Here is a 72,089-nt window from a genome sequence, read left to right as displayed (position 1 = left end):
TTGTGCAGGCAATGATTTTAAAACAGCTAATGCAAATTTGTTAGACTAGAGAGATGAATATAGAAAATAGATTTAAAAACAAATTTAACAAGGCGTTGGAATATATAAAGAAGTATCAAAAAACACTCTAGAACTAAATAATAAAACATATAAAATTGAGAACTCATCGGATGGTGTTTACAGCAGCCTGGAATTAATTTTAAACAAAATTAGTAAACCAAAAGACGGATCAATAGAAAATTTACAAATTAAATATTTGTATTTAATGATACAAATTAAAGAAAAAAATAATGCAAAAATAAAAATGGTAGAAAGCGTAAGAACTGAATAGGACATGTTTAGATGTTTTCATATACATGGAACATGAGGGTGCAAACAAAACCAAAAACTGAATACCTAATAATTGGAAATTTTCTAATGATGATGAAATGTATCAATGTTAAAGCCACATAGAATAAAGAGAAGAGAACTACAAGTAAGTGTATCATAGTCAAATTGCTGAGCAACAAAAATAAAATTTGGGAAGAAATGAAAACTGGGAAAAGTAAACTTGTGGATGAATTTTATAGATTGTTAACTATTTAAACAAAAGCAATAACTATGTTTATTTGCATTTATAACAGCTGTAGAATAAAGCACATGACAACATCGACACAAAGACACAAAGGAGCTGAAATGACTTAAACTGTTATAAGACACTCGTATGATTCCAGATATGGAAAAAATAATTTAGGAAATTAATCTAGTAAGTTCAAGAATAGATTTTAATATCTACATTTTTAATTAGACAGTAATACCAAAATATGAAAATAACATAATGGAAGAGATATAATTAAATGAAAAAAATAGTTGGTTATACCAAAATAACACAGGAAAGGAGGGATAAAGACACAAAAACAGATAAGACAAATATAAACAAATAGATGAAAACCTTAAAGGCAGCAATATATTAACAGGAAATGAATGAAGCACTTCACTTTGGAAGATAAAACATTGTTTTCCTGATCAACCCCTGTACAAGTCTATAGAATTGCCAGCTGAAACTAGAATGGTGGTAAACTTCAAAGCAGAGGTTTGATGAACTCTCACGTTTTGACATTATCCAAGGAAGCCAGCCAAGGAGAATGGGAATGAGTAATCTGGAAGATTGGAAGGAAAGCAGGATAGTGTCGTGTCATGAAATGAAAATGTGCGGGAAGGAGAGTTCAGAAAAGCTGACTTCTGCTGAGAAAGATAAGCTGAGGACAGGACAGGGTGCAGTGGGTTTGAAATCAGGGTCTGGGGACATCTGGGTGGCTCGTTGATTAAGCATCTGCCTTCCTCTCAGGACATGATCCCAGAGTCCTGGGATCGAGCCCTGCGTCAGACTCCCTGTTCAGTGGGGAGTTTGCTTCTCCCTCTGTGCCTTCCCCCCACTCGTGCTCTCCTCTCTCTCAAATGAATAAATTAAAATCTTTAAACAATAAAAGAAATCACGATCTGTTCTTTTGTATCCTTATAAAAGGCATTCTTTGTGAATTTTGGGAGAAAATATATTAGTGGAATGGAGTAAAATGGGAGGTGAGGACATGAAAACCAAGTGCACTGGTGGCTCTTTTCAGAAGTCTGGCTAGACAGAGATGCAGAGAAGTGATATAGTACTAAAAGGTCAGGAGAGGCAATGGAAGAATTTTGATTTTTCATGAGACATACTAGAGCTTGTGATTTTAGGTGATTTTTATTGAAGCATAATGTACATACAGAAAACTGCATAAGCAGTAAATGCATTGGTAGGTTCTCTAACAGGCTAAAACTCTTGTGCGACCAAGCCCTCCTTATCCATATATCTTTGCAAAAACACAAAAACGTCTCTCCAGTTTCTTCCTAGTCATCCCCCCTTTTGAAGGAAAGCGACTTTCCAGATTTCTATCGCCGTCACTTAGCTTTGCATATTATTGAACTTTATATAAATGAAATCCTAACGCATGTGTTTGTTTTTTCTGGCTTCTTTCACCCCTTCTTATATTTGTGAAACTTATCCATGTCACCCAATGTAACAGTTTATTCACTTTCATTGTTACATAATACTGCATTTCTTTCAATGTATCATATTGTATTTGTGCATTCCATTTTGATATGCATTAGATTATTTCTGGTTTTGGTCAATTATGAGTAAGATGTTTTAATATTCTGTAATGTCTTTTTTTGTAGAAAGCTGTTCTCATTTTTCTTGATTAAATATCAAGGTGTGGGGGCGCCTGGGTGGCACAGCGGTTAAGCGTCTGCCTTCGGCTCAGGGCGTGATCCTGGCGTTACGGGATCGAGCCCCACATCAGGCTCCTCCGCTATGATCCTGCTTCTTCCTCTCCCACTCCCCCTGCTTGTGTTCCCTCTCTCGCTGGCTGTCTCTATCTCTGTCGAATAAATAAATTAAAAGAAAAAATCTTTAAAAAAAAAAAATAAATAAATAAATATCAAGGTGTGGAGTCTTTCATACAAAAGTTTGCATGTTCAGCTTTAATAGCCAAATTTTATTTCCAAAACAGTTGTACCTCTTTGCATTTCTACTCACAGGGTGTGAGGATTTCAACTGATTTCCATTTTTGCTAAAACTTGTGAATATCTGTCTTTTTTTCATCTGAGGTATTCCAATAGATACGTAGGACTTTCTTTATGGTTTTAAATTGTATTTCCTGATGAATTATGAAATTGAAGTTCCTTTCATTTGGATGCTTCTGTCGAGAAGGGCCTTCTCAAAACATGCTGAATAGGCTGGTCTTTCTACCTACCTGCTCAGGTCTTCACGGCATTGTTGCAAACCAGGTGACCGTGTTGAGTGTGTGACTAGGTCTAAACTTCCTTGGTCCACCTCTTCTATTCATCTATCCTTTTGTTAGTATGTTACTCTTTCAATGACTGTCACTGTGTCAATCTTCATTTGTTCTTTCTTTTTTAAGATTTTATTTATTTATTTGAGAGAGAGAGCACAAGCAGGAGGAGGGATAGAGGGACAAGCAGACTTCCCGCTGAGCAGGGAGCCTGAACCAGACGTGGGCCTCTATCCCAAAGCCCTGAGATCACAACCTGAGCTGAAGTCACACGCTTAAGCGACTGAGCCACCCAGGCGCCCCAGTCTTCATTTCTGTTGTGAAAGACCTCTAACTTTACTCTTGTAATCTTGGACATTTGCCTTGCCATAAAAAAAATGTTAGAATTTGCCTGTCAATTCTGTATTTGATGCCCCCCAAATCAGCTGGAATCTCTACTTGGGATTGCTTTGTAACTACACATCATTTGGGGAACAATTACTTCTTTACAACATTAAACCTTCAACGCATAAAACGCTGTATCATTTCATATATTTAAGTCTTCAATTATTCTCAGGAATGTTTTATGAATTTCAGAGTAAAAGTTATGCACATCAATCATAGATTTATTATGACATTGTAGATTTTTGTGATACTATCAGTGGTATTTCATTTTTAAATTTATTTCATTTACATGTATTTATTTAAATGTGTGTTTCTTGTTATTTTTAAATGTATTTGCTTATTGCTACTGTATAGTTGATTTTTACATTATACTTGGATCCAGTGACATTGTTAGATTTACATATGAATTATCATCTGCAGACTGTCCTCATTTCTCTGTACACAAATATTTTATAAGCAAATAATGACAGTTCTTTTTTTACCTTCCTATATCTTAGCATATTTTTTATTTTCTCTCTCTTTTTTCCTGTTTCCCTTTTATTCAATTTTTTAAATTTATTTTTTTAATTAGTTTGAGGGGTTGAATTTAATGATTCATCAGTTGTATATAACACCCAGCACTCATTCCATCAAATGCCTTCCTTAATGCCCATCACCCAGTTACCCCATTCCCTCCCCACCACCTCTCCAGCAGCCCTCAGTTTGTTCCCTGTAGTTAAGAGTCTCTTATGGTTTGCCCCGCTCTGTTTTAGTAAAATAATAAAATAAAATAAATAAAATTTTAAAAGATTGTTGTTTTCTTTAATATTGGATTTAATTTTCTTCCAGCTAGCAGAAATTGAGACATTTTGAGTCTGAGTTTCAGATTTTGTGAGTACTGGTCTATTTATAGTTGGCCCTTTCTACCAAAGAAAAGCCAGACAGAGTCTGGACAGAAAGCCGAGGGTGTTTACAAAGCCCCTCCTCTTTCAAGGGCTCTGAATTACAGTTTCTGCCACTCTAGTTCTATGCAGAAGCAAAAGCTTTTAACCTCTTAGCAGTCAACCTCTGACCCTTGAGCATCTTCGGATTTGGCCATGGCATCGAGGGAAAAGCTTGGAGAACACAAGTTGTGGGTGTGTCAGGGGCTGGGGGCGTCCTCCTCCACTGAGAAGAAAAGCACTGCACAGAAGAAACAGGAGAAGATGCTTGTGCGAGCAGGCTTGTTTTGAGCTGGTGAAAAGCAAGGCTGTTCTACGCAGTACTATATTCTCAACAAAGGAAGGGGCATCATCAGCTGAGATCGGGAGGCCCATGTGGACAGCAGATGAAGTGAGAGTTCAAGAGAGCTTGCACAGAAAGAGAGAGGTTCAGAACCAGAGATCTTCAAAAGTGGGAAAATGCACTTAATAGAAAAAGCTGGTGAATTGCCAAGCAAATTATATAATTTTTCTGTAAGGCAATTCTCTCACCTGTTTTACTTATCCAGACCATCTTGCAGGATTGATGCAGGCTCTTAAGAATGAATAACTACAAATAGTCTTTAAAGACTACAGAGTGTTATAAAAATGCTAAGGCACAAATAAACATAGGGATCAGTGCAGGAGGAAGTGGGGGTGGGGAAAGTCAAGGGAAATAGAGGAGGGAAGAATGGTCAAATCTTTAAAATTGGCCTTGGGAGACCTAGGGAGACCTGGCCAAACATCTGTGTCTTGGAAGAAACCACAAGCCTGTGTTTAGTGGGGATGAAGAGGGATGGGGTCACTTACTGAGGGGGTCAAATCAGAGTGTCCTGCTAGTGTACCAGGAAAGGTTTTGAACCCTAAACACAGGTGCAGTTTTAGAAGACTGTCTGTTATCATCTATTTATCCGAGCATCGGAGCATTCTGCATCTCTGAAGCAAACACAAGATGGAAAAACAAGAGTTAAGATTCATTATTGTTATTATTGTTATTGTATATTTTAATAAATGCAGACTCTCAACCTACTGTCCCCAAAGGGGTTCCGCAATCACGAGGCATTCAGCCAAACCATCATGTATTATGCATAAGCCTGCTTTGTTTACTTTAAAAGATATTTAAGAGCTGTTCCAACTGCGTACTGCACCCAATCTCGATAGCATCTGCGAGCATTCATTTCTACTTGGGTAACCCTTTCCATCTTGAAAGCTTAAGACATATGGTTTTTACCCTCACTAGGCTTCTTTGATTCCTGTGCTCTCACTGTGATATGTCATGATCAAAAAGGTTAACAACCGGTAGTCACGTTGACTGTTGAATACCAACCTTGTATGGAGCTCCCTGTACATAGCTCTGCTATTGTACAAATCACCGTGGGCCTGTTGCTCCAAGAAGTTGCTGTGCTTCTTGAGGATAGAACTTGTAAATGGAGCCATGGAAGGATTCAGAATTTTCTGGAAGATACTAGTTATGTCCCAGGTATCCAGGCAGTTAGGATTAGTTAGTGCTTTCAGCAGTATGTGTTTGAGGAAAATTTGATTAACTGACTATCTCATCCACTGGCAATACGTGAACTAGCATTTGTTCAAATAGTATTATTAAGCACCTACAATCTGCAATGCTTTGTGTGTCTGTTAAACTTCTATGAAGTCAATGGAGAATGGAGTTTTACTCTTCCCCGTCAGTGATTTTTAATTAATAATAATAAAAAAAACCAGACCATATACACATAACGCAGTTTTAAGAATAAAAGCTCACATTGTATAGAATTTAATAGTTTACAAAGAACTTCAACCACAGAGAAGCCTCATAAAATTCTAATAGTAGGTTAAAACGATTTTATAATCTCTATTTTAAGGGCATTGAGAAACTGAGTTTCACAGAAGCACCTACTAATAAATGGCAGGGTGAGAGCTTGAGTTTCATGTGAACGATCCCACACCCCTGGATCTGGGCAGTGGGGAGGCCCAGTCAGCGCACAGCGGAAACAGCAGTGCAAAGACCTGCTTGTGGGATTGCACACGGTGTAACCGAGCAACTATAATTCAGTGCAGCTGGAAGAAATGCATCCTTGTAAAGTGAGTTTGGGCCTGAACAGAGAAAGGGGAAGCAGAGATGGTGGAGAGGATATTCTAATCCAGAATCATGGGAGCCTGAGCTCTCAGTCAGGACTCAGTGTGACCTAGTCTATGGACAGCCCAGGGCTCCACCCAACTGAAGCAGAGATCTGAGGCCGGGGTCCAGTCGAGACAAACAGGCAAGAAAATAGGGTTGAGTGGAGATGAGCGGATACTGGAACCACTGCTGGATTTAATTAGGAGATTGACATCGCCAGAAGCATTTTAATTTTGCTCACCGAATGGCTTATTTCATTTAAAAATTTAGTAAAAGAGTGGTTGAGTTTATGGTGTTTTACACAGATGATGATGTATTCTTTTTATAAAGTTTTAAAAAATCTCTTTAATCGTCACCTTAATAGAGCTGTAATTTTACTCAAAGCAAAGAAAATTGAACCCTTATCTCTCTATATATTTAGATTAGAAGGATGCAGCTGGGCTTTAAAATTGGCCCCATGCATTTTTCCCTTCCATAATTTGGCAAAACTGTAGCAACCTACTCTCTCACATTGGCCTCTTTCCTTGTTTTAACACAAAGGAAGTGTTCACATTTCTTCCAAAGGGCTTATTCACAATTATGCAGCCCTTTCTGGAAGCTTCCTACAGAAAGTCACACAAAGCGATGCAGGCACCCCGTTTGTCTGGGTTCCTGCCGAGAAGCAGCAATGTAATGAAAACAAGGAAGCCAGACCACATCGTGAGTAAGATTTTAATGTGTGAGCCGGCATACTAACATGTTAACCACGCTGCTCATATCATTCACATTAACGAAAATGCAGTTAGTCTGACATACCAAATGCGCTTAATTTTAAAAGCACTTCTCATTCACACACCAACCAGATTATCTGCTATTTTTTTTTTTTTTATTTTATCTCTCTTCTCTTGTTTTTCTTGAACCTAAGGAGACGGGTCAGAGAAAAATATGCTTCCTGTCTTTCTACTGTAAAAAAAAGGGAGAATTTTTGCAAATGGCAATGAAATATCATATTTCCACTCTGAGATTTAACGTTATTCAGAGGAATGTAAATGAGACTAGCAATGAAGCATGAAGTATTTCGTTTCCTGTTACAGCCGTGTTCACTCTCTTTTATTGTTTTGGTAACTTCCTGTGAGAAGTTGCAGTCAGAAGATGAGTTCATCCCCTTGAGATTTGCTGGCTGTTTGCTTTAATATATTTTAATAATTATGTAATTAGTTCATCATCTCTCCCACATTCAGTATTTCCCTCCTAGCTACTTGCTTTGTTTACTGTAGGGACTTTTTGAGGTTCTGTGTACAGAATTAGTAAGTGGTGTAATTTATCTCTTCTCTGTTCACGAAGAGTCCTTCAGACCTGAAACACCTTTATCCGCTATCAAATCTGGGCCACTCTGACCATGATGTGGTTCTTAGTAGTTACTGATTCCAGGAATCCATTTTAAAAACACAGTTCACTCTTTATGCTGTTACATTTTGATTTCTTAACCTACAGATTTTGTATTTAGAAACCATTTCTAAAGAAACTTCCAGTCAAGAGTGTTAAATTACTAATCAATATATCATGATATGTAAAATAGGGAACAGGACAGACTCAGAACAGAAAAAACAAGAGGGTGGTACCAACAGTTTTCTTGATGGAAAAATGACAAAAGTAAACAAAAAGTTCTAAAATTTTGAACAACAATGGATAGCAATCTGACCCCCAACTCCTGCTTTGTTGGTGGGTAGGTGTTGAGAAGCTAAGCAGGAATGGACATCTGTAGAAAGCCAGAGGCCCGCTAGTGAGTGAGCCACTCGGACTGGTTCAAACAGAAGGATGGGGAGGCTGGTAGATACTTCCTTTGAATGAGCATCTCAACAGATAGAAACAATTTCCCACTCCTAAGAAAGCAGGAGCCCCTTAGCCAATGTGCCCAGCATTGAGACTGTAAGCAATAAGATTAGGTTAAGGGTGAATAATAAAATCTACAAAAAAAAAAAAACCACCCCAAAACCATAGTTCAAAAAATGCATGTAGATAGGTAGATTGACGAGACTTCCTCCAAATCTGGGAAGTCAAACTAAGGAAGTACCAAGTGGTATAAATTCAATTGAAATAGGTTTCAGGTTAATTAAAAGAGCTCTGAAACAATCAAAACTATTCTAGAAAGGTAATATACTGCCTCAACAAGCAACACACTTTTATGAATTGAAATGTTCAAATATAATATATCATTTGCTGGGCTCGTTTCAAGACAGACTCAGACATCAGCTATATGATTACACGAAATTACCTAAAAGTTCCATTTAATACGTATTCCATGGTTCGAAGCTTCTTCGTTTTTAAATTTATTTGTTAGCTCTTAAAACGGAGACTATCCTTGCTATTTGTACAAGATGAAAGGATGGTCTCTAATTTCACTTCAATGTTGATAAAATAGGAGGAAGGGTGTCTACAATCAAGACAGAACCAAGACAGAAACAATAAATAAACAAGGCAATTAAATAAGAAAGGCACGTAAAAATCCTGGGGCAATGACTGAACCTCATTATTGTTTCCACATTAATTTAATTATGAACTCCCGCAGATAATTCTAAACTTCCTAAGGTAGGTAAAGAGGAAAAATACCAACTCACAGACATTTGTATTTTCATTTCTGTTCAGTCTTACATATTGTTTTATTTTCTTTCAGGCTTTCTTTTTGACCTGTGGCTTATTTAAAAATGTATATGTAATTTCCAAGTGTTTGGGGGTTTTCATGTTGTCTTTCTATTATTGATTTCTAGTTTGATTCCATTATGGTCAGAGAACATACTCTGCGTGACTTAATTTCTTTTAAATGTGTTAAGGTTTGTTTAATAAACCAGAATATGATCAATCTTGGTGAATATTCCACACGTGCTTTAAAAGAATGTGTTTTCTGCTGTTGTCGGGTGGGACGTTCAATAAAACTCAATTAGATTCTGTTGATTGATGGTTAGTTACAGACTATTGAAAAGTTCCTCCTTAGAACATTCATTATACTCTATATCTTGGGAAAACACTTTAGATAATAACCACTATTTAAATTTTGTTTAAAATGCTAGATATGTTACATTCTATATATAAATCTGATATGGTCTTAATTATAGTGTGGGTTCCCACACTGGTTTCCCTCAGAACACTGTTCCAAAGGATTTTAGTAATTGCTTAAAGAATTCCATTGCTGTGAACAAAACGGTAAAATAATTGTAGAATTGGGCAATGCTAATACATTTCTTTACTACAGTAGCTATTCAGAACGATTAATATGGTAACGTTAACATGAATATGAAGAGGTCCACCAATGGCTGTGTGTCTGCTTGTGTGGTGGTCGCCGTAAGTCAGGAATTTACCTCACTTTAGAAGAAGTGTTCCCTAATGATGTACTGTATGGTGACTAACATAACATAATAAAAAATTAAAAAAAAAAAAGAAGTGTTCCCTTATGTCCAGTCTAACAAGGACCCGGAAATGGTGTCAGTGGGCAGCGTCCTTGATGTTTTCTGAGGGGATGTGGGAGAGGATCTTGAAGGGCACACAGATGATGAGGATGTCATGCTGTGTGAAGCATGCGGCGTATTTCTTCCTGTCACTGTTCCTTGATAAGAGCGTGGCATGTGAAGTTTCTGTGATTGCTGCTTCATGCTGGATCCCTTCTTGGAGCAGTGCAGAGGCCCAGCTTCTGTGAGGAATGTCTTGCTGGTATCAGCCTCTGGCTTCTAGATGGCTTTCTCCTGTCCTCCTTCCAGAGGGTTTCCTTCCTTTGCCTATTTGCAGAAGGTCAAGAGCCAAACAGTACGTTACATGCTTCTTTCCTTCCCCTCTGCACCTACCCCCCCCCGCCCCACCCTTTTCTGCCTCAGGTCTGAGAAATGAGAGGTGAGGAAAGGAATACAGATATTCCTGGGGTTGAAGAGAGTGACTGTTGCCTCCCAGAGACCTAGACTGTGGAAAGGTTTCTGCATTTTGAATGCATCTGATGCATTTCACAGTGTAGTGGCCAGAAATTGCCACAGAAGTACCTCCTGAAAGTATCTCCAAGCCCAGTGGCGGATATGGGTAAGCACGTCTCATGTTCCTGAACACGCTGACAAGGGTCATTTGGCTGATGGTAGAAGTGCTTGGCTGGCTAGCCCTGCTTCAGGTTGCTGGTTTCCCACACTTGGTTCCTGCTGTAGCTGGCTCAGGTGTTCTCCCCCAGGTGTTGTTACTGGGCCAGGGCTGGAAATGCATCAGCTCCCCGGAAGAGGTTTTCCCCATTTAAATCACTGCAGCCCGAGAGCAAAGCCATATTGCACAGCATCTGAGGGCCTCTGCTCACATCACATTTACTAGCATTCCACTGGCCAAAGCAAGTGACGTAGCTGAGCACCACATCACGTGATGAAGGAGCATCTTCTGTTCTTGCTGATGGGTATGGGGAGAAGGCCGTGAGTATCTGCTGAACAGTAATGCAAGCTACTACATAAATCCAGAGCCTCCCTCTCTTTTTAATACACTTCAAATCTAGCTTTTCTTCTCAGCTCAAACTATTTGGGGAACCAAAGGGAAGAAGATATTATAATTAAATAGAAAAAAGAAAGGGAATCATGTAATGTTTCCTCAGGATGAATATTGAATTCAAGCAGAGACAACAAATTCAAGGTAAATGATGGATGAAATAACTATACTTGGGTAGAGAACTAGGGCAAGGACAATGCTCTTCCGAGGTCAGAAAACAGGAGAGAGTGCCTAACCTGTTTCTCCTTTGGTTTCCCTTATCTTTTACTCCATGGACTAGATTACACTAGTTGCACAACAGGAAAGCAGAAGGGATATAGCCACAGAGATGCCTCTGTGTGACACTCGTATGTGCCTAGCCAGCTCTTCTCTGGCATGCGATTGGACTGACTTAGCTGTTTTGGGGTTTTTTTTGGGGGGGAGGTACCTCTAGTTTATTTCTTAAGCTGGAATTTGTTCCTTGTGCATTCAATATTTGATTGGATTTACTGCCTGAGGAAAATAGGTTATAAAAATAACACCTAGATTGTAACATTTTTAAATTATGGAAAGTGGTTAATTTTTTCCCATAAAAAGTAATATATGAATTGATCCACATGGATGATTGAGCCCATGAATTTGCAAGTCTTTCCTGTATATAGTATCTAGAAATGGGTAGATGGGCATTTTTTAGCAAGATAAATCTAAAATAACAAGGAAACAAAGTGCCACTAGTGGGCACAAAATACTAAGTAATTTCTGAAAGGTAAAGTTCCCTATGACTTTCTGTCGTATAAATTGTTGATGAGCTTGTCTTTGCATGTAAGTTAGGTAATTAAGAACACATATTAAAAAATGAAAACTAGATCAATACAGATCACTAGAAAAATACTTAGCAAATACAGAAAAAGAAAGAAGAAATCATATTCTAAATATTTCCACTGTTGACAAAAGATATTATAAATATTTTGGTATAATTCCTTATTATTTGCAATTTTATATTTTCTGATATAAAGCAGAGAGTTTTTTTCCTTTTTTTTTTAAACATTTCTTCAGCTTACTGTTCTCATTACTATATTTGTGACTATTATTTGCTCAACACTATTTGGCATGTCCTTTCCTACACTCCATGCCTATTCCAAATTTTACCTGTTAAAATTTTATATTTAAGAGCTAACTTATGGTTATACTGAATCCAGAGTCTTTTTTACAAACCAACCTATAATAATAGATTTGTCAGCAATTAATCAATGTACCAGTTATCTTGTTATTCAGTTATATCCTCTCTTGTGAAGTTTTGGGTATGCAGTGTGTGTGTGTGTGTGTGTGTGTATGTGTGTATGTGTGTGCCTGTTCTCTTCAAACAGAAAACTCTTTGAAAGCAAGTTTTTTGTGTTTTTTTTTTAATTGTAGCATCTAGGAGGTACATAATGGACCATTACTTTTTGTTTGTTTGTTTAAGTTTCTGTTTATTTAGAGGGAGAGAGAGAGGGAGTGGGGAAAGGGGCAGAGGGAGAGGGAGAGAGAATCTCAAGCAGACTCCACACTGAGCTGGAGCCTGAGGCGAGGTGGGGCTTGATCTCATGACCCTGAGATCACTACCTGAGCCAAAAACAAAAGTTGGATGCTTAACTGACTGAGCCACCCAGGTGCCCCCATAATGGACCATTCTTGATGAAAGCATGAAAAGAAGGGAGGGAGGAAGAAATAAGGAAAAGAAAAATGGAGGGAGAGAGGTTATTTAATACAGTAAGTCAGTCAACATGGATGGTCTAAGGGTAGTGCTGTCAAAAAGTATTTGGGGAATATTTTCAAGGTAAGTCCTCCCACCCCACCCTGAATCATGGTGTAGGTAGAGTCATGCATTTGAAAACAGCTCCAGAGGTTACTTTCGGTAGTCACTTATATCTCTTTCAATCTTTCCTGCCCCTCTATTGAGGACCGTTTTTTTAAATGTGATAGTCATACAAAGGAACACTTGATGTATAGTGACTGAAAAATACCCTAAGGAGACAGGATGCATTATTCTTTCCCACTCCACTAGAAAAAACAAACAAACAAACAACTCTAAGTGTGCTAATTGCCAACAGGACTGTTACCAACCAACTTAGGTTTTGGGATCATTTAAAGTATCTTTTTCTGTCCAAAATAAAATCACATGAAAAATCAATGATAAAAGTGATCTAGATGATCTATAAATACTTGGAAACTGTACAACACAATTCTAAATAGCACATAAGGAATTTAAAAAATATTTAGAATGAAAATGAAAACATATTCTTTTTTTTTTTTATTTTAAAGATCCTATTTATTTATTTGACAGAGAGAGAGACAGCCAGCGAGAGAGGGAACATAAGCAGACGGAGTGAGAGAGGAAGAAGCAAGCTCCTGGTAGAGCAGGGAGCCTGATGCAGGGCTGGATCCCAGGTCCCTGGGATCATAACATGAGCCAAAGACAGACAACCAACTGAGTCACCTAGGTGCCCCAATATATTATAATTCTTTTAATGTCTGTAGTGAATCTTTTATTTCTAATATTTTCATTTTAGTTATCTCTTTTTTTATGATGTTATGACCAGTTTGGAGTTTATCAATGTTGCTGATCTTTCCAAAGAACCAACTTTTGGCTATGATAACTTTCTCTCTTGTTTTTCTGTTTCCTATGTCTTTGGGTTCTGTTCTCATCTTCATTATTTTCTTCTTTCTATTCAGATAAATTTCTTTTTTCTGGTTACATTAAGTTTTCTGTGTTCTTCTATTTCTAACTTCTAAAGGTAGAAATTTAGATCATAGAAATTAGGCTTTTATTTTTCTCAAATATATGTATTAATGGTCTACATTTCTCCATAAGGACTTTAATTACGTTCCATAGTTGTGATATATTGTATTTTCATTTTCATTATTATTCTAGAGTATTTCATAATTTCTTTTTAATCCATGTATTATTTAGAAGTATGTCACTTAATTTCCAAATATTTCCTATTTTTATTGATTTCTCACCAACTTACATCAGTGAGAGAACATACTGTGTATGACAGAAATCTATTTAATTTATTAAGACATACTTTATGGCCAAGAATATGATCTATCTTGGTAAATATGCCATATGCACTTGAAAAAAATGTATATTATTGAGTTGTTAGGGGCAGTGTTCTAAAAATAACAGTTAATTCAATATGTTGATAATATCGTTTAAATTATATATGCATTTACTGTTTATTTTGTCTAGTTTTCTACTAATTTCTGAGTTAGGGAAAAGATTAACTTTTCACTGGATAATATTTATAATCTATGACTATGTAATTATATTTACTTACATCTTGTTACATATTTCATAACACACATATATAGTTATTATATGTAATTTAGGTAATGTTCAAGACAGAATTATTAAAAATTTTTAAAAATTTTCTCAGTTATATAATCATTTTGGAAACTATAGCTGGTTAGTCATGTGATCAGAGATTCCAACAGATGGGTGGTAGCTTTCTCAATTCCAGGCTCTCTCTATTAAGAAAGTATCTACCTACGTAAGACGACAGATCAAAACCAAATCCAACCAATGATAACAAAGCTATTCTTTATTAATTTCCACTTCAAATGAATAAGTTTACATGTTTTTTCCCCTCTAAGTTTATTTTTTAATTTCTTTTAAAGATTTTATTTATCTATTTGAAAGAGAGAGTGCAGAGTGGGGGTAGAGGCAGAGGCAGAGGGAGAAGCAGACTCCCTGCTCAACGAGGGCCATGATCCTGGGATCATGAACTGAGCCAAAGGCAGACACTTAACTGACTGAGCCACCCAAGTGTCCCCCTTTCCCCTAAGTTTACATGCTTTTTAACAACAAATATCCCATACTGAAGGTCTTCATTGTAGCTCAAATATAACTACTATTACGTGCATTACTCAAGATCTTTTCTTTATTCCTTAACAACTCAAATCCAGAACACTCTGGATATATTTTAGGTGAACTGATGGTTGCTGAGCCATGTAAAGTGTTATACTTTATTATTAATATGTGCTAGAAAATAAAAATAATGTTTTCCTATGACAACATAACATTTCATCTCCTTAATGACATTTATTTATATTAATTAATTAAATAATTTATAAAAATGACAATTTAGGAGAGCATTCTAATGTTCTCTTTTTATTTCTTTTTTACTTCTGATGGTAGAGGTAAAATGTTGATTTGAAAATTCTGTGCACAATTCTGCTTTTGTTTTAGCTTTATTGTATCATTGTTATATAGTATATGTGTTTATTTGTGTCTCTCTGGCAATGATATAGCTCAGAAGTGCTTGGCCTCTGGGTAAGAAAAAACTATTGCATTAGCCTTGGCTATAAATTGGTACCACTGGGATGGACAACTTAAATTATTATATTATTTTTCACAAGATGCCATGTTCTGAAATACTTCCCATTCATCAACCTAATAGCTCCGTGGGAATCTTCTGCAGTCTTTATTGTCTGGGTCAGTTAGCTCTGGAGGGTAGAATGGTGATTATGAGGCCAGGGTTGTGGTTTTAGTCCTTGTATGGGCCAGTTAGCTTCTCAGTTAGAAAAACCCTGTGCACAGCTACCACCTGCACCTCTAACCTTGCATTCCTGTAGTCCCACATTAAGGGTTATAAATGTGATATGTCACGGGAATGTAGATGACACAATGTAATTCATCATTACTATTAGGGAAAAAAATCAAGGTAAATATTCCTTTGACCAGGTATTTTCTTCATTTGCAAGTGGGGAAGCATGTACATTGATTTGAAGCTATATATGCTTGCATTTAAATGAACTTCACTGGAATAAATACAAAGCCAATAGCTTTTTGAATCTGAAATATTGAAGGATAAAGCAGGTCAATACTTGAACTTTGGAATCCTCTTAAAACTCACAATATGGCATATCCAAAGCTCCCAGAGATGCATTTCTGAGATGCTTAAAAATTCCTTTTGTCTAATTTGAAATTATTTTTTTCCAGTCTTCCATGATTATCACATTTGTTTTTTCATCTAGCTGTATTTGTGATCTAGTCTTGTTCGGGTTGACAACCCAGTTTTTATCCATCTAGATGACTGAGTCCCAGTGTATCCTAAAGTCAATATTCTTCTCTCTACTAATCGTACTTTTGCTGCAACGATCCATGCTCTGGAGCATTCTCCTTGCCTGCACTCCCTTTTGACTCCATTTTTAAGGGAAAGAGATTGGGTTCTTAACTCAACATCTTTCTCCATCCATTCAGTCAAGAATATTTGCTGACTATAAGCTTTTATCAAAGTGATGTATGAGATAAAGAAAATATGATGAACTGCTTTAAGAAACTTACCATGCAGGTATAGGACAAAAGAAGTGAGCATACTTAATTTCAATTCAAGAAAGACCATGGGTCATGACCAATGGGTATGGAAAAGATATAAGCAGTGCTGTAGGAATCCTTCAACTATTGAACTGAGCTAAATGTTGAGTTCACTGCTTTGAAGTTGATTCTCCTTGATATACTTACTAGAAAGAAATGAAAGTTGGCGGACAATATAATTTACATTTAATTTTTCCATGCCACTTTGAGCTATGTGACCTAAAGCAAGTTGCTTAATTTCCCTGAACTTCAATTCCCTACCCATAAATGAAGTATGATAATATATTTTGAAGAGTTTTCATGAGAATTAACAATAATGTATATGAAAATAAGTACACTTTTCTCTTGCACAAGTGATGTTCAGAAAATGCTAAATAAATAAATACATAGGCAGATGGATAAATAAATAGATTATGACTTGCTTCTAATGCAAATTTTGTACTTACTTAAAAGAGTAACACAAAGGTAAGATTATTACACCTTTTACATATTCTCTTAAAGTATTTATTATCTGGTATTCCACCTCCTAATTAACTTAATTTAGGTCTTCCCCACCTCATGAACGGACTGGAGGAATAACAGCTGGGCATTCCTGCCTCTGCAACTCTCTTCAATTCTTTCAATTCACCTTGAGTATAATTCTCATACAAACCTTGTATCACCCATCTGTTTTAAAATCATCAAAGACTTATTACAGTATCAGAAGTTTAATTTTCTTATCATTACACCCTGCTAGTCCTCTTTTTACAAAGCAAAGCAAACTAAAAAGTGACCAAACACCCACTTATTTGCAATATTTTCTTAATAAATGTTCTCCATAGCACATGTACATGGAGTCAAACCACCAGTATTTGTAAATTTTGTCATCCGAATTTTTTTCAGCATTATTGATATAATTGACCTGTAACATTGTGTAGTTTGAGGTGCACATACTAATGATTTTATTTATTATTTTAAAGATTTATTTACTTATTTTAGAGAGAGAGTGGAGGGGAGAGGCAGAGAGAAAGAGAGAGAGAGAAACTCAAACACACTCAGTGCTGAGCCTGATGCAGGGCTTGATTTCCAGACCCTGAGATCATGACCTGAGCTGAAACCAAGAGTCAGACACTCAACTGATGGCCATCCAGGTGCCCCAGTAATGTATGTGTATATATTGCAAAATGATTACCACATTAAGGTTAGTTAACACACACATCATCTCATATAGTTGTAATTATTTTTGGTAAACTATTATAATCTACTCTTAGCAACTTTCAAGTATGCAATACATTACTGTTAACTATAGTCACCACACTGTACATTGCATTCCCAGACCTTATTTGTCTTATAACTAGAAATTTGTATCTTTTGACCACTTTCCCCCATTTCCCCCATGGGTGGAAACCACCAATCTACTCTCTATTTCTATGAATTTAGATTCCACATGTAAGTGAGTTCATTCAGTATGTATTTTTCTCTTAGTTCTTGTAGCATAATGCATGTTGTTATAAATGGTAGGATTTCCTTCACTTTATGGGTGAATAATATTACATTATGTGTATATATACACATATATACATACATATATAAATACAAATGTATATACATAATTATATTTTCTTTATCCATTTATCTGTTTGATGAACTTTTAGCATTTGAGTTGTTTCCATGTCCTGGCTATTGTAAATAATGTTGCAGTGAACTTGAGTGTGTGGCTATTTCTTTAAGATAGTGATTCCATTTCATTGGAAGATATATACACAGTGAAATTGCTGGATTATATGGTAGCCCTATTTTTAATTTTTTAAATTATTAAAAATTTATTAGGGGAACTCTGTGCTGTTTTCCATAATGGCTATACCAATTTACATTTCACCAACAGATTACAAGGGTTGGCTTTTCTCCACATTCTCGCCATCACTTACTATTTCTTGTCTTCTTCATTAGAGACATTCTGACAGGTCTAGGGTGATACTTCATTATGCTTTTGATTTGCATTTCCTCGATAATTAGTGATATCAAGAACCTTTCATGTATCTATTGGCCATTTGAATATCTTCTTTGAATAAATGTCTATTTAGGTCCTATGCTCATTTTTTAATTGGATTTGTTTTCTCTTGGGTTGTATGAATTTCTTACAAATTTGGATATTAACCCTTTATCAGATATGTGGTTTGTAAATATTACCCTCCATTCCATAGGTTACCTTTTTATTTCATTGATCATTTCTTTTGCTGTGCAGAAGATTTTTAGTTAGGATGTACTGTATGGTGATTAACACAATATAATAAAATAAAATTAAAAAAAAATAAATAAAAATAAAAATAAAAATAAATACAAAAAAAAAAAAGAAGATTTTTAGTTTGATGTAGTCCACTTGCTAATTTTTGCTTTTGTTGCTTGTTCTTGGGGTGTCCTTTTCATAAAATCATTGCCAAGAAATAATGCCAAGGAAATTCTCCCTATACTTTTTTCTAGGAGTACAATGGTTTCATTTCCTATATTTAGGTATTTAATCCTTTTGGAGTTAATTTTTTTTTGAGTGGTGTTAGATATGGGTTCAGGTTTATTCCTTTGCATGTGAATATCCAGTTTTCTCAGAACCATTTATTAAAGAGAAGATCTTTTCCCCATTGAGTGTTCTTGGCTCTCTTGTCAAATATTTGATTGTTTAGGAATGGTTTATTTTTGGTCTCTAGATTCTGTTCCATTAATCTATGTGTCTACTTTTTTTTTTAAAGATTTTATTTATTTGAGAGAGAGAAAGAGAGAGATAGAGAGGAAGAGCATGAGTGGAGGGCAGGGAGAGGGAGAGGAAGAAGCAGGCTCCCTGCTAAGCAGGGAGCCCGATGCAGGGCGGGATCCTAGGACCCTGGGATCATGACCTGAGCCAAAGACAGTTGCTTAACCAGTTGAGCTACCCAGGCACCCCATGTGTCTACTTTTATGCCAATATCATACTGTTTTCATGACTATAGCTTAACTATATAATTTAAAATCAGGAGGTGCAATGCCTTCATCTTTGTTCTTATCTCTCAGAATTGCTTTTACTATCTGGGTCCTTTCTGGTTCTATACAAATTTTGGAATTATTTTTTTCTATTTTTGTAAAAAGAAACCCACTGAAATCTCGATAGAAAGAATTGAATCTATAAGATTACATTGGGTGGGACGAACATTTTAACATTAATTCTTCCAAACAACGAACACAGAATATCTTTCCATTTATATCTGTTTTCTTCGACTTCTTTCATCAATGCCTTCTAGTTTTAATTGTACAGATATTTCCCCTCTTTTTGTTTAATTTATTTCCAAGTATTTTTTTCACACTATTGTAAATGAGATTGTTTTCTTTATTTCTTTTTAAGAAAATTCATGTTTAGTGTATGAAAACACAACTGATTTTCATATGTTGATATTATATTCTACAACTTTCTGAATGTGTTTATTGATTCTAACAGTTTTTTGTTTTGTTTAGTTTAGTTTTGTTTTGTTTTGTTTTGTTTTGATGGAGTCCCTGGATTTTCTATATAAGATCATGTCATCTGCAAACAAAGACACTTGTACTTATTTCTTTCTAATTTAGATGCCTTTTATTTGTTTTTCTTACCTGATTGCTTTGGCTAAGACTTCCAGTGCTACGTTGACTAGGGTGGTGAGAGTGAGCACCTTTGTATTATTTCTGATTTTATAGGAAAAGTTTTTAACTTTTTGCCATTGAGTATAATGTTATCTGTGGGTTTGTCATATATGGCCTTTATTAGATTGAAGGGACTGTAGCTGGGGACAATTTATGTCCCCCTTTTGATAGCATCACTCCCAAGAATGTGTTTCTATCATTTGCTGAAGTCTACCAATATTCCTTTCCACACATGAAAAATCTATTTTTTCTTTCTTTTTGTTAAAAACAATTAAGATGGAATCTATTTTCCTTTAGTCTTACTTTATTCCAACAACATATTTTGATTTCACATATATAACTGTATTTCTGCTGTGGGGGTTTAAAAAGTTGAAAGGATAGCTGTTTGTTTTGACACAGTTTTTCCTCAGGACATTTTCAACACTTAAATTCAGATCATGAAGATATTTTTAAATGCCATTTTAAGAAGACAGTAAGGTGGCAGATGCAACATTTGGTTTGTACACTTTTCAGTTTGTTTATGCAACACTGTAACTTGCATAGGAGAGCACCAGACGATTGCTGAGCAATGTGGAGGGACATTAGGAAGAGCAAACACATCATAGTTGATGGAGCTGTGTCTCTGTGTCCCTGTGTGCTTTTCTGAATGCCACTTAGATCTATTTGGTCCCTTAAAAAAAAAAAAAAAAGAAATGCATCTATTTTGTTCACTTTCTTCTTCATGCTGCATGTTGTTTTGACCTCTGCTGACACCTACATACATCTTGGTTCTCTGTCATAGTCACTGTACTTTGGTGCATAATTATTAAGGGCACATAAAGAACAAACCTTGGAAAGGTGATCAAAGTTGGACATATTTTCATGGAAAAGAAATATGTATTAATTTGAATGGACCTAACTATCTATCATCTATCTATCATCTATCTATCTATCTATCTATCTATCTATCTATCTATCTATCTATCTATCATCTATCAATCATCTATCCATTTAAAGAATAATATGCCACTAACAAGTCAGGCTTCTTTCCAAAATGCTTAACTTGTTCAACATTCAAAAATTAAGTAATATAATCCATGATATTAACAGTCTAGAGAAAAAAATCCCACATGATTATATTAGTAAATACAGAAAAAGCAAATTATCCCCATTCTTAAAGCTTCTGATTGCTCTTAGAATAAAGAATACATTCTGTTAAGTGTCCTGCAAGTCTGTGTTTGAATTATCTTCCTATAGTCTCTCTGGCACTACTCTCCCCTACCTGTCATACCAGTCATGCTGGCTTTCTTGGGGTACATGGAATATACTAAGCTCTTTTGTACCTCAGGTTATTCTCAAAATTCTTTTTTGCTTTGAAAGTTCTTCTCCACCTTTTTGCTTCTTCCTTTCTCTAGATTTATTTGTGTATAATTTAATCAGGGAGACTTTCCTGGAAAGGCCAATTTAAGTGAATTCTCACTCTGTTACAACTCTTCATTTGAATTCATATTTATGACTGTATTCACACAATAATTTGAAGTTTATATACACATTGTCTATGTTTACTTCTCTACCTCTGCCATCTAATTCATGATAGGTATTAGTAAATATTTATTGTCTGAATGACTGACAGAATGAGTTGCTTCATAATGACTTCAGCATTAGAATATTTTATTAACGGCTATGTCATCACGTATCTGGCAGAACAAACATTTGAGAGAAAGCACAGGCTAAAAGTACATAGAATTGAATTCAGCTTATTTTGCATTTAAACAGACCTGTTATTTTCATTTCAATGTTTATTAAATATTTTTATTAATTTTTGTTGTTTTTTTATAAAATGAACACTTACTGAGTTCCTGATATGTGCCAGGCACAAGGGACACAGTAGTAAATAATACGGATAAAATTTTCCAAATCTCTGAAACATAGAGGCTTATGGGTCTTTTTGTTGTTTGCTTGCTTTACAAAAGAGAATACAATGAATGAAACAAATAACAGCCTATATTCTTCCTTCCCAGGTAACTCTAGGTAATATAACAAAGTACTGTTTTGTTAGTTACAATAGTTAAACCATTTAGAAAGGAATGAAATGAAAAGTGAAAGCATCAATCCTCTCGGCAATTTCGTTTATCTCCCTAAAGGTGACCACTGTTTTCATTTCTTTTGACTCTATGGAAATAAATGAAAAAAATATATGTATACAAATGCTCTGAGGAAAGGAATGATAGCTGTTCACTCCGATTTCCATTGAAATCATGTCATGTAAAATTTTCTACATTAGCATATAAATATCTACCTCAATTTTTTGGCAATACAACATTATGCCTAAACCATAATTAACATAACTAGCCTCCTATTGAGCAGCTCTAATTGTCTCTATTTTTCATTATAAAATCATTTTGAAAAATATGTAATATGTTATAATAAATATTTTATCAGTGAGGAATGTCATAGAATGGTACTTAGTTCATTCCAGAAGAAAAATAATAGATATTATAATATTAAATATTATTCTGATCCTCTGGCCATCCCATAAGAGTCCAGTAGTTCATTAACTACAACTTCCCTATGTATTAAAGGACCAGAAGGTCAGTTACAAGATAAGAGATGAGTAGTTACTGAATGACACTTGGAAAGTCATCAGTTTTTAACTATTTTCTCCTTCTTTGGAGTGCAGATAAAAGCGTTTCCATAAGAATGCCCCTTCAAAAAAAAAAAAAAGTCAGCCTTCCAAAAATATACATATATGTAGCAAAAATTTCCTGTCCTATGTTTTTTTTAAAGTGGTCTAGGACTAATGCAATTTCTTTTGACTTCTACGGTGGGCCAAGACTCAGAATTTTCCATCAGCACATCTCTGATGATATCTACACTTTTTATGGAGGTCAGTAGATACAAAGCATAGTAATGCCTTTGCTAAAGGTAGCATTCTGTGCTTTCAAGGAGCTGTGAGAAACCAAGACAGTCCAGGAAATTCATCACACATAAGCACATTGACAATGAAATGAGAGCATTCATCTGAAACAACCCACCAGATGCTTTCATGATATCCTGTCAATATGGTTCACTTCATTCTGTCAAAGCCTTTCTGACAGTACGGTTGTTTTATCTTGTAACTGTCAAAGATACTGTTGTATTGGCAGGCCCAGCAGGGATCATTTTTGAGTTTCTTTCCTTTTTTTCTCAAAGTCATATGATCACACAGATGCACAGAAGGACTGCAATCAATAAATCAGCATAAGATACTAACGAGGAAAACACAAGTATGAGTTAACCTATTTTGGTGTTTAAAAAAATGTGATGGGAGACAATGTACACACAAGAAATAGTTGGTTTGTTTCTAACAAATTGTTGCTGACTCGATTTAATCTCTGCTTTTTCATGGGGTTAGTGGTATGAGTTACATATTTTCTTTCTCCTTTTAAATAGAAACTTTGTGACTAAATGTATTGTGTTTGTTCCTTAAGCCTGCAGTATTTCTGACTGAACATCTCTCTATAAACGTTGAAGGTAATGTTCTCCAAAGCTGAAAACTTTCAAGTTCAAACATCAATTTGTGGACATAGCTGAACCAACCACAGGACCTACGCTGTGAAAGGAAAGGATCCAACAGACTAAAATATCAGTAAGACAGCAGTGCAACAGGATGTGACTTGAAACGGTTTTGGCTCAGAATATGTCAGAAAGTTTCTTTCTCAAAAATAAGATTCGCTCTCTCAAGAGTTAGATTTTTAGAAACTTTTTAATTTGAAATAGTTTACATTTAAAAGAAGTTGCAAAAAATAGAAGCATTCACATGTACCTCTCACCCAACTTCCCCCAGGAATAACATTGTACAAAACAATACTACATTTTTGAAAACAGAAATTTGATATTGTTTCAATGCTGAAATAGAGCCACATACTTCTTCCAGTCTACCCCTTGGCAGCTATGGAATTGTCTCCATCAATATGACTTTGTCATTTTAAGAATATTATAAAAAATAAGTGATGAAGTATATAAACCATTTTAACAGATTTACAGAGCTAGAATTCACATGTCATAAAGTCCACCCATTTAGAGTACATAATTCAGTGCATTTTAGTATATTCACAGGGTTGTGTAGCCATAAGTTAAAAATATTTTCAACTCAGAAAGAAACTCCATATCCATTAGCAGTCACTCTCTGTTCCCCCACCCCCAAAGGCTCACAGCATTAGACAACCAAGAATCTACTTTCTACTTTCTGTCCCTACAGATATTTCTACTCTACATATTTCGTATTGATGGAATCATACAATATGTGTTCTTTTGTGACTGACCTCTTGTTTAACATGCTGGCATCAAAGCCCACCCATATTATAACATGCTGGCATCAAAGCCCACCCATATTTTAACATGCTGCACAATTTTAGTCCTCGTTTCCTTCTAAATCATATCCCATTTGTATATATGCAAATATTCATTTAGTCTTTGTTATGAATAGTACAGCTATGAACAATTGTTTTCACATTTGTGTGAGGATGAATGTTGCCTGTTGAGTCATATGGTAAGTCTATATTATCATATGGGCAGACCACATACTGCTTAGTGGGTTTTGAAGAGAGATGTTTTTGTTCTCTTATTAAAAATACCCAGGAATGTAAATGCTGGGTCATATAGTATACATTTAACTCTGTAAGAAATTAGACTGTTTCCAGAGTGGCTATACTGATTTCACATTCTCACAAGCAATGCATAGAGATCCTGTGGCCCAATGTCCTTGTCAGAACTTTGTATTGTCAGTGTATAATTATTTTTAAATTTTAGCCGTTCTTAGAAAAGTGGGTGCTATCTCATTGTGTCTTTAATTTGCACGTCCCTAATACATAATGTTTCAGCATCTTTCAGGTGCATATTTGCTGTTCCATATTCTCTTCCCTCTTGTGTCTTTCAAGTTTTTTGCTCACATTCTGTGCCGTGTTCCTACTGTAACATTTAGAAAATTCTTCATGTGTTACGGAAATCAGTCCTTCGTCAGATTGTGATTTGCTGATATTTTCCCCCCAACCTTTTCACCCTCCTAACAAGGTCTTCCACAGGGCAGAAGATTTTAATTTTTATGAAGCCCAATTTAATGATTATGTTTTCAATGGTCTGTGCTCTTGGCGTCATGTCTAGGAACTGTGCCTAATCTTTGGTCCCAGTGATTTGCAAAGTTATAGTATGCATTTTACATTTTGATCTATAAGTCACCTTTTAAAATAACATGTGCGGTTTAATGGGTTTTTCTGTTTTGCCTTTGGATGTTCATTTGTTCCATCGTGATTATTTTATAAAGACTGTACTTCCCCGCTGAATTGCTTCTGTCACTCTGTCTGTTCCTAACTCTTAACGACGTTGACTTTTACCTGAGTCTTGTGATCCTGGAAACATCAAAGGTTAAGAAATCCCCCAGCCTTTGTGTCCTAGGAAGTTCGATGTTTCCCCTGAGGTCAGCCTAGTTTTTAGGATGACACCCAAGGGGGGGTGGTATACTAGCCTAGGTTGAGCAGGCCAAAGCCCAAGAGAATCTTAACCAATGTTTGGTTCATAAGTGTTTTGTTTCCATTGATTAATGAGGACGAACAGTTCAGCTAATCTTTGCAAGTTCGAGAACGGGAATTTGGAGTATCTCTTTCTAACCTTGCCAGAGGTAAGCAGGGCTATCTCCCTGAGACTTACCTGACTCGTATGGCAGAAGATGTTACCTCTAGCAAAGCCACTGCCACACTGTATATCATTAGAGATGTGTCAATAGCAAATTCTGAGTTTTAACCCAAATTGTTAGTCAAAAGAAATCTTCATTTCTCCTATGCTAGTTTAACAAAAGATACTGAACATATTTTTTCACTATACCCTTGCATATTATTGGGCTATTGCTTCTTTTTTTTTTTCTTTTGAAGGGAGGTTCCAATGGAAAAGCTTCAAAGAAAGAGAAACTATCTCCACTCCAAAAAAAAAAAAAGAAAGAAAGAAAAAAATTGATAAAAATCGATTACTTTCCATGTATGATTCAGTGACTATTTATTCCTTATCTTACTTACCTTCTGGTCCTTTAATATATAAGGAAGTCATAGTTACTGAACTATTGGGCTATGCTTATGGGATGGCCATAGGATCAGAATAATATTTAATGTTATCTATTATTTAATTATATCTATTATTTTTCTTCTGGAGTGAACTAAATATTCTATGACATTCTTCACTACTAAAATATTTGTTACAACATATTACATTTTTTTCAAAATAATTTTATATTAGACAATATACACAACTGGAGCTACTCCATAGCTAGTTATATTATGATATATCCATAATATTGCATTGCCACAAAAATGAGGTAGATACACATGTGCTGATATGGGAAATTTACATGCCATGGTTTCAGTGAAAAACAGAGGTGAATAACTGTCATCTCTTTTTCCTATAAGTAAACAAGAATATATGTTTTGTTTTCATTTTTTTCAGAAAGAAATACAAGGAAGAAAGACATATAGGCAGTATGTAAAGCAAGTAAGTGAGATTATCTACTGAGAAATAATGTTGTGGAAATGAAGAAAAGCTCAGCACCAGGCCAGATAGAGAATAAGACATCGGATAGTGAATTGGGCAAAGATCGACCCACAAGGGGAAGAGGAACATTGTGAACACATGGAATGTGTACTCATAATCCAAGATTTATGAGGTTTTCAAGGAGAACAGTCTGAGAGTTTCTAGAATCTGAGGGAATACGGTGTTCATTGGACTTAAGTGCAGAGAGATCACTAGAGTTGGGTCGATCTTTGCCCAATTCACTATCCGCCTCCTAGGGAATAAAACTTTCATGAATTGGAGGTAGATTCAGAGAGGAGGAATGGAAAGATCTGATTGTAAGAGAATATAACCTAGACTGGTAGGACAGGAGTTGGAGGGAGATGTAAAGTCAAGAAGGGGCTCATTTGCTTTAATGAAATGTTCCAGAATACAGTTGCACATTTAAGGGAAAGAAATCAGGAGAGAGAAAAAGAGGTTCATTAGATCAGACAGAAACTGAGTGCCTAAGTGGAAGAGACACATAGTTCTGTGGTAGACAGAATAATGTAGGCAGAAAATGGCTCCCCACAATATCCACATTCTAATCAAGAACTATGGATCTGTTACTCACATGACTGTGCTGAGGTAATCAAGTAAAGGGTCTTCGGGATGGGGAGATTATCCTGGTTTATCCAGGTAGATCCAATGTAGATCCAGGATCACAAAGGTCTTTAAAACTGAAAAAAAGAGGCAGGAATGACAGAGTCAGAGGAGAAGATAAAAAGGCAGAAGGAGAAGTTGAAGTGATGCTAGCTTTGAAGACAAAAGAGGCCAAGAGCCAGGGCATGGCAGGTGCCTGCGGAAGGTGGGATAAGAAAGGAAATGGATTGTCCCCTAGAGCCTCCAGAAAGAACGCAGCCCCGCCAACACCTTGGCAGTAGCTTCCTGAGACCCATTTTGGATTTCTGCCCATCCCAAATCATAAGTGAATGAATTCATGCTGTTCTAAGCTGCTGAATCTGTGTGATTTGTTTCAGCAGCAATAGGAAGCTAACACAGCTTTTATCTAGTCAATCTCCCTTAAAGATTGCACATCTGAAATGTGTTTGTGGTGGCAGGAGATTATTTTTATCGACTTATTGACTTATTTATTCATAAAGCCATCTCATTAAAAGTGTGGACTTGATTCTTCCTGGCAAAATTGCTTTTCCTAACATTTAAAGACAACATTTAATTATCTGTGTAATTAAAGTGTTTTGTAGTCAGGCCAACAATAGTCAGTATAAACTGGTACCTTTTCATGTCTCTAATATTGCAATTAAATATCACAAACAAATGTTATATTTATTCCCTTTCCTTTCCTTACCTCCCCAAATTAGTCATCAAAACAAAATCTCAAGAAATTCCTGACAACACAGAATTAAGGCCTATCAGGCATCATGGGTGATCTCTGGGCTTTAGTGTTCGGTGAGTCACTGTGTTTTATCCTTTTGGCTTACAGATAACATTGAGGAGACTCTTCCTAACAGCAAATAGCATACATACAAAAAGGAGCAATCCTGGTTTTCTCTGGTCTATAGCCTTTCCTGACACAGGTACGGAGAAAGAATATTCCCTTATTTGAGTCTCCACATACTGTATACCTACCACTGTTATAGAAATTTTATAACATTTAAGTTATTAATTTACATTATTTTTATGAGAAAAGTGAATTAAGGGTAAGATTATTGCATCATTAGTTTTCGTGGATCTAGCTGTAGTCACAGGACATGATGCGTGATATACACTTCGCAGAACGTCAACCTGCGGATAAGATGATGATTTCTGTGACTTCACCATGATTTGTACAATCGGACTTGGGCTTGGGATGAATAGAATCCCTGAGGTTATGGCAATGGACACAAGGGAAAAGCTGTCACATTTCTAATCTGCGTAAACTCGGGTTAAGTTAGTAAGTTCCTCTTTGGCTCAGTTTTCACATCTGTAAGATGAAGAAAATAACAGTACCTACTTTGCCTTGTTATTTTCAATATTCCAGAAGACATTGCATATAGAACTCAGCACAGTGGCTAACACAGTTTATCTTCAAAAAAGTTCAGCAAAATTATAACCATTCTGCAGAATCATAACCCCATAGATAGTAAATGCTAATATTATTATATGTTTATTTTCTTAAATGAGATACTAAATAACAAAATAAGCTATGCTGCCTATCTCTTTTTATATTAGATACTTAGTTGAAAGCAACAAATAAACTGAATAATTTAGCTCGAAGAGGAATGTGTTAATAGGATATTAACTGATTCACAAAGCTTCTAGGAAATCTAACAAAATTTGGAGGCTGCGTAGAAAGGAACAATGCTCAAAATCAAGCCAGTGAAAATAGTGCCGTTGGGGACCTAAGTTGTCTCAAATGCACTCCACCAACAGTGGACGATGCAGTGGGTCTGTTCTACTGTTTCCTTTAGAACCTGGAGGTGCCTGCTGTCGCACTGCCTCCTACAGCAAGAACGGGTTCTGCTCAGTCCACCTCATTTATGATTCAAATTATGAGGTCAGCATGTCCAGTTGGAGAATCCCAGGCACGAACCCTGTCTTGTCTGCAAGAGAGCCTGAGAAAATGAAACTTTGGCATTTTTGGTTTCCATGGGGGAGATGAAGCTCTTCCTACAATGTCACTCCCTCATCATAGAAAGGTCATTTTAAAACTGAACAGCAAAAGAAAATGTAAAAAGTCCTCTACGTCTTAACATGTGTTAATATGTAGAGTTCATGGGATTTCAAAGAAAGAAAAATTAAGTTTAAAAACATACCATCTTGAGTTTAATCACATATCAGATTTTTGTGGTCAGTAGACTAGCCCTCACCCTTCCAAAACCCAAAATGGTTTTACCCCCTCCCCCACTCTGTTACAAGTGTTTACAATCTTGCTTTTTCCTGCTCTTGGGTTGGTGTCGTGATGTGGCCTTGTGAGTGACGCAAGAGACAGAAGTGCGATGACTGCTGGGCTCTCTGTGGTCGGTGAGCGGCATAGACGTGCACTTCAACTCAGACGCGCTCTCAAATTCTCACAGGGATTTCTTAAGGTAATTCTACGTTTGGATTATGGTTATTGTATTCTCTCCTGTGTTCTATATTCAAATTATCCCTAGATTTCACTCAGAACACAGCCAAATCCTACCCACGCCTACTAAAGAAAATGCACGGAGCTTCTGCAAACACACTAGGCACTTTGAACAAAGCCTCTACGGCTGCAACTTTTTAAAGCAATATTTTCAACTTTATCACCTGCCTTTTGTATTTCCCAGGAGAATCTTCTTGAACGTTGTTCCAAAGAAATAATGTTTCTGGGTTGAGCATGGTGAATGTGTAACTAGAATCGATATGAAATTTTGGACAAAAAGGATTTCTCTAGAGTGTTTCACAAGTAATATAATGAATTCTCACTATAGTCTCTATAAAAAGGCAAGTTTTTTTTATTGTGGTAAGATATTTTAATTCACTAGAGTTAGAATAATCAGAGAAAGCACCATATTTAAATATGTATGATTATGTGTGTATATAAATATTCATATTTGTACAGTTTATTGGTTATACCCTATGTCACTAAGCCCAGGGGTACAGTAATATAATTTAAAATACACACGCCACATTTCAATGTTTAAAACATTTAAAGTCATTATGAAATATATGGTAACTAGTAATGTTAATATAACTTTCTCTCGACATAATTGTGTGTGAATATACATAAGATATAAAAAAATTTGTTAAACGTATTAAATATATTCTTATATGAAAAGAAAAATTCTTCCTATCCCATAAATATCAAGAACATATTAGATGTCAATGAATGGCAAATTAAATTCATTTCTAGTGAGTTAAAATTTAAAGCAAAGATTTAAAAATTCTTGTACAATATCTTGCCCGGAAACAAAAGTAAGTCATGAATCTCCAGGGCAAGAAAGTGGTAGAGCCAGTATTTCTTGAAGAGTATGCGGCGATTTCTGATGGCTTAAAATACAAATTCAAGGAGCCGTTATAGGAGACAAGAAACAAATCTAAATCCCTCAGGTGAGAAATTACACTGAAGAAACCCTGTTTAGTGTAAAGGCCTCTGATGGGTAGCAATTCGGTGGATAAAACTGGAAACATCAAGAATTCATATCAGTGCTGAACATTTAGTTTATGTCAGTTTTGGGTTGGTAGCGCCTCTTAGCTCCTAAAAGTAGCCCAAAAAAAGGAGGGGGGGAGTAGAAAAAGAGTGTGAAAGAGAGTGTGTGCACATACAATACAGAGGCAGAGAGACAATAAGAGATAAAGTCAGAGAGACAGAGATGAGAAACCCATTCAGAAGAAAAACACTTAATATCGAGGCCTCAAATATTTCTTACTGATCTCAAACCAAATCTCTAAATAGACAGGAAGGAGGCCACAATTATTTTGATTCATCAGAAAAATTATCACAGACGTAGATGTCCAATGACTACCAATATTGGAACTAGCATATATAATATATAAATACGTATATATTTATATATTATTTATATAATATTTATAATATTTATATATTATTTTATATTAATATATAAAATTAATATAAAATTATACTTAAAGAAATAAAATTGACCGAAAATATATGGAAGTAAAAGATAATATAATTTTAACAATAAATTTAGATATGAAATAAAGAGAAACTCTAGAGTGAAAACTATAATAGAAACTAAATGACTATATACCAAAATAAACATAACTGAAGTGATAATTGGGGATAGACCTGAAAAAAATATCCAAATAGTTTGAAGAAATTACGCAGGAAATGCTCTGTAGAGGAGAGAGGGCACATTTTAAAGTAAATTAAAAAGACATATCATATAATGCGAGAAGGTCCAGCACATATAATATCAAAACACCAGAAAGAAACAGAGAGAAGGGGGAGGACAACAAATTGGAAGATGTGACTCACAATTTTCCTGTTTAAATATATAATTTATGTGTTTAGGAAGTCCAGTAAGTCCCAGCCAAAATGAATGAAAATAAAATTTTATATATTTATTTAAGTAAACATATAAATATATTTATATATATTTGAGGAACTGACCCACATGATTTTTCCAAAATGAATGAAGATAAAATTTACATAAATATAATATAAATATATATTATATAAATATATGTATATATAGTTTTTTTTAAGGAACTGACACACATGATTTTGCAGGCTGGCAAGTCTAAAATCTGCGGGGTAGGCCTACAGGCTGGAAATTCAGGCAGAAACTGGTGCTGCAGTCTTGAGGCAGAATTTCTTTTCCAATAAACCTCAGTTTTCACTCTCAGGGCCCCAAATGGATGAGGCCCACCTACCTTATCAAAGGTAATCTCCTTTATTTAAGGCCAATTTATATAAACCATGTCAACAAAATAGAAAAAAAAAACAATAGAGGAAATCGAGAACAACAATTTAAAAAATAGCAACTGAATTGACAAGTCTTTAGCAAGAGTGACCAAGAAAAAAAAAGAAGAGAGAGAGAAAGAAAGATTCAAATTATCAAAATCAGGAGTGAAAAAAGAGATTACAATTTACAGAAATAAAAATCATAAGGCAATGCTCTGAACAACTGTATGTCAACGAATTTATGTAACATAGATATGGACTCCGGGAAACAATCGGAGGGTTTCAGCGGGGAGGGGAGTGGAGGGATGGGGTAGCCTGGTGATGGGTATTAAGGAGGACCTGTGTTGTAATGAGCACTGGGTGTTACATGCAAATAAAGAATCATTGAACACTACATCAAAAACTAATGATGTGCTCTTTGGTGACTAACATAACATAATAATAATAAAAAAAAGAAATGGACACATTCCTAAAAAAAGATATAAACTACAAAACTGACTCAGAAGAAATAGAAAACCTGAATAGATCCTGAGTGGTATCATTTACCCTTCTAAGGAGAAAAGATCCAATTGGCTAAGGAAGTGAACTGTGGCTATATGGGTGGGAAATTCTGGAGTTTCCGGGGCCTTGAACATGGTCTATGGGGGGAGTAATAGCTCTAGTGGACATGTCCCATTGCTGCCCAGGACTCCTGGCCTCTGCACAGAGATGCGGACAGAGAAGGGTGACGGTGCCGCCCTGTGAAGCACAGGCTTCTCTTCTTTGTCTCTTAAGACAGTAGTGGCTTCCATCAATTACTTGTGTAATATTTCACAAGGCTTCTTATCTTCGGCTGTAGGATGGAGATAATACTTCATTGACTATGAGAATTGAAAGGAATCAGAGCTTAGAGAAAAAGTGCTCTACGTTACCTGATACACGGAACAGAGAGATTTACCTTTCTTCATTCTTTCACTTTTGCCTTCATTTCTCCTGGAATCTTAGATTACTCATTTATATAATAAAACTAATACTATTGCTTAATTCTCAGGACTGATCAAATGAAATATATTGTGTAATATATGAAAATGAAACAATATGAAATAAATAAGTGACATAAATGACAGTCAATACATAAGGCACAGAACTGAAGATAAAAACTTCTGTTTGGGAGAAACATAAGTAGAATTTGTGTCTATTTGGGATTTTCGGCTAAGCCCATCCTCATATTTATTTTTTCATGTAAAATTTTAACATTAGTTGTTCTAGAAATTCATTCTTGTTTTAGTTTTAGCAAAACCCGATAATATACAAACCCCACTTGGAAACCTTGCCAAAGGTTTATCATATAATTTCCAATAATGTGTGTCAGGGAGATTTCTGTTGGTGCCAGTTCTCAGATGTTCTGCTTTTTTCTTGGCCAGCATAAGCAGATGGCATCTTGCAAAGAAACTGGCCTGGAGATGTAACCGGAGAAGAAACTCCATGTGCCTGTAATTTGAAAACTATCTTGACTATGATGAAACAAGTCATGGTAGGATTTTGAAGTTTAGTAGGAGTCATCAGAAGAATGAAATATTCTCCTGAAATGAGTCCTGAATAGTCTCTCTTATTAAGTCATGCTACCTTCCCTCCATGCATGTGAAACAGTATGAAACCCTCTGATGTTTTCCATCCGCTTTATTCAACTACCGCTTCTGTTGCTGTGCTCACCAGACCTCTCAATAGCATCAGTGAAAGCACAAATTTATCATGAAGCCGTGTAACTTTCAGAATAATCTAGAAAGTTTAGTAAAATTAAACTCGCGAAAACCTTTCAGATAATGATGTTTAACTGACACTTGACATATAGTGAAATAAAGTTACTGAATTTTGCATTGTTAATTTAAGAAGGTATAATATTAACTTTTGGAATGGTCAGTACATGTGGTATGAAACTTATTTAGTTGTATCAATAAATTTAATGAGGAAAGTTGTCTCCCCACTACCTTAAGGTTGCTATCTCAAAAGAACATGTTCTAAAATAGTAAGGGCATAGGGCCATGGCTTACTTATTTTAAAAGAAATGTGCATAACATATAATCCATTATTTTATGTGAAGAGAAGTTCCACTGAGAGATAATTCAACAAATGATTACTTTTATTTCTGAGACTAATCACTTAAAATTGCAACTTAATGTTAAATTTAATAGACAAACCTGTAGTCCACTTTGGAAAAGTTACTTTTTTCACTATTATATTATTAAGAAATACATAAAAGGAAAACTATAATAGAATGAAAAGTATTCCATTGTTTCTACAAAGTTTAAATTAAAACTTTATATTTTAAGAAAACCTCAAGTGACCATCAAGGTATAAGTATACACATACGTGATGGCTTAGCTGTGTTTTTTCTTCCATACTACATGAACAGAAACTTTAAAATATTCTTCAAATAAGGTTATGTTAATGCATTCCCCATTATTTTATATACATTATATTATCCATACATGTACATTACATATATATTATATATATTATTATATACACTGAAGGCTTTAAAGAGGTGTAAGGACTCTCAAGTATATAGGGTATTATATAGCCTACTATCAAAAGAGGGACCAAGACATAAAACTCTGGTATTCTTGTTTTAACAAATTACTATACCTATCAGTAGATATCTCTTGAGGTCTAGAAATCTCAGAGAAGACTGGGGAGCAAAAAAGAATCTCCTAAAAGACCCAAAAAGCTGATAGCCAGGTTAAAGCAGGGTTGAGATCTCCCACCGTTCAGAAAGTAAGTAGATGAATGATAAGTAAAAATGATTCTTCACATTTTTTCCCTGCAAGATCTGCTGACCAGAAGGTCCTGATCTTATCATCAGATTGTCCGAAGCCAAGGGTGAAGTGAATATTGCTAAAGCCAGAACAAAATTCAGCCTTGGCTTATGTTGGCTTGTACCATCAGGTTAACATCATTAATTGAAATCAATAATTAATATCGTTTACTTCAAACTCTACTTTTCTTTTACACACACTGTCCAGCTTACAATAAACAGAAGACACACAAAGAAGCAATAAAATAGAACATGTTGTCAAGAAAAGGAGATTGTCAGCAGTGGCAGACATAGAAATAGACTACATTTTAGAATTGTTAAATTATTTAAAGGAACCTATCTTTAAAAAAGCCTTTAAAACATCCATGATACATGTATTAAAATACCTAGAGAAAAGGTAGACAAAATGCATGAAGAAATGGGTAATTTCACAAGAGAGATGGAAGCTAGCAAGAACCAAACAGAGATGATGTTCGTGAAAAACATAATATTAGAGATGGATACAGTAGAAGAAAGAATCAATAAAGATAAAGTCATTTTATAGAAATAATCCTATATGAAACAGAGAAAACAATTTTTTAAAAGAACAGATCTTTGAAACAGAATCAAATTTTGTTGTATACTTGTAATTGGAGTTTTAGATGAAGAGAAGAAAGAGAACGGGGCAAAAAAGAATACTGTATATGAAGAAATAATATCCAAGATTCTAAATTTCAAGAAAACCAATGATTTATAGACCTAAGTAGAGTGAATCCCTAGCAGAAAAAATGCAAAGAAACCCACAGGTAGGTATATAATAATCAAACTGCTGCAATAAAAAAAAAAGAGAAAATCATAAAACTATCCAGATGGGAAAAAATGCATAAAATAGAGGGGATTGTTCGAATGATAGCTGATTTCACATAAAAAAACTATGACATCTGGAAGAAAATGCAAAAAACATAAAGTGCTCAGGGAAGGGAAAACAAGACAAAACAAAACAAACAATCCAGAAATCTACACTCTTGCAAACTTAAGGTAAAGGGGTGCCTGGGTGGCTCAGTCAGTTAAGCGTCTGCATTCTGCTCAGGTCATGACCACAGGGTCCTGGGATGGAGCCCCATGTCTGGCTCTCTGCTCATTGGGGAGCCTTCTTGCTTTGCCTGCTGCTCCCCCTGCTTGTGCTCTCTCTCTCTTTCTGACAGATAAATAAATAAAATCTTTTTAAAAATTAAGGCAAAAAATACGTCATTTCAGACAGAGGAACATTGAGAAGATTTATCCCTGAAAGATCTGCATTACAAGAAATGTTAGAAGATGTTCTTCAGGGAGAGGGAAATGATACTAGATAGAAACACTGATCTTTAGGAAAAAAATAAAGAATACCAGGTAGAAATATAAGTATATATACCTTACAATTCCCTGTTAAAACAAACAAAAATAGTAATGTATTATGTGGTTCATGATATATGTAGAAGTAACATCATACATATAATACCTGATGAAATAAAGTTTAACTGTAGGAATGTGTTTGAAGAGTAGATTACAGTAAGTTAAATATGCATATTATAACCTCTAGGACAGCTATTAGAAATATAACACAAAGAGGCAAAACAATAAAGATAATAGAGGAGATAAGAAATAATACTCAAGTAAAACTCAATTCACCTAAAGAGAGTGGATAATGTAATCAATAATTATATTTAAAAACCTGAAGGGATATATAGACGAATATATGGTCACAGTTGTAGACTACGTTTCTCAATAATGGAGACAAATTTAGCAAGGAAAAAACCAGTAAGGATATAGAAGATTTTAACAGCATATCAGTAAGCTAAATCTAATCAATATTTAGAGAAAATTTCCCCCGACGATTTCAGAATGTACATTCTTCTCAGTCTGCATGGAACGCTCACCAAGACGGACCACATTATCAGTAATAAGAAGAAACAAAAACAAAAACAAAAGCAAAACAAAACGAAACAAAAACAGCCTCAATCAATAGATTCCAAATAATTGAAAAGACACTGAGAGACTTCGGATTCTGGTCTGGCATGTAAACAGCCTGAACGCTGTTATCACCATCCTCACAACAAGAAGGGCTCAGCAAACCAAAACTCAACAATCCTCCTAGATCCATCAGAGAACTGAGCTCACAGGGCAAAGCACTGACCCCAACATTGAAGAGACAGGTGAAGACGGAGCACCACGGTGGACCTCATGGTGCAGAAGCCCAGGACCTCCGTGGGAACAAGCATGGTGCAGGGGAACCTACACCGTAGTGGACAGATTGCTGGAGACTCGGTGCGCACAACGTAGAGAATTAAAAGTTATCTGCTGAGACCGAGAAGACAGGTGGATACGAGAGTCCATACTGTATGAACTCCGTTTACATGAAATCTAGGAAGAGGAAATGCTAATCTGTGGTGGTGGAAACCAGAACGCTGGCTGTGGAGATGGGGGACTGACTGACCAGGAAGGTTCAGGCAGGAACCTTATCTTAATAAGGCTGTAGGTAACACAGGCATATCCATTTGTGAAAATCCACTGGACAATACACTTAAGACCTTTCCACTGACCTGTCTGTAAGCTGCATTTCAACAGTAGAATTAAAAACTAAATAAATATGGACTTAACTCTCCTCCTGTTTACTCTTCCTCTAAGTAAAATTCAGTTAATTCAGGAGAATCAACCCAAGTTCTCTATTTCATCTTGCAGTGCGCCATATGCATGTGTGTGTGTGGGTGTGTGTACACATTTGTGTGTATGTGAGAGAGGGGGAGACACAGGGATAGAGGTAGGGGCAGAGATTGAGGGGGAGAGAGATGGAAACAGGGACATGAATTAAAGAGGGATACAAATAGAAGGAGACATTTTAAAAAATAGAAGTGAAAAAATGCTTTTGCCATATTGTCAGACTTCAGGAAAGTTATGGAAGTCTTTGCTCTCCCACAGGCCAAAGGAAATATACCCGTTAATGAACCTAGCAGCACTACTCTTTCTAATCAATGAAGCAAAGCAGGTAAATATAGTGAGAGGAGAAAGCAGAAGCCAGAGCCAAGGCATGTTCAGTTAGAAATGTGGGATACTTGATAATATTTTCCACAAAATAGCTGAGAGCTTTACACACCTTTTTCTTCTATTTTAAGTGATCCTCACCCTTCCTGTGTCACGGATTCCCAGTTAGGTTCGGGAAGAGAAGGCACTGAGGAAGCCAATAGGTAGTTGCATTAGCTTTTCTATTTCAAGCTGTGACAGCTGCAAAATTGTTCATTGTAACTCCACAGGGAGCGCTACCCAGCTATGCAAATGAATTCCAAATGTGACATTTGCCGGTGTGGGGGGTGGTGGCTGCGAGGGCTGAGGGACTGCCACCAGGCTGTCTGATGGATTGACTCATATCATCGAGAAGCCTGCTGCCAATGATCGCTGCTCATCCGTCTCATCGCGACCTTCTCCCCGGAAGGAAGGAGAGGAGGGACAAAGAATAGAAGAACAGAAGAGAGGGAGAGAAGGAAAAAAGAGAATTAAGGTCTTTCTTTCATTACTTTCCCCTCCTACTGGAAGTACACCTATCATGATGTCATTCTTCTTCACCAAACCATTCCCTTGGCCCTGGCCACACACTTTACTCATGTTAAAAACACATTAATAACTAGTCTTCACTTCTCCTCTGTCCTTATTATGTGACTTGCTTTGATATTGCTTGATTGGTATTTGTGTCATGTTCTTTAGAATTTACTAGTTACAGAATAGAGAGAACAGAGATTTTATGGTATGGTATAAATCCTAAACCACATGGGCAGAAGATATATGAAATATTGCCTGTACTCTTTCAGTAAGAGACTCTTGTGTTAGGTGTTATTTTCAGTTTTGTCAGGAGACCCCTGATTTAGTGAAATAATCCCTTGTTCCTGTATGAAAACATTTTGGTGGGTGGGAGGTTACAGAAGAGAGGCAAGGTAAAAAGTGAGTAATGTCAAAAAAGGGGACAAAACTGAGCAACCAAAGATGCCCCAGAAAGGTTCATGGATTTGTAGTCTAGAATGTATTTCTTTCTAAATGTTTTTATTTTCTTAATCTTCTCTGTCTGGGCTGGTCTAGCTCATACTTCTTTATGAAAGCAGAATTTTTACAGAGAAGAACAATGCCCTCCATTTAGGAGTTTGAGAGTTATCTATCTTGTTTAAAGAATTACAGCAAAGGCAACATTGTGTGGGTAAGAGCAGGGCCGATCTACAAATGAATTTCTGTTAATTTTCTCCTTGGGCATGGTGCACTGGGTATTATATGCAAGTAATGAATCATGGAACTTTACACCAAAAACTAGGGATGTACTGTATGGTGACTAACATAATATAATAAAAAAAAATTATTAAAAAAAATTAAATAAATAAATAAATCTTAAAAAAAGTTTTCTCCTTGGGGATTGACACTCTGACTCTCTTGATCTCTTTGAAATTCTCAACTGCATTTGTTTCACAATTTCTTTCTTCACTTGTGTTCAGTTTGTAAGCAGAATTTAATGGCAACATATAAGACTCAGGATGTTACGCGTGGAGAATAAAAATAGAATTTTCACCCTTAGAAGGAGTCTGTAAACAAGAAAAAAAAAACGCATCAGAGTATAGATGCTCTAAAGCTCACTTTTAAGGACTCAGAAAGATTTAAGGCAATGAAAAGTAAACTCAGCTAACGTGACAGAAGGACTTCAAAGAATCATCAGTGCCTGAACCAAAGTATAAAAGGAACTACAGCAAAAAGATTTATTCATGGGGCTGTTGGAGCATGGTGTGAACCACAATTATATTCATAGGAAACCCACAAAGGTTTTCCAAAGGTTGCATGAAAAACAAAACAAAACAACTCCTTAAGTAGTGTGGACTAAAAGACACAGAAAGAGTTTATAATAAAAGGAGAGCCCTGGGCTTCCCAATTTTTATGATGAAGAAGCAGTGTGATAACTGTTTAGAGCAAAATTATTTTATGTTTTTCCAACTTTTAATCAATTTTATTTTTAAATCAACTATTTTTAATCGGCTTTATTTTTAAATCAATCTTATACACATATATAAAATTGTATAGTTCATTGAATTTTGGCAAATGTATAAATGTGCGTATCCATGTAGCTGCCAGTCCTAACCAAGATAGAAGCATTTTCATTTTCCTAAAATGTTTATTTTACTAGTCAATCTCCAACCATTTTGTGCTTCATGTAACTACTGCCTCTTCTATATGACTATTGATAAAATTAAATTTTTCTAGAGTTTATATGGATGAAGATAATATATTTTAGTATAAACTGTTTTCAACTGGCTTTTTAAAAAATCACTGTAATGGTTTGAGACATATCATGAGTTTTCATGTATCAGCTTTATCTATACATTGTATATTGATGTTGCAGAATAGAATTTTATCCCACAGCCATTCTGAAATTGGATTATTCACTCATCTGTTGATTTATATTTGGTTTATTTCCAGTTTGGGGTTATTCTAAATTAAAGCAGCTACGAACATTAATGTATAAATCTCCGTGCAGACACATGACTTCCTGTCTCTTGGGTGAATGCTTTAGAGTAAGATATCTTGGCCATATTGTAAGTGTACAGTTAGTTTTAAAACACAATGCCAAGTGTTTGCAAACTTTTACATGCTGACCAGCAACGTATGTCGTTTCCTGTTCCTACACTTCAACTTGCTGTGGTCAGTCTCTATAATAGAAGTTCTAGAATAGCATTATCTCACTGTGCTTTTAATTTACATTTTCCCGGTGACATAAAATTGAGCATCTTTTCACGTGCTCATGTCATGTTAGTATCAAATGAGAATTCTGTACACATTTTGGGTACACATACTTTTTTCATATATATACAGAACAAATATTTTCTTCTAGTTTCTATCTTGCATTTTCATTTCCTTAATAATGTCTTTCAAAAAGCAAAAAGTTTTGAAGTCCAATGTAACAAATGATTCCTTTACATGTTTTATTTGTAGTAACATAGTTAAGGAATCTTGCACTACACCAATGATGAAAATATTTATTCTATGCTTCACTGTGAATATTTTGTAGTTTTACATAGCTATGGCCAGTTTTGAGTTATTTTTATAGCATGGTATATGATAAAGTTAAGGTTTTTAAACAGATTAATACACAGTTTCCCAGGATTATATATTGAAAATTCTATTCTTCCCCATTAAGTTACCTTGGCTCATTTCCCCATTAAATCTCCTTGGATGAAATAAAAACTTGACCATCTATATGTTGATAAAATTATGGACAAGTTTCCCCCAAATTAATTGACCCCTTATATTTAGGTCTATTTCTGGACTCAATAATTTGTTCCATTGGACTGCTTGTCTATTCATATGTCAATGTAATGTCATATTGATTCCTAAGCTTTAAAATAAGTTTGAAAATCAGTATGATGGAATACTACATAGTGTTTTTAAGAAATGAACTACTGTCCTATGTAAAAATATGGATAAATCTCAAAAAAGAAAAGATGTGAAGTAAAAAATATTGAAGATTTATAGTTTGTAGAACAAACAAGATTAATCTCTAGTAATAAAAACATGAACTGGGCATAGAGGCTTTGGCAGAGGTGCAAGTGGCAAGTCTGTGAGGAGGCTGACATGTCTTACTTCAAGCTTCATGTTATGAAGCTTGTTATGTGTTAACATAACATGTTATGTGTCTTGATGGGTGATGCTAATGGGTGTGAGTGTGTGTTGGTCAAAATTAAATCATCATTAAGAGATGTGCATTGCACTATTTGTAAGGTTTACTTCGGTTTTTTTTTTTTTTTAAGCTGGCAAAGTCAAAAATTACTACTTATCTGTATTTATTTGGATAAGTCTACTTCTCTGGTAGTGATTGGTTTATCTAATGTGTTCTCCATTCCTGCAATTTTCACATTATAAAATTATAATGTAATTTTATTACATTATACAATTATAAATTGTTGAGGCCAGAGCATTTCAGCTGTCAGAAACATTAAGTATGAAAGTCAAGGGAAAGATGGGGACTATAGGCAAAACATTTGCTAGTGGGTCACGATTAGTAAGGACAGGAGAGGATGATGAGGAAGCAGGGAAGCCAGTCAGAGCCACATATGCAGGGACGTTCGGGTTGAACAGCACATTTAAAGATGTCCCGATAATAGTCACGGTTTTTCTTTGTCCTGTCTTAGCCTTAAACAAAAGTCTGCATACACTAAGTTGGAAATTACAACGTCATTCTGACACAGATGGAAAAAATGATTGAAAAACTTGCTTCTGAGATCCCCTGGGATAAGCCAGTGCAAACATTACATGACCTGGTACCAGTCACCGAGGCCACACTGGAGGAGTCCTTTGAGGGGTTCCACATGGTTTGAAAAAGTTTGATTACAGCAGGTATTTCTGAAGCTTGAAGTAAGACTTTGCTTTTTCAAAAGTTCACGTGTGAATACACACACAAACTCAAACAGACAAGTACATTTAAATTTACATAACGCACTAACATCTGGTAGAATTAAACTACTTCTGGCATGATAGTGACATTTTTTTGGCAAGTGCAGGAAATTTAAGGATGTGTTTATGTGTGTATTTTAAATAATGCATTTTTTTCTTGAAATCATTTTTAAAAATTTATTTTTATAATACACTTTATATTGATAAAGTGGTGACTCTATCCTTTATTTCTCTTACTTTTGTTTTGACCAATTTTAGGACCACACCTTGTCATTTTCCCATCAGTGTGAAGTCCTATTGGAAAGGGAGCCTTGCATGATGACTTTGGTAGTTCGTGGCAGCTAGACTTCTCCATTCCCTCCGGTCCTTATGGTGTGGCTCCTTGATTTCAGCTTCTACTGAATTAGACAGAACACTCCTCATTCCAGCCCATCCTTCTTGTAGGTCCTTAGAGGGTCTCCTGTTTTACACCAAACCCACCCTGTATTCCCTCTGTTGTCTCCCATGCAAATACCAGTAATTTACAATTATTAGGGCAGCTGATGATTCTTTTCCCTACTTTTATTTGTATTTTGAAGACTAAGATTATACTTTGTTATTCTACTATGCTGTGAGTGTTGCTCATGGACTTAAAAAACCTTGCTATATTAGTTTAATTCCTCTGTTATTATGTGGGTATTTGGAAAGATATAAAAATTTCTGCTATTACCTGTACCATCCTCTTTCCCAGATCCTTTTACACTTTATATTGTTTTTTATTTTTTATTTTTTTTAAAGATTTATTTATTTATTTATTTGACAGAGATAGAGACAGCCAGCGAGAGAGGGAACACAAGCATGGGGAGTGGGAGAGGAAGAAGCAGGCTCCCAGCGGAGGAGCCTGATGTGGGGCTTGATCCCAGAACGCTGGGATCACGCCCTGAGCCGAAGGCAGACGCTTAACGACTGTGCCACCCAGGCGCCCCAATACTTTATATTGTTTTTTAATCTAATATTAATTGCCATAGTTTGTTCCTTTATACATTTTCTTCACGTTTGATTTATTAAGTTGCAAATCATTCTAGATTTTTCCCTTTTAATGTATTTCCTATTAATTTCATTTCCCTATACTCCTAAATACAAATGTGTTTCTCTCTTAATTTTCCTCTCAAAACACCCTATTTCTCCTGGCAAGCTACCAACAGTTTGTCCCTTGAAGTTATCAATTATTGGGGATTCAATTATTTTATTTCTTCTTCCAATATTGTTTATCTATTTACCTAAAGTTTATCCCCCACACAACATATTTCTCACTCTCATTTACCTGTATCTGTTATCTATATCTACCTATCAATCATGTATAGATAGATAGATGATAGTTAGATGATAGATGATAGATAGATAGATAGATAGAGTAGATAGAGTAGATAGATAGGATAGATAGAGTAGATAGATAGATAGAGTGGATAGATAGATAGATAGATAGATAAATAGATAGATAGGTGGATAGGTAGATAGATGGAATAGCTAGAGATCCTATCGGCTGTTTCTCTGTAGAACTCTAATACAGATCCACCAGCAGCCGTACTTTACTGACCGCAGTTTGTTCCGATCTTTTTTTCTCTTGTTGCTATTGGATCCTCTCAGATGTGTTCTAGTCTTTCCTTGATGGCTCACTGGGGCTGACATCTGTCTGCTGGACTGACAGACCCGAAGAGTCTCGCAAGTTGTGAAAGGTAAAGAGTAGTGCCCTTCTAGTTGAAAGGGTGAAGAGGGCAGGTTCACAAACACTGTGGAGGCATCTGGAGAAAGTCTCACTCTTGTCCCTCTTCCTTTCTCTCTAGCTCATACAGCCTCCAGCCCAATTGATCAGGAACTGTTGGCCAGCTGGGGGCAAAACTGTTTGGTCAGATGCAGATGGGGGAGATGAAGACTCTGCACAGAGGTTTGCTATTTCTGCGGCACGAGATCTTTCCAGGGTCTCTGGTTTTGCACGTCCCATCCCAAGTCTGCCTTAGGCGTGATCCAACTTCCATAGCTCCCAACATGCCTTAGAGTCAGGATGGACATACCAGTGAAACCTGGTCAAGGAAGGAAGGAACTGTGTGCAAAATTTAGCCTCAAAATATTTCTTACATTCTTTGAGTATATTCTTTGCTCTTTCTCTTAAAATTTCTTACAATAATAAAAATGCATTTTAAAAATAAAATGCCTTTTAACATCATTCATTCATTCATTCATTCATTCATTCTTCATTCAACTGTTAAATGGACATGTTGAGCAACTATTATTAAGCACATCCTATCCTATAAGAACACACTGTGCAGAATAAGGGACAGGCAAGGTAAGAATTGTAATACTGTGTCATACGTCCTTCTAGCACTGTAAGCTCACATCTCTAAGAAGATATGAATTATCTTTTAAAAACTGTCTTTTTATCTTTATATTTTCTATTGTGCTCTTTTTCTTTATAAAAATTACTTTAAGTCGTTTTTAGTTGTCATTAAAGAAAGCAATACTTTATTTTATTTAACCAGAACCGAATATTTTTTTAAAAAGAAGCTGGAAATAGCATTGAAATTTGTAACAAATTCTAGTTTTACTTTCAGGAATCTGCTAAAAAATAATATTGGGGAATGATAGGGGTATTTTTAGAAGACTGACGCTCGTCTGATATATTAATCATGGAATACATCACTCAGTTGAAGTTGGGGATGAAATACTGAGCTATAACCCGGAGAGTGTTGGCCATGAGAGTTGCGTTTGCTGATTTCCTAAACAAGTGGAGTAGAAATAATTGGAACTATATGGGAATTGACCTGGAAATGCATTAAATCCAGGAGGTGGAGTTGGGAACAAGAGAGAAAGACTTCATACCTCACTGGAGAGCAGCTTTTTAATTATGCAAAATGTTCCTGTGGAAAAGTCACCCCTTAAGGAAGTAACATTGGATTTTGAATCTGTGCTCCTGACACAACCAAGGAAGTTTCTGTCGAAACTTCTATAACTAAAAGGAGACAAAGATGCTGGAGAACTGTACAGCAAACTAGGAATGTCTACTACAATAAGCCAGAGAGTAAAGCCCATACTCTTTCAGCTGAGCTATCTGAGGGACCACGCAATAAAAACAAAGGTTGTCAGAAGCTAAACACGATTGTGAAAAGTCGATTTGCAAGAAAGCTAACTTTATATGAGGGTTTCCTATCAATAAGCACAACGCGTGAGGAGTTGAGGTGAAGAATTGGAAACGAGCTTTTGAAATAAAACAGATTTTTCTCAAAATAATTTCAAGAAAGGATACAGAAGAATCAAACGTTTAAAAACTTCGTAGGTGCCGGGATGGCCAGCAATCCCTGTAACAACGGACGAAGGATCACGCCAGACTCTGCCACGAAAGCGAGGGGAAGGGCAAGGAGGTCAACGCTGAGACAAAGACCCTTTGCTCTCCTTTGCTGCGGCTTTTATTGGTCCTTCAAGATAATCACAAATCCTTATCACTGTTCCTCAAGCACAGGTTGACAAGGGGTCTTACTGAAACTGGGAGGACCTGTTTACGGGAAGGATACCTTATGCTAATTTGGGCGTGTTCTATTAAACAAAGCCTAAGGGGCAATGCCTACATCTCTTAGGTCACAGGGCAGCTGTTGGGCTAGGAAAGCTTCTGGAAGGCGACTCCCCGCGGCATTCCCAGGTCAGAGTGGTCACGTAGGCCTTGGTGTTCCAAAGGCCTACGCCCTTCTCCGAAGAAATCTTCCTGGCCCTCAGGGGCCTCCGTGTTGCATTTTAGCAAGCTGGGCTGATTTCATGCTCTACATGAACGCCAACACTTAAGGTTTTTTGTTTTGCTTTGTTTTAGGTTATACAAGATTGTCCAAGATAAATACCAATGAATACCTCATCATAAAGGTCCGAAACATTCCTGCCACACTCTGGAGGGATAACGTAGGGTACGGGGTTTTCTGTCCCGATTATTTCAATCTTCATCTGATCCACCACATCATGATTTTCTGACTCCAGTGTCTAGAATAAGTTTTGCTGATAAAGTGCTATCAACACCTGATAATGACACAGAGCAGGACCTCAATAGATTAAAACACTCATTATGTCTTAGGCTCTGAGTCTTCAGAGAAAGCAAATTAATGAAAATAGTTCTCTCCTTTTTTCTCTCCACAATGGTAAATATACCATGATTGCTTTTCTCCATGTCTTCAGTATATTTGAATGTGAAATACAAAAGTAATTCTTGGTTAGTCTCGGTGTAGTCCTACACCCAGTGGTTTGCCTCAACATCACAGGTACAGAAAACACAAAAATGTTCCTTGTATTTGTAGCTGATTATGTAGATAAATAGCTAACAGTGTAAAAATGAGGCAAAATGTGTGTTGGGTGTGGCGCATAGAGCTGCATCATGTACTCAGTTAAACCTCCTGACAGCCTCGTCAGGAAGGAAAATGTGTTTAACCTGGAGATATGTATATTCCAGGAACAAGGGCAGAGTCCAAGCAAACAGTTTATCTCTGTCCAGTTGTAGGTTTGTTCAATTTTTCAGTAGAAAGTAATCATAATTGTTTCTTCTGTAAGGGACAGAGATTGACTAGCATGGGAAAGTTTAACCAATTTCATCTTTAAAAGTTTGCTTCTCAATTTCACAATAGACCCTGAGAACATTCAAACGTAATATATTTAAAGGTTTACATTTCTTGATAATTTAAGTTTCTCGTTCGAAGTTCTATGCTTTGACATATTACAAAGCACAGTGGCTTTTTAATATTAAAATCAAATTCCTCTTAAGAGTCTTTTACTGTGAAATTGCAGTATGGAGTCTGCTCTTTTTCCGTGTTTTCAAGAAACACAAGAACTTCGCTCCTTATCTGCACCTGAGTACGAATGCTTTATTGTAGGTAGGTGCAGATAGCCTACATCCTTGGGAAAGCAGTTTACAGAAAGCCACCTCAGTCATGAACTAGATTCAGGACTTAATTCATTAGGAAAGCTTTCGTGTCAGATGATCAAAAAACTTAGATGCTTTTGCCCACCCTCCCTTCTCGATCAGAGAATGTCATTGAAAGTGTAGAAATACACTCAATGTATTGGATGAGGTATTTCAGGCGTGATGGTGTAATTGTTGATTTTTAGGATTTCATTTGGTTCTAAAGTACTGGTGATAAGGAAGTGAAAATCTGAGGGACATCTTTTCCATTTATAGTTGGGGATTTTCTTAACTCAATAGGAAAAACCAGGAGGCCACGTTTGCCCTCGGTTTAGTGGTACCATCAAATCGCACAGCAAAGCACAGTTTTGATCACCCCGTGCATGGAGCAGGGGTCTTTCATTTCATTTTCATGCATCATTTACAAGTTACTGTGCTGTTTCTCCAGAGTCAGCACATCTCAGCAAGTTAACACAAAGTGGGTCCGAAGGAAAGAAATACATTCTGCGGTATCTAGGCACGTTTGTTTCTGTCCATTGATTGCATTTAAAACACAAGTCAATCAGGAAGAAAGATTAATACTTTGTGCAGGTGTGAGAAGGATGCAGGTCTGCACATTGATGAGATCGTTCACTGAGCTCATTTTACTGCAGCAACATGACAGAAACTAGCTTTGTATTATTCTGAGGTTGGAACATCAAGATGCAGTTCGTACCTTCTCATATCTTCATAATTATGTGTGAGTGAAAGCATGCCATAAAACAATTATGTATAAAGAACTTTCACATCTCAATAGTAAAGAAAAATGGGAAAAATAAACGCATTAAAAATGGTCAAAGAATTTGAATATACATTTCATGAATGAGAAGAAACAAATGGCAAATTACTACATGAAAAGCTGGTATGTATCATTAGTCATTAGGGAAATGAAAATGTAAAATGACTCTAAGAAATATCTAAAAACCATCTGACAATACCAGTCACCAGAGAGGAAGTGGAAAAATAAAACTTGCTTACATTTATGTGAGAAGCATAATGATATGGTCACTTTGGAAAAAATTGGACAGTTTCTTATAAAGTTAAAAATGAACTTAACATGTGAGTTACTCCTGGGTGTTCACCCAAGACAAATCCAAGCATATACCCACACAAAGATCTGTGTGCAAATCTTTACAAAATCTTTATTCATGCTTGCCAAAAAGAGTAACATTTTCACCATGAATGAATGAATAGGTAAACAAATTGGGATTCATTTATACAAGGGAACTCTACTCAGCAACAAAATGGAAAAAATTACTGATGCACACAACCACATAAATGAATCTGAAAAGCATTACACTAAGTGGAAAAGCTCCACACACAAAGCCTCCGTACTCAACAATTTTGCGGAGGCAAAAGGACCAAAACCAGTGCTGGGGACAGAAGAAGGTGACTGCATACACAGGAGCACGAGCAGTGTCTATGTGGTAAAGGAAATGCCCTGTGTCTTTCACCTTTGGTGGTTAGTTGACTGTGTCCTCTTTGTCAGATCTTATGAACTGTAAGCCTAAAAAGAGTAAATGTCATTATGGTAAATGTAGTTCAACATATTTGATGTGTACATATATGTGTGCATACATATATGTATCTATACCACCTTTAAGCCATTTCACCCTTGGGTGAAGGTGGTTGAAAGGTATGAACTTCCAGTTATAAAATAAATAAATCCTGGAGATGTAATGTACATCATGGTGACTGCAGTTAACAATATCATACCGAGTGTTTGAATGCTGGTAAGAGAGTAGATCTTAAAACTTCTCATCCCAAGAATAGGGAATTGTAACCGTGCATGGTGACGGATGTTACCGAGACTTATTGTGGTGATCGTTCTGCAATATATACAAATACAGAATCATTATGTTGTACACCTGAAAGTAATACAATGTTACATGTCATTTATACCTCAGTAAAAATATAAATGCAGATATTTTTACATATATACTATATAAGTGACCAGGTTAGTGTTTCTAAAATGCACATGCCAATCTTCAAGGCATCTTATTAAAAATGCAGATTATGCAACAGTAGGTCTGGGGTGGGGGAGTGTCCTGAAATTCAGCATCCTAACAAATTTCCAGATGATGTCCGTGATGCTAGCCCATGAACCACCCTCTGAGTACCCAGAAATTAGGCCTGGTACAAATCAATTGGATCATTATCTGTGGAGTTAAAAACAATTAAAATATACTTGACATAAATTATAGCCCTTAATTTGGAAAAGATATTGGAATTTTTGAAAGATGAAATTCTTCCCCAGGAGCCCTACTTGGCTTAAATCATCCAATGAAATACAGTCAAATGAGAGAAAGTTTCATGGGTTCAGGCAGACAAAGGCCTATGGAATTCAAGTCAGTCGATCTTGATGTATATAAAACTTCTTGGCGTCAACAGGATCTAAATTTCAAAGATTTCATTCATAAAATTCCTGTGAAATTTTGTGCTCAAATCCAGTTTTACTACAAGATATAATGAACACAAGATTTATTTTTTTAATGCCTGAACTTTTGGAGGCTATCAATATTTTTAATAAGAATTGAACTTGGAATTGGCATAATATGTCACTAAGCAGTCAGCCCTTGCTCTGTGTTAATACTCCAAGGACAATTTTGATTAGTGGTTCTTTTTAGATCAGGCCACAGAGAATTAGTAAGGAAGAAGTTTTTATTATCCATTAATGCAGGAAAGCTTTTACAGGGTCAAGTCATATTCCATTTTTAATTTTCCTTGATTTAGTTGATTGGAAAATGATACCTTTGCAAATTAATATACTTGACAACAGGATGTAAATGACTTAGCATAATTTATGCCACAACGTTAATTTTACCTGATTTTTGAAATGCTAATAAGAATATAGTCAAAGTGCTTGCATGGTATTAGAAGATATTTTATTCCTAGGGGGATAGTTAGGAATGCATCCTGTCCATGTCTATTTTCTAGATTGCAATATTTTATGAATAAGATGTGCTTTTATGAATGTGCTTTTATGAATATTTTATGAATAAGATGTGCTTTTAAATATGCTTTATTTGTTCTTTTATTAATAGTAAAGATGGGGGCGCCTGGGTGGCACAGCGGTTAAGCGTCTGCCTTCGGCTCAGGGCGTGATCCCGGCGTTATGGGATCGAGCCCCACATCAGGCTCCTCTGCTGTGAGCCTGCTTCTTCCTCTCCCACTCCCCCTGCTGTGTTCCCTCTCTTGCTGGCTGTCTCTATCTCTGTTGAATAAATAAATAAAATCTTTAAAAAAAAAATAGTAAAGATGGAAGTGAGGAATCTATAAAAACAAAACCCACCAGAATAGTTCCTTTATATCTTGGTGGCACTTGTACTTACCACACAATAAAAGCAACCTTAGTATTTCTAAGTATTTTGTTCTTCAATCTTATCTCAGAATTTGTTCATTTTTTTCCAGTATCCAATTTTATTCTCAGATCATCTTCAGAAAATATAATAGATAAAACTAGGGTCTAACATTCAATATCGTGCATGGAGGGAGAGACTGTCAACATCGATGACCTTCACCAGCTAGGGGAACTATGTCAGACTCAGCCATCAGGACAGAGCTTCATCAAGAGAACTTTTTCAACACAAAAATCTATCAAAATCACTCAATGCTTTATATTGTTAAATGGGGGGAAAAAAGCATGATTATCTTTAAATTGTATCTTTATAACTGTAATTTGTTTAATTTATTTGAATACTAAAATGCCCTAATGGGTTTTTATGGAATATTTTATTGGAGAAAATCAGACTGGCCTTCAATTCTTGTTCATCAGTAAATGAGAAACTATATTGCCTATTGTAGGAGAGGAATGGCAAGGTATTGACTTTGCTTTCTGCCTGCAGTATATTTACTAACTGAATTTTGATTGAGTTTATGTTTTTGCTTTCTCCATATGAGTTGCTGACAATCCTACAAAAATGTAAAACTCCATCTTAAATCATCTTTGGCTCTCAGATGACATCTTAGCTGGTTACAAAAGAAGTCTACAAAAAAGAGAAAGAGAGAGATCTGATATCTCTTCAGGATGTGCAACTGAAACGGAGTTTATGAAATGTATCCGCTGCTGAGCCAGTCCAATTTAATTAGACCAGAGGTCTTGCTGCTCCACAGGAAGCCAAGCATCCAGCCTGAGCTGGTGTCAAGTCTCATCACTGACGCGAGGTGTTGGTCGATACTAGTTGAGAGGCCTCTAAAGAAAACCAACAAGAATGATTGTTGATGGCTTGGTGGATGACACTTTTCCTCGGAGACCTTGTTAATGGACACCATTTGAAGGGGGTTGCTACTTCTGAAATATAGAACATAAACGCCCCCCCCCCGGGGAGGATAATAAAAACTACCTCATTTCTTCCGTTCACGCGCCAATTGAGTGAATGATTCAGAGTTCCATATTTTTAACCACTTAGAAAAGCATGAGAAAACTCTCCTGTAATATCCATCTCATCAAAGACAAAACAAAAAGAAAACATTACACACACACACACACACACACACACACACACACACACACGGAGAAGTGCCTATCCCTCAGGGCCTGGTATGAGCACATGACCTAGAAAACTTAGCTGCAGTGAGGGGTCTTCTTGCCTCTTTACCAACTTTTCCTTGAATAAATGTATTTCACCTTAATACCCATCACCCTGTGTTGTGATGAGCACTGGGTATTTTTCGTAACTAATGAATCGTTGAACACTACATCAAAAACTAATGATGTGCTGTACAGTGGCTCACTGAACATAAAGATAAATGTATCTCACGAATGCTCAAAAATTTCATGGAGTTAGTGCTAAAGTATAAAAAAAATCTCCTCTTTTGGAATTATAGAGGGTCAGAATTATTGGGTTAGAAATAATCCTGGATCTAAGAACTAGGAAGATCGGTATGAGAAGAAAGGGATAAAGAAAGGGGGGGTAATCAGAAGGGGGAATGAAGCATCAGAGACTATGGACTATGAGAAACAAACTGAAGACTTCAGAGGGGAGGGGGTGGGGGAATGGGATAGACTGGTGATGGGTAGTAAGGAGGGCACGTATTGCATGGTGCACTGGGTGTTATACGCTACTAATGAATCATCGAACTTTACATCAAAAGCCAGGGATGTACTGTATGGTGACTAACATAATGTAATAAAAAAAATTTAAAAAAAAGAAAAAGAATAAAAAGAAATAATCCTGGAATTTCCCACACGAAGCTGGGATTTCTTCCATCATGGTGTCTCATTTATGTTGGATACTGGGAGTATTGGGAGCAACGCATTTCCTAACTTGGTAACTATGTCGATAAGAAGGTTCTTAGAATCAGTCAAAGTGCACCTACCCAAAACTCTAACCTGCACATCCTTACAAAACCTAACGTGGGTGGCAGACCTTCCTCTTAGGACTATACAGAAAGCCAATTCCTTTATATGCCACACTCTTTCATATTTTCCCAAAGTTATCTTTTCTACAAATGAAACTTATTTCAACAGCTTCTGCTAAGACAATTTTGCATTGCTTCATCATTCGGTATTGGTATTTAAAATACATTTCAGGACACCTGGGTGGCTTAGTTGGTTGAACGTCTGCCTTCAGCTCAGGTCATGATCCTGGGATCCTGGGATCGAGCTCCAAGTCGGGCTCCCTGCTCAGCAGGGAGTCTGCTTCTCCCTCTTTCTCTGGCTGCCGCTCCCCTGCTTGTGCTCTCTCTTGCTATTTCCCTCTCTCTCAAATAAATAAATGAAATCTTTAAAAAAACCCCAAAATACTTTTCAGTTTTTCCATCTCCCTCTTTGTGTTGTGTAATAACAATCATTGGGGATGCCAGAATTTCTAAGAAAATATTCAGTTACGTTTTAAATCTTCTCAATGAGCTGATGACTGGAACTTCATCTCCTGAGATGGATTGGCCTTTAGAAAGAACAGGGATAAGGATTATATTTTACAGAATAAGGGTATTATTACATTCCTTCGATGTGTGTAATATCATGATTCACTCACTCCAAGTTTATCCATTCATTAATTCTTTCATTCACTAGAAATGTACAAGCCTATATGCTAGGTTTGCAAAATACATGAAGAGGAATCATTCATCAATCCTGGTGCCAACAGATCACAGTCATTAAGAAACGTAAAGTGTATTGCAGAAGTAAGATGTGTGGTGTCGTCTGGAATGTATGCTGGTGTTAATGGTAGGGCATCATGATGATTCAGACATTGGAAGATTATTTTTAGGTGGGGGTCAACTTTATTTCCTTGCAATAAGATTTCTAACTAATTTAATTTTTTTTAAAGATTTTATTTATTTATTTAACAGAGATAGAGACAGCCAGCGAGAGAGGGAACACAAGCAGGGGCAGTGGGAGAGGAAGAAGCAGGCTCGTAGCGGAGGAGCCTGATGTGGGGCTCGATCCCACAACGCCGGGATCACGCCCTGAGCCGAAGGCAGACGCTTAACCGCTGTGCCACCCAGGCGCTCCTCTAACTAATTTAATTTTTAACCCATGTTCTGTTTCTTTTTAAACAGTAAGCTCTCTGCTTTGGTAGTAAATTCCTAAAGCTGGAAAATGTACTGTTAAGGGGAAACACCTTCTAAAATGTATTGTAGTATGTTGTGTGTGGCATTACTTCATTTTCATAAATTCAAAATACATATAAATGTAAATACAGAACACTTTAATAAATGAAATGTTAAATTATGTTTCGTATAATACTTCCACTTTGTAGTTATTAAGATGTGATCAATGCTGATATTTAGACTGTCCCTAATAAACCTTTGAAATTATCTATGTTCTACAATCCAAACAAACAAAACCAAATCATACAGAGCAGATATTACGTGCACCCAGATATTGAGATAGATAGATAGACATTTATTCTTCTCAAAAAGCATGCAGGGTAGATATTATTACAGGGAAAATAGTCAACTTCAGATGTGTTAAATCATTAATTTTGTCTTATAACTAGTAAATTTCAGATCCCATTCTGATGTGACTTCAAACCTACATGTGATAAGGGTTTATACTTTTCATATAGTATTTTAATATCTTGCTTACTAAAATGGCTTATCTTGCCAGAATTACTTGGGAGTTGGAGGATATGTGACCAGAGAAGGGATGCTTTATGGGCACTTCTCAATCGTTACGGTTGTGATAATCAGCCTGCGTTTGGAAACGAAGAGCTGGGTCAGGGCAATTGGTGTGGGCATTTCTCTTTCTTTGGAGTTTCCAGCCAGGGCATAATCATTTGGCCTTTTCTTAAAGACATAAACCTGAAACTCACAGATCTCACATGTCTGTCAAAGTCAGTTGGGAGGGCTTGATTCAGATTCCATCCTAAAGCAGCTGTACTAAGAAATTACTGTAAGAGCTTTAATGCCCAGATTTTAAAAATTCTGATGTTGGTTGTGAGGGTAGAAGTATGAAACTGGTACAGCTTAAGGTTCTGCTTGCTTTAATGTTCTAAGATAATGAAGTTAGTGTCCATGTTTCAGGGAAATGGATGATGACATTCACTATCGATCTCTGGACAGGTTGAGAACAATATTATAATAATCCATACCAGTCAGCTTGACCTTTTACTGATTTGGCTTTTAGCTTGGGTGGGAGGAAAAAGGAAGACTAAAGTAAAGCTTTCTATATGTGCGAAGTATAACACCGGAACTGTCACATCCCTGGACTTTATTATTATTTATCATTAAAGCAGTGATCCATCAAACCATTAATCTCATTAGAGACTTGTAAATCAGGAGGACAGGCCATCATGAAGCTTCAGAGGATCTGCTCAGCAATGAACTTTAAACATTTTTCAAGGTCCTTATACGAAAATGGGTCTTAAAAGCAATAAGGGAGTTATAGTCTCTGTTGCAGCTCAAATACCACCTCTGTAAAGATTTCTGGGATTTTCCAACTTATCATCAATTTCTCCTTCCCGCATATTGCACCTCTATTACAGGTCACACATTACAATCGGAGAATGTTAGACTATGAAGGCTCGAACAATTAAGTGACAACTAATGACACAAAGCTTGTTATGGAGACAGGGACCTTTTTAGAACACGTGTCTCTTTCGCTAGGTTATAACTACTGGATGTTAAACCTGGGCCTCCCAGCTACCTCTGTAAACCTGCACATCACATCAGAGGACATCAGTGAATAGGTTGTCCACGTGAGAAAAGCAGATCAGGGGAGGAGCAGAGAACTGCACAGTTGAGACATGTGCATAAAAGGAGCAGGAAATCTTCAGGCTCAGGATTATTTAATTTAATTAAACATTTTAAACTAACTCTATTTCCATACTCATGAGCAGTATGTGAAGAAGACATGTGGTTGCTTATTCTGTTGACCTCTAGACTGCACATCCGCATGCTCACGGTCATTTTTGTCTCGAAGATGTCACGTGTCTATACAGAGCAGATGTGTCACGTGCATGAAGCAGTATTGCACGGTGTCTAACAGCTCGTGCCAGAATCCCAAGTTGAAATCCTGGCTCCCTCCATTATTCACTGTGTGATTCAGGGCTGTCATAGCACAATTTTAAGCCTCATCAGTAAATGAAAATAGTAATACTATCTATGAGAGAAGAAAACATTAGAGCAAAAATTTCTATGAGACAATCTTCGTGATTGTGTGTTGATCAAAAGCTAGACAGAATATCAAAAGCATGATCCATAAAAGAAAAACAAAGAAAAATTAGGCTTTGTCAAGATTTAAAATTTTGCACCTCAAAAGACACTCTGGAGGGAATGAAAAGACAAGTCATGGACAAGGAGATATCTAAGATGGCTATAATCAAAAGGATGGAAAATATCTATTGCTGGTGAGCATGATGGGAAACTGGAAACTTTGCATATTCCAAGTGGAAACATAAAATGTTACAGATGCCTTGGACACATTATGGCCATTTTTTAAAAAGTTAAACATAAATTACCATAAGAGCAAGCAATTCCACTCGTTAGAATTGACGCAGAAATGCAGCAACATTATTCATAACAACCCCAAATTGGAACCACTTAAGTGTCCATCAACTAGTGACTGAATAAAAAAATATGGGATAGTCACAAAAGGGCATACAATTCAGCAACTAGGACAGAACTTTCAGTACATGCCACAATGCGGATCAACCTCAGAGCCATTACAATAAGTGAAAGTAATAGACACCAGCAAGAAAAGATTATGTGAATGGATTATGAATCAATTTGCAGGAAATATAGAGAAAATGCAAATTTATAGACAGAAAGTGGATCAATAGCTGCCTTGGGCCCGGATTGGTAGCGAATAATAACTACAAACAGATTTGAGGCAATGTTCAAAATGTTCTAAAACTATATTGTAATATTTATACACTCTGTAAGTTTACTAAAATCATTTAATTCTATACATAAAGTGGGTGAATTTTACACTACTCAATAAAGCTCTCAAATAGACATTAGTGGGAAAAAGGTGAACAAAACTACACAAAATTTACTTCCCTAAATGTCTATTAAATCTCCCCAAAATAGGATCATACACATGATGTAGCCAATAACAACAACAAAATGTTGTAGAATTTATGGGGATTTCACATTAACTAAGATGTTATATGTAAATTGTCTCATCCCAATGCATGTTATATAAGAGGTATTTAATAAATGCAAAATTGCTGTTATTTAAATATTACAGTAACCATTTAATATGCATATATGTACAAGCACATTTATATCCAGTTAAATATATTCCATTTGATTTAATTTTTCCTCTTAGTTCCAAACTAGATTTTTGTTGTCACTCAAATGTAATTCACAAAATCATGAGTTTTCATTCATTTAAATTATTACCCGTGTTATTTTTAATTTTGAATAAATTATTTTCTGATAAATGTCATTCTTCCTGAATATGCTTTCCATTTATTATTACGAAATAAATGATTGCAACAGAACAGGGAAAAAATGTTTAGGAATGTTTTGAATGGTTGAAGAATAATAAAATAATAAAATTAGAGTATTATCAGTAATTTACCAGCCACTTACTCCTTGCCAATCCCAACTGATGGTGTTCTCCCTAGAAGCAGCTGTTATCCTAATTCTTGTGTTACTTATCCTCTTGCTTTTCTTTATAGCTTTAATAGATGTGTGTGTGTGTGTGTGTGTGTGTGTGTGTGTGTGATTAAAAGACATACTGTTTAGTATTGATTTTGAACTATATGTAAATGGAATCATACCATATGCATTTTCTGACCCTTCACTCAACATTACATGTTTGAAATTAGCATGTGTTTTAGGTAGTAAATCTATTTTTATTTTCATTAGTGATAGAATACTATTGAATGCATACTTGGCAATTCTTTATTTATTAGATAGACAATGTAGGTTGCCGCAGGTTTGCTCTAATGGATAATGCTGCTATGAGCATTGTAATACGTGTTTTTGGTGCATATGTAAAAGCATCCTTTTAGCTGCTGGGTTGTAGGATGAACACAGGCTTACATTTATATGTTAATGTCTATCATTTTCCAGTTTGCGTGTATCATTGGCACTTCAATTAACAATGTATGTAAGGTTCTTATTGCTCCAAATCCTCACTAATGTCTGCCAATCCAGAGGATGTGGAATGGTAACCCGTTTTGTTGTTGACTTGCACTTTTCTGATTATTGATGAATTTGAACATATTTTCTGACACTGATCGATTATTGAGTTTCCTCCTCGGTGAAGATTTATTTCTAGGTAATTAATATTAATGAAGTGGCTATTAAAATATTTTTAAAAATATTTTCTTGTGTATTGCTGATACCTAGAAACACATTCTTCTGAATCCTGATAATGTAGAAACTTTGCTAATTTCTCTTATTAATTCCATTAATTTATCTGTAGAAATTTATCTATAGAAAATCTAGATTTTCTAAGTATATTGTTCTTCAGAGAAAAGGATAGTATCAAAACTGACACTTGCTTTCCATTTCTTATACTTTTCCAGTCTCCATGATTTCTGGAACAAGCTGTAACACACAGCTTAATGAGAAATGGGAGGGGTGGTACATACACTCAGTGTTGTTCACAGTCTTAAAGAAAATGGAAGTTTGCTGGTTCACACACGATTTTCTAAGCAATAGGAGGCAGAATCACCAAAGTAGAATTATGATTTTTAACAGAAAAGGAAACTGCTCTCAGCTGGCTGCTGCATTAGCTGCAGAAGCCCTGATAGCTCTGAATTAGATTTAAACAAATGCTCTCTGCATAGAGGCACACCGTGATGGAATATAATATATCTTTAAAATAATTTTGCTTATTTTCACTTTTTTAAATGTGACTACCACTTTTAATGCACATGTGTGTCTTCATTTGTAGCTCATAGGACATTTCCATGAGAGGAAGCTCCAGGGCTGCTCTGTGGTCAGACTGAAGCTGATCTGTAGCAGAGATCTCACTTGGCATGGTTTTTCTGTCCTGTTTCCCTCATCCTTGCTCATACAAATGCATTCCTCAAGAAAGGTACTTCCACAAAGATCTGCCTTTGGTTCTCCTTCTAGGTAGGGAACCTGATCAGTGACAGCCAGTGTCAGAGGATGTCCTGGGAGGCAGCCCCTGCAGTGGAATTGTGGACCAGGGGTGCCTACGGGCCAGGGGTGCCTACGGACCAGGGGTGCCTACGGACCAGGGGTGCATCCCTGCTGGCAGGTGGAGCCCCAGCATTCCTGGAGTGCTTGCACAGTGCAATGGCTGAGATTTTTACTTTGGAGAATGGGCATGGAGCACAAGTGGAAGGGGATGCCCATACGACATCTCACACATAAGAGAGACTAGAAACTATTAGAAAGGCAGAATTAGGAGGTCGTTGCTAAGTGCTACCGATTTCTGGAAGAAAAAAAAAAGTCAGACTGACAAAGATCAAGCAAGAAAATAATGAAACGTTTTCAAAGACCTGGTATCATGCAAGCCATATTCTCTAATGCAGTGCAGTCAATTTTGAATGTAGTCACAAAAAAAGACAAGCAAAAATGTGGTTGAAAATTAACGAATGTTTTCTCAATCAAAAGAAAATAATAAAATGCACAGTGATTATAAGTGAATCAAATAAAAAGACATACCAATATGCATGAAATTTAGATGAAATATTATAGTTAGGGGAAAGAAGAAAGAATGGAAATCAGTGACCTAAATGGTCATCTAAAAAAAAAACTAGGAGAAAAACATAACAAGAGAAAACATAATGATTCCCAATACGTAAATCTAATGTAGAAAAAAGAAAAAATATTGATGACATACAAAACAAAGAAATAATGTAATTATCAATGATACCGATAGATATTTGGGGATGTAGTCAAGCATAAAAAAGATAAAGACAAATATTCAAAAATCAGAAATTAAAAAAAGGGAAAAGAAATACAAGTCTTTTCACATTAATATAAAATTGGAGGAACAACTTTGTTGCAAAAAGTAATTGAAAACTTAGATGTTATGAACGAATTCAAAGAAAAAATGCAAATTACTTATTCTGAAACAAAAAAGTAGTACATCTGGACAATCCTATAACCATTGAATTTATCATAAACCTTACTACAAATAAAACTTCTGGTTTCATTGGCTTTATTTGAAAGTATTAACAAATATTTAAATGAAAAAAATAGTTCCAAAATTTAACAAATCTTTCTTTCACTCAGTAACACATTTTCTAAGGCCTGCAGGAGAGTGACAACAAAATCTATCAAGAATAATATAGAAAGAAAATTAATTGACTAAATATCAATTATAAACATATGTGTGAAATTATAGAAAAAATGAGCAGAGTGAACCTAAAGTAAAATAAAGGAAGAAAATAAAAAAGAAAAGAGATGAACCAACAAAATAATAGAAAAAGAGGAAATTCACAAAGTAAAAAACAGTTCTTTTCAGAAGAGCAGTTAAGTAAGCCTCGTGGATTGATAATAAAGAGAGAACACAAGTATCACCAAAGTTAGGAATTAAAAAGGTGTGATCACTGCAGGTTTCACATATATTAAAATGATATAAATAATGTTGTGAACAACTTTATTCACTAGAGTCAAAAAGTTAAATAAAATGCGTTGTCCTTGAAAAACACAAATTACCAAAGTTGACACCGAATGAAATGGAATCTGAATAACAATGTGTCTATTAAAGTAATTACTTTAATTGATCAATTTGTTAAAGGATTGAAACCATAATTTTACACCTTATTTATTGGTGAATTGTTAAACAGGTACTTTGGAATTTAAGGTGCAACACAGGATTCTTAGGCAATGTAGAAAAAAAAACATACCAAGATTTTTTCCCATGTGACTCATAATTCTCAGTTGAATATTACTCTTTTTTTGAAGATCTAATTGGCTTTATTAAATGATTCATGAATCGGGCAGCACCCCATCTAGCAAGTAGAGAGGCAATCCAAGTTGTACAAAGTGGAAGATTTTTGGTTTTCTTTTCTTTTTTTTTTTTTAGCTCAGCAAGAAGAATCTATTTAAACTCTTAAACCACCTACTAAAACAAATACACATACACAACACAAAACAGCTTACCAACACAAAAAGATAAGGTTAAAGGCATCACAGATCCCAGCAAACTGAGAGCAACTGCTAATTTGGAATAGAAGTCAGATGTCAGCACTTTTTCTTTTGGACTGATCGTGTACATAGAAATGTGATTTCTAAACAATGCAATAACCTGAACACAAGAAAGAATGCATGAAAAGTTGGAAGGGATGCTAGAGTTGAACCATTCTATGTGCATAACAAGTATAAGAACTAAATAAATATTTGTTGATTGAATGCCTTCTGAGATTATAGGTTGTGAACAAAAGCATTTGTAACTTACACCTAATTTGAAGAAATTTTTAAAAACTGGACGTTCAGGGAGCTGAGTATTTCATAAAACCAAAGATCCAGTGTTTATAAATGGTACTCAGAAAAATCATGCTCTTGGCCTGCTTTTGGCAAAGCATGTGCTGTGTGAGTATTTACAGTGGACAGTGGGTGAGGCAAAAAAGTTACTAACAAAATTAGGATTGTTCCAGAGGAGGCTGTTTGCTAGGGGGGAAAGCTGGGGGCTTTATCATACAGATGACCGCATCTTTCTTTGGAGAATGGAAAACACGCAGGTGACAGACTCATTGGTGCTGAAGGAAATAAAAGTTTCCTGGTTTGCTGTTAAGGCCACATTTCTGGAGGACGTGAAAGTACAATTAAATTGGGTATTAAACCCTTGTTTGGGAACGCAGTCTAAGTGTCAGCATTTGGGGCCTGTGGTTGTCTTTCCTTTTTTCCTTTTTTTATAAAAACAATTTCTCCTTTTGATCAGACTTTCAGTTTAACTGAGATATGATTGACTTCTAAGGCATTAGCGCTACTCTCAGCTAGTGCTCTGCAATTCACAGATTTTGTTGCTTCTTTGTGAATATTACTCTTAATAGGACTCAAAAACTGTCTTCCTATTAATTCATTTCTATTTCTCATTATGATTTTGAGCCAAAGAGTAAATGACACATTTTATTTGTATTTTTATTTTATAATAATTCACTCTCAAAATTACAAAATATTATGGGGCGCCTGGGTGGCACAGCGGTTAAGCATCTGCCTTCGGCTCAGGGCGTGAACCCGGCGTTGTGGGATCGAGCCCCACATCAGGCTCCTCCGCTATGAGCCTGCTTCTTCCTCTCCCACTCCCCCTGCTTGTGTTCCCTCTCTTGCTGGCTGCCTCTATCTCTGCCGAATAAATAAATAAAATCTTCAAAAAAAATTACAAAATATTAAAGTAAGGTAGAACCGGTATTAAATAGAAGTGCAAAAATGACAAAATATTTTTTTAGTTAGACTATGAGAAAAAAACAGAAAAATCAATGTGAAGTAAATTGATAGTGCAAAAATTAAGATAGCAGACAAGTTAAATCTACATTATACAAAAACATACCAACAAGACGTAGTTGAAGAAAATATACATGGTTGATGAAAAATTTTGTTTTTAATCTTCATTACCATTTGTCGAGCAAATTGCTCTTAAGATGGCTTCTAGCCTTGAAACTTAAAATTGAAATTGCAACATTAAGGACATAATAAAAGACTTTTATTCAGTGTCACTTATTTCATTAATTTAACTATATATTTCCCAGAGTTTCCTAGTGACGGTTATGTGACACAAGTAGCACAAATGGCACAATTAGGGGTAGGCTTGAAGCTCTTTCAACATAACCAATACAGTGGACACACGGGTTTTTCTCTACCATGAAGTTAGCGGTGACTGAATTTGATGCACCTTACAGGCTCACTCTGTAAGTATACACATTCTAGGTGATTAACTTATCTACATCTCTTTGATCAATAGGATTGTATTTTCTATGCCGGTGAGACTGTTTGCCTTAAGGGATGTAAGGAGGCCCTGTGAGCAGAATGATCTGAACCATGGCAGTCACCGTCCAGCAGTGACTTAGTTTAGGTCTGCTGACATCTGTTCTTCAGGAGAGGCATGCTTTCATCACCTTCTCCTTAGAAAGAGAGGAGTTAATCTAGTAGGTGTAAATGCAGACCAACTATATTTTGGCTCTAATTTCAGCTGCACTGCAAAAAAAAGCCTGAAATGCATCGGAACCCAAAAAACATAACCTTTATAAATTAAAACATCTTTATCAGACATTGAAAGGCCATACAGTGATGGAGCTGTATGAACATACTATATCACTGAAGTTGCTGATCACAGAACTTCTCAAAGAAGAACAGTATTTTGGAATGTGATTTAATATCTAATTGAAAGAGAGAGAGAGTGTGTGTGTGTGTGTGCGTGTGCATGAGTGTGTGTCTAGCACAATCAGAAATATTTGAACTTGATTAATTATCTTCCTCTCTGGTAAAATATCTCACGTGGCTTGAATCCGTGCGGTCACAAAACTAGAGTCAATTCCTTGTGCAGTGTTCTTGTTTTTATACCCACTCACTCTCTGACCAGAGACCCGTTGTCAGCAGGAACATACATACACAAGAACCAAACCAATTAATTTACACACAAAATACTTTTGCTGGTTTCCCTTATACATTTAGGTGTCCGCAAAGAAAAAGGAAAATTAAAAAAACACAACACATATAGATAGAATTCTGTTCTCACATCACTCACATTTTAAACACGTTGGCAATCCTTACCTAAAACCCGAGAACCATGTGTCTGGGCTCTTGTAGGCAATCACGTGACTATGTAAGTTCTCCCAAAGAAGAAAGGAGGACAGTAAAAGGGAATACACTGCCCTCCCATCAAATTTTCCTTAAGAATACAGAAGCAATTTGAAGGACTTTTGGGTTCAAGCTTTATTTTCTCATCTGGTGAATATCAAGGACCTTGCATCACAACTCTTGCTTTAACAAACCCTCCCAAGTCACAGTGGCTTAATACAGCAACCATTTATTTCTTCACAAATCTGTGAGTCAGAAATTGGTCTGGGATCAATTGGGTGATACTTCTTCTGGTCTCCACTGGGGCAAGTCCTGGGACTGCAGACTTCAATGGTTCACCTGGGATTGGATGCTCTAATTTGCCCTCACTCAGTGCCTGGCCATTAATGCCCACTGTCAAGTGGGGACTTTGGTTCTCCCCCATGTAATGCGACCGGCCTCTCTTTCTGAGGGTGGTGTTTTAAGAGAGTGAAAGCAGAAGGGTCAATGCCTCAGAATTTGCACGTTCTATTCCTCAAGGCAAGTTTAGATTCAGGGAATTGACTTCATTTCTTGATGGGAGAAGGAGAAAGCTCACATTGTGAACGGATATGAATGCAGGAAATGTGATTCTTTGGGGAGCATTATCGCAATAATTTATCTAGACCTGCTTTCCAGAAATACGTGCATACGCTGTTTGCAAAACTTCCTAGACCACATCCATGGATCTTAGGTAAAGAAACTGCTCTAGACAAAAGTGAGGTTAGAGGGAGCAGCACTCTTTTCATAAAGGATTGGCTCGTGGTGCTCCGTGGTTATCATGGAAGCTGACTTTACTAACCCTCAAACATCTGATACTTTTACGGTATTGTCATCTAAAGGGTGCCACAAATCTTTGCCTGCAAGTTTTGTGACATTGAACAAATGCCAGGAGAGATTTTGGCCAGTTCCAAGCTACTGGCAGCCAAATGCGTTTCTTGGCACAGTTGTGCTTTATCTTGTTTGCGGTAAAACAAAGTTCATGCTTGGGAAAATAAAATATTTCATAGATAGAAGTACCATGGCCACGCAGCTGCCATATTACACAAAACATGCTATTCTGTGACTTATTTCAAGATCTACTAAAAACCACGTCTCTTGTCACAGATGCTACATGTGAAGACAACTGTTCATAGTTTTATCTAGTTTTTAAAGCATGAACCAAACACATGAAAATTTCACTTCCGATTTGTTGCTAGATTATTTAAATATCCTTTATGGTTTTTGAGAAAACATATGATAATGACCTTAAAATTAATCTGGACTCTTTCCTCAGTACTAGGAGGACCAAATATTTCCTTTATCCTCTAATATATTTTAGTCTTAATAAATAACCAGACAGTTTAGTTTTATATATATATATACATAAATGTGAATATATTCAAATAGTAATACATGTTCAGGCAAAAAACCCCTATAGTTCATTAATTAAAAATTAACCCTCTTCCTTCCAGAATTACAGGCAATTTTAAGTTTCTTATGTATCTTTTCAGAAAGCGTTGGTACATATTAATTTCTGTACTTATTTTTATACTCGCATTCTCATTTATGATGTTTTTCAAGAGAATGCGTGGTTTAATACTTTTCAGCAACTTGCCTTTCCACTCAAGAATATTTCTGGGAGGTCTCTTGTAATAAGAAACGTAGATTTATTTCATCCTTTTGAGCATTTGCAGAGTACTTTATTGCATACATACCGCGGTTCATTTAAGGTATGCTTCACCAATAGCTTTTTAAATAGTTTCCAGTACTTTGCAATGACCGTAAACACCGCTCATGCGTCTTTCTCCATACCTGCAAGTTTCTGTTGGCCAGACACTTGAAAGCGAGACTGCAGTCAGACAGTACGCACATCTTCAGTTTTGGTAACTATGATTAATAGTATGTGTATTTTACATTTTTGATAACCATGGTCAGAGAGGTTTCAACAACCCCTATTTCTCCCTGGACTGTAAGAATTCCTTCTTTACATCTAATGAACACAAAAATGAAGTGTCTAACTTCTGGTTTCCAAAGTTCCCCATTTTTATTTCATTGTTATAAATTCAATTAAGAGTAAGATTGAGCATATTTTCAAATGTTTTTAAGCACTTGGGTTATTTAATTAGGAGACAGTTTGTTTGTATCCATTTCCTATTTCACTACTAAGTTTGCTATTAGGTTTTCTTCATGTTGATTACCTCATAATCCATCGTTGCCCACGCGTTGAAATGCTCACTTCTTTGTCATGGACTACTATTTCTATATGCATATAGATTTGTTTGCAGGACATCTAGTTTGTTTCATTAATCTAGTGATATATTTCCACAAACTAGTACTATCTTTTGAAAATACTGTGGGTTAATATCTCACTTATCTTGTAGATTATGTTTTTGCCTGTTCTTCTCAGGTTCCAGAATCTTCCTAACAATGAAATCATGCCTAATATGTTATAACACTTTACAGTCAGCCTGCCAATTCCAGAAAAGGTGGCAGTGCAAAAATATAGCAATGGATTTAAAAACAAATTTAGGATGGATTATTGTTATTATTTTTTACAAAAATGCAGCCTTCTTGTTCAAACACATGGATGCTTTTACATTTACTCAAATTTTATTTCATGCCCCACAATAGATTATTTTTTATTTCTAATTTTCTTTGTCTTTACTACAAATTGGTTTTCTTAAGTATAATTTAAATTGTTGTATGTAGTTGTTGATTTTTGTATATTCATTTCTAATCAGTCTGTTTGATAATTTATCTTGTTATAAGTAATTTGTAACTGATACAATTCAGCTTTCTGTTATACATAGAAATATATCAGGTAGACAAGGAAATTTTATTTTCTTTTTTCATGATTCACCACATTACTTTTGCTTGTATAATATCACCGACTGTATCTTTTACAACTGAGGAACCAGGCTGGTGTTAGTGGATGTCCTGAAATTGTTTCTCAGCGGACTACGATGGTTTCCAGTGTTTCACATTACGTATGACATAGACTTCTGTTTTGAAGAATATAGAAAGAAAGTTGATTTTTTATTAAGAATTCTCTTATTTTGTGAAGTAATAATAAGATGTGTCTCCCTGTCTTTGGACCCATTAAGAGAGTCCAGTTTTTACTAGGTTTTCCAATAGACTGAATCATCCTTGAAATCCTGGAGGGAAGCAGTCTTAGTGATTTATGCCTGTAATGGTCTGCAGCTTCCCTCTCTGTTATCTCTTTCAGGACTTTATGGAAGTGTTATATTTGCTACATAAAAGAAGCTTAGTAGTTAAATGTTCCTTGAAGTTTTGATAGAGTCCACTTGTGAAATGGAATAGACCTGCAGTTTCTAACACCTTCTAAATTTCTAACATGGTGATTGATCACTTTAGATTACACAAGGCAGTCACTTGTGTTAGGCTATATTTGCCCAGAAAATTTCCCCTTTCACACAGCTTTTCAAATATATTTAAAGAAAATCGATCAACATATTTAATATCTGTGTTTACATCTCCTTCAAACCTATGGCTATGTGCCCATTCTCAGTTGTAATTCTATGAAATTAAACTTCTTCATTGTTCATAAGACAACTAGTGGTTTCTCTATTGAAATATTATTTTTCCACAGACAAGCAGAAATTATATTTATTTTTTAGTTATTATACCCAATTTCAAATTAGTGAATCTCTGCTCTTATCATTAGTTATTCTTTCTTTCTCTTTCCCTTCATTTATTTCTTAGTTTTTCCAATGTTTTGAATTGACTATCTCTTTTTAAAATATCTTTGAATTTTAAGTGTTTAGGTATATTGTATTTAAGTATTTATGATTATGAAATTTATGATTATGCAACTACTCTGAATGACAACTTGACATATTTATCCAAATTAGTAAATAGATAATTGATAGATAAGCCAGAACAGGTACATGGATAAATAGATTAGATAAATAGCTGCATATTACATACTTTTGATGCAATAAATTTACCTTTTGTGATTTATAGCAGACAAATCATTAGGGTATGGATATTCATATGTTGAGATAAAACAGTGTCCCTTTTTGCAGTACTTGTTTTAAAGGTTAAAGCAATAAAAATATCCTACAATAGAAAATAGGAATTTATTAGATCAGGCCCTGCAGGTTATATAATTATTTATAATAACGTGATAGAAGTATGAAAGGACTAATATTTTTTGGTGTCTATTCATTTATTTTGAAAAAATGTCCATTTGTGTGCATGTCCACATGCACAGGTTTAAAAACATAAAACAGGAATATGGCAGAGAAGGGGGATCCTAAGTTCACCTCCCCCCACAGATCCAACTAGATAACACCCACATCAGTGTAAGTAACCCAGAAAATGACCCAAAGACTGGCAGAACAGACTCTCCACAGTTAACTATAGAGAAGAGGCCACACTAAAGAGGGTAGGAAGGGCTGAGTCTTGTTAGGGAAAAGGAGGAATGCCTGGGCACAGAGAGGAAAGAGAAACAGACCCTCATATCAGGAACCCAGGCATGGGGAAGTCAAATTCCCCATAAAATCTGGCTTTGAAAATCAGAAGGACTTAATTTTGTGAGCTTCTGCAATCTACAGGGCTTAATACCTGGAATTTTAAAAATCAGTAGACTCAGCTCTGGGAGAGCCTGGAGCGCAATAGGAAATTGAGTCCCTGCCTTCAAAGAGATAACAAAAACAGCCCCATGGAGATACAGCACAGAAGTAGCAGTCTGGAAAATGCCTGGGTTACATGGGAAGATGTATTTACTAATCTCAGAGTCGGGCTGGAGGGGCAGGGATCTTTAGAGGACTTCTCCAGGACAAAAGAGCTCCTAGGTGCCATTTTCCTCCCTGCCTAGTCTAGACAAAAGAAAAGCTGCGGGAACTATCACTTAACTTAGTAAGAGCATACCCTGTGTTCTCCTGCAGATACTCTCCCCCCAGCCAGGCCTTGGTTCCAGGTTTCTTCCCACAGCAAATGCACCCAAATCTTGTGGGCACCATGCACCTTGCTCCCACACTATCCTGCAGACTCCTCCTCCAGCCCCAGGACAAGAGTTTTCTAACGTGGTTCCAGGTCCCTCCCACAGAAGACCTGTGCAAACCTTGCTTCCCCCATGCACCCTGCCCTAGTGGTCTGCAGGCCTGCCCCATCCAATATGCCCTGGCTGGAGCACAGCCAAAGTGCTGCCATGAATCTGCAGTGTGCAGACAGCCCTGACATGGGCCAGCAGCACTCCAAAGGGACTCCTGACCCAAGGGGAGGGGAAGATAAGCACACACAGCAGTCTGACTGCAGCCTCAGCAATGGCTGGGTGCAGACATCTGCTCTGACTGTAGGTCCCGCCAACCAACAAAAGCTTCTCAGGGGACAACGTAGGGGAAAATGTCCTGTAGTTCCCTGCTACTGCATCTCTGGCAAACACCAAGTCTGCCTCAACTCGAGCCCAAGGCCGTCCCAGACTGGCCCTCTGACAACAAAGGGACTAAATCTTACTCCCAACAAAGAGAGCTATTGTAGAGGACTGGGCTGAAGGCAAAAATGGCTCAGCCACAACAGTAGGTTGCACACAACATGCTTAGGAGACACCCCTGAAGTGTCAGGTTCTGGTGAACAGGGTACTTTATAGTGTAGGGCACTGCAGGACCTTTTCTTCATAAGGCCACTACTTTCAAGAGCAGGAGGTGTAGCTGACTTTCTTAACACATAGAAACAGACACAGAGAATAAGACAAATGGGGAGACAGAGGAATGTGTTTCAAATGAAAGAATAGGAAAAAACCACAACAAGAGACGAAAGAGAAATAGAGATAAGTAATGTGCCTGATAGAGAAATGAAAGTAATAGTCTTAACGATACTCAGTGGAATTGAGAAAAGAGTGGAGTACCCTAGTGAGACTCTCAACAAAGAAATAGAAAACATACAAAAAAATCAATCAGAGATGAAGAACTCAATAACTAAAATTAGAAATATACTAGATGAAATAAATAGTAGACTAGAGGAAGCATAAGAATAGATCAGTGACTTAGAGGAATAATGGAAAGCAATCTAGCTGAACAGGAGAGATAAAGAAAAGTAATAATAAATGAAAATAGACTTAGGGAACTCAGAGACACTATCAAATGTAATAACATTCACATTACAGGGGTCCCAGAAGGAGAAGAGAGAGAAAAGGGAGCAGAAAATTTATTAGATGAAGTAATTGCCAAAAATTTCTTGAATCTGGAGAAGGAAACAAATCCAGATCGAAGGGGCACAGAGATCCCCTAGCAAAATCAACCCAAGAAGGTCCACACTAAGACACAGAGCAATTCAAATGGCAAAAAGTAGCAATAAACGGAGAATTTAAAAAGCAGCAAGAGAAAAGAAACCACTTACATACCAGGGATATCCCATAAGGCTATCAGCTGATTTTTCAGCAGAAATTTTGCAGGTCAGAAGAGAGTAGCATAATATATTGAAAGTGCTAAAAGGAAAAAACCTGCAGCTAAGATTACTCTATCCAGCAAGGCTATCGTTCAGGTTTGAAGAAGAGATGTTTCCTAGACGAACAAAAGTTAAAAGAATTCATGACCACTAAATCAGCCTTATAAGAAATGTTAAAGGGGACTCTTTGAGTGAAAAGAAAAGACCATAAGCAGGAGTAGGAAAAGTAGGAAACACAAAAGCAGTAAAATTAAGTATATCTATAAAAATCAGTCAAGGGATTCACAAAATAAAAGAATGTAAAGTGTGGTACAATATACCTAAACTACTGGGAGGGAAGAGTAAAGAATGGGTTCAAACATAAGTGACCATCAATGTAATATAGACAGCAATATGCATAATATATTATACATAAGCTTGATGGTAACCACAAATAAAAAACCGGTAATGGATATACAAAAATAAAGAGAACAGAATCCAAGTATACCACTATAGAAAGCCAGCATGCCATGAGAGAAAAGACCAAGAGAAGAAAAAAATAGGGAACTATAAAAAAAAAAACAACACAAAACAAATAACAAAATAGAAATGAGTAAGTACCTATCAATAATTACTTTGAGCGTGAATGGACTAAATACTCCAATCAAAGACATATGGTGACAGAATGGATGAAAAAGTCAGACCTATCTGTATACTGCCTACAAGGACTCATTTCAGACCTCAAAACACATGCAGATTGAAAGTGAAGGGATGGAATAGCATCATCATGCAAATGGAAGGAAAGGAAAGGTGTTGGGTACCAATACTTACATCAAACAAAACAGACTTGAACAAAAGACTGTTACAAGAGACAAAGAAGGACACTATAGAATCACAAAAAGAACGATCCAACAAGAAGAGATAATAATTGTAAATACTTATGCACCCACCATGGGGGCATCAAAATACATAAAGCAGCTAGTAACACACAGAGAGGAACTAATCAATAGTAATACAATAATAGTAGGGGAATTTGATATTTCACTTACAGAAATGGATAGAGGATCCAAATAGACAATCAAGGAAACAGTGGCTTTGAATGAAACATTGGATCAGATGAATATAACAGATATATCCATAACTTTCCATCCTAAAACAGCAGAATGCACATTCTTTTCAAGTGCATATGGAATATTCTCCAGAATAGATTGCATATTAGGTCACAAAACAAGTCTCAACAAATTCAAAAATATCAGAGTCATACCATGCATCTTTTCTGACCACAACACTATGAAACTAGAAATCAATGATAAGAAAAACAAAAACAAAAAACTGGAAAGACCACAAATACATGGAGGTGAAATAATACGTTACTCATAATGAATGGACCAAGAAATCAAAGAGGAAATTAAAAAAAAAATACATAGAAATAAGCGAAAATGAAAACACAATGGTCAAAATCTTTGGGATGGAGCAAAAGCAGTTCTCAGAGGGAAGACCCCTTTCAAGAAGCAAGAAAAATCCCAAATAAAAAAATAACATTGCACTTAAAGGAGCTAAGAAGAGAAGAACAACCAAAACCCCAAACAAGTAAAAGGAAGGAAATAATAAAGATCACAGCAGATTAAACAAACAAACAAAACACAATAGAACAGATCAATGAAACCAGGAACTAGTTCTTCGAAAAGATAAAAAAATTGATAGACCTTTAGCCAGACTCATTAAAAAAACAGACACAGAGGACTCAAATAAACAAAATTAGAAATGAAAGAAGAGAAATAACAAATGACATCACAGAAATACGAAGGATTGTAAGAGACTATTATGAAGAAATACATGCCAACAATTTGGACAACCTAGAAGAAATGCGTAAATTCCTAGAAACATATAACCTCTGAAAACTGAAGCAGGAAGAAATAGAACATTTGAATGGGGGGCACTTAGGTGGCTCAGCTGGTTAAGTGTCTGACTTGATTTCAGCTCAGGTCATGATCTCAGGGTTGTGGGTTAGAGCCCTGCATTGGGCTCCATGCTCAGTGTGGAGTCTGCTTGCTCCTCTCCCTCTGTTTCTCCCCCTACTCTCTCTCTCAAATAAATAAGTAAAATCTCAAAAAACAAGAGAAAATTTGAACTGCCTGATTACCACAATGAAATTGAATCAGTAATAAAAAAACTCCAAGAAACAAAAGTCCAGGACCAGATGGCTTCACAGAGGTATTCTACCAAACGTCTGAAGAAGAGTTAATACTTACTCTTCTCAAACTTTTCCAAAAAATAGGAGAGGAAGGAAATTTCCAAATTCATTCCATGAGGCCAGCATTACCCTAATACCAAAACTAGGTAAAGACACTACAAATAAAGAAAACTACAGGCCCATATGCAAAAATCCGCAAAAAAATATTAGCAAACCAGGTTCTTTATTTATTTATTTTTTTTTAAAGATTTTATTTATTTATTTGAGAGAGATAGAGACAGCCAGCGAGAAGGGAACACAAGCAGGGGGAGTGGGAGAGGAAGAAGCAGGCTCATAGCAGAAGAGCCTGATGTGGGGCTCGATCCCAGAACGCCGGGATCACGCCCTGAGCCGAAGGCAGACACTTAACCGCTGTGCCACCCAGGTGCCCCACAAACCAGGTTCTTTAATACACGGGCTCACTATTGGAATTTAAAACATAAGAGCAGGAAGTTAAAACAGGGAAGAGAGAAAACAAGTGACTAAGTGGGCAGTTGTAGAAATCAATCCGAATCTCTAAAATAATGAAGCCCCAGTTGGGGAAGGTGGCTTGACTTTTCATCTATTGTGTGGCTGACAATGTGTTTATTTGAGATAGTGGACTTCG

Source organism: Ailuropoda melanoleuca, chromosome 10 (assembly GCF_002007445.2).
Source record: "Ailuropoda melanoleuca isolate Jingjing chromosome 10, ASM200744v2, whole genome shotgun sequence".
NCBI lineage: Eukaryota > Metazoa > Chordata > Mammalia > Carnivora > Ursidae > Ailuropoda > Ailuropoda melanoleuca.
This window is presented reverse-complemented; position numbering follows the sequence as displayed.